This window comes from Saccostrea cucullata, unplaced genomic scaffold (assembly GCF_032062105.1).
Source record: "Saccostrea cucullata isolate Sc308-1 unplaced genomic scaffold, CSIRO_AGI_Scuc_v1 ctg1248, whole genome shotgun sequence".
In the NCBI taxonomy this organism is placed as follows: Eukaryota; Metazoa; Mollusca; class Bivalvia; order Ostreida; family Ostreidae; genus Saccostrea; species Saccostrea cuccullata.
The window spans coordinates 1-72,089 of NW_026941598.1; the positions used below are offsets into that span (position 1 = coordinate 1).

A 72,089-nucleotide genomic window follows, 5' to 3' on the forward strand; every position below is an offset into this window, starting at 1 on the left:
TGCCTCTTCATTTAAATTATTGCCTGTTAAGTATAAAAACAATTTTTAAACTTATGTTATAAATAAAAAAAAAATATTTTTTCTTAAGAAAATGTATAAAAAAAATAACCGCAATCCAGAATATTGGAAACCAATTATTTCAGCTTAAATATTTTAGAAAATGATAAGAGTATTGTATACATTACGAATCTATAATGCAAAAAGTGGAGTAAAAAAGTATTTGTAATGTTTATTATGTATCTACTGTGAATATTTTAAATAAAAGGTATCCATAATGCAAGAATGAGAATAAAATTTATAATAATGATACAGAATGTTTCAGCAATCCTGTCCCGACTTTGACGTAACAATATAAAGTTGGACAGATTTAATGTAAGATTTTTTGTTAAAATGAAAATAACGTAACAAAAATTTTTTATCAATATGACAATTGAAGTTATACAAGTAATTCTGAAAAAAAAAAATATTTAAGACAGGCATTTTAAATGTTTAAACATCAGCAGTAGTTTTCAATTTAATGTTATTTTTCGTGTCGAAAGAGCCGCTGTGTTTTTTGTCAGCATCCTAATTTTATATTTGGATATCTGTGTAATTTCTAGGGAGTTGTAAAAATTAGATGAAAAATAAAAGGTTTAAATGTGTATAATTCCCATTCATAACAACAGTCTTCAATATGAATTGGTGAAAACAAAAGTCACATTAAGATACTTTGAGGTTGGTGAGAATTAGTTTTTAAAGAGCTCATGCTAAAAATCAGAAAATCATATTTTCAATACTTGATTGATTAAATCTCAGTTTGATAAATGATTACACTTTATCCATGGACAGTAAATGATACAATCCTGGGTCCTTTCTTTGTCACCCTGTAAACCACAGTCTATGACCGTACTGGTTAAATTAGTTGGAAATCATATTTATCTCTGTTCTTCTTAAATCCTCCATCTTCTTAAGTTTGGTTTTCTTGTTTCAGTGTTCCAAGAGAGGATATTCTGTTAGTCTTTGCATAATCTGATAGTCTTTCACCATTCTGAGAGTAGACATAGATCATTTCCATAAGCCCTCACTAGAGAATCCTGAAAAATAAAAAAAAATGTCTTAGTTGAAAAAAAAAGTTATATAATATAAGATTGATGGAATTCTAAATATAGACAAAAAAGGTATAAATACAAGGTGTAACATCAGATTTTGACTTTTCATATTAACCATGGGTAACGCCTCCAGTAAAGAAAAGAGTAAAGGAATGAGTAAAATTCATCAGTTTGGAAAGAGAGTTCTTTCAGAGAAAGATATAGACAGAGGTATACCAGTTAAAATAAAAAAGATGGCACTATTGAGATCATTTCTCAACAAGAATATAATCAATTATGTCCAGAAAAGGGTGATCCTAATGTTGTCAGAGATTACATAGAAAGACCCTTGATTGCAAAAGAAGTCAATGAGGAATATAACCATTTATTACCAAAAGAGGATAAGAATTACTGGATTTCCCTGAAAGACGTTTAACAAGAGAAGAAGTCAAGTTTAAAGATGATAAGAGAAAACAGTTGTCAGAAAAAAGATTGTTACAGACACGATTTTTAGCCCACAAAACCATTGGAGAAGATACAAGGATTAAAGGAGGAAGTCCAAACTGAACTCTTAAAGGACATTAAGGCTTATTATGAGAGTAACTTTTCAGTATTTGTTTATTATAAAATTATGTATTCTGATTTTTAAAAAAAAAGTTTTCACTTTCATTTGTTGTGCCTTAGTCCATTTAAATTGACCTTATGGTCAAGATTGTAATACACACTCTGATAATCATCTATGATGTCTCTATGATGTTTACCTCAAAAGTTTGAATCAGGGTATTTGTGTTCAAAGAGATGAAGAAACTATACAGACAGATCTATTTAAAGGAGATATAACACTTGAATTCATTACTACATTATTTAAAAGAAAGAATACAAACTCATAGAAATGATATTGAAAGTACTTTTTATGAATAAAGTGTAATCTATTCTATAGATATGCTATCTTCAGCTGTTCACTATTATTTGGCAAAAAAAAAAAATATATATATATATATATTCATTATAGTTTCAAAATTCAATCATGCATTTTTGTATATATTTATATGGAGCTCTTCTTCTTCTAAAGGAGATCAATATAGTCAAAACATGACCATGACCACCAAGCCCTCTTTATTTTAAAAAAATTATATATCATTTACTTATCAATTCGAAAATATAAACATGCATATGTAAAATAAATAAATAAAAATTACAATTGTATCTCATTGAATCTTCACCTTCAAGTTTATGTGTTTCTATGATGGTTGACTAACTGTGTATTTCCAAAGGAACAGCAGACAGTCTGAACTTCATAGAGAATTGATTATAGATGGTTAGGAACAAACCATATCTTCCATGTTGATGACTGTAGAAATAAAACCATTTTGTTAATATGACAGAGTACTGCATGAAACAATGCATATTTAAATACAACATCTACAATGTCAAAAAAAAGATCATGAAAATATTTGTTTTTAATCTCAAAAATTGTTTTTAACAATAACTCCAGATGAGAAAAGTTCGTCATGTTATCTTAAGATAATAAAAAAAAGCACAATTACTGTATTAATATCACAAATAAAATGATTATCAAATTAATTATTTAGACACTAAAAGACTTTTTATTAACGGCAGATTCAATTTAGTTTAATAACTGTCAGTACTGCATACAGAAAAGTACATTTTTTTAGCATCATCACAGTACAACATGTAGTCCTTCATTTTTTGGAAAGCTTATTACTAAGAAACAAAAGTGAAAATGATATGTATACCATATATCACACATATTTAGAATCAAAACAAAAGTAAATGACTAACAATTAATCTTTTGTAAATTCCTTCTTTTCTCTTATTAGATTCCTAATTAATATCTCTTTGATCACCATTTAGTAAGTCTGAATTCCATGGGTAACATACATAATGAATTATGAAACTATATCATGATTTATACAAGAGGACTTAATAATATTCTGAAGATCCCTTAATCATGTGTTAATATATTTTAGGTTAAATAAGGGTGTGCTTATATGAGGCGTACTTGGAGAGGCGTCAATTTGTCTCTCTACATATATGGTGATACACAGGTTCCGGGCGTTACTTAGGCGGAAACCAAGCGTAAATGGGCAGGAATTTGAGGCGAAAAATGCAAATGAATTACGCCCGGAAAAAAAAAATGACGCCCGTAAAAAAATTACGCCTGGAAACTAAAATGACGCCTGGAATAGAATTACGCCTGGAATGTCCTTATTATTATATAATACTATGTGACCTAAAAACCTATATATTTACCATGCTAACAAAGAAAAACATTCAGATTATGATTTACAATGTTAAAGCTAAAAATGTAGCTTTTTGAACTGTAAGAAAACATAATGACAGGTCATTAACATATATATCATTAACAAGTATAGAAAAATAACATGAATTTTGTGTATTAGGGACACTAAAACACGACCACCATGATTGAGTGTGTATTTAGAATTAAACTTTTTTACAATATACCTGTACATTTTATCACTTTAATAATTATATTGAAACATTTTAGTTACTGACTCAGCATACAATTCTTCATTTACTCAGCAGTTTACAGTTAGATTCTCACTGCAGCCTCTATCAGACTGATATTTCTCAGAATGTGTGCAAGGACAAACTCAAATATCTAAAGTAATTTTAGGGTCAACCATGCAGTTATAACTTATGATCATTGTACATAATCATAATCAAATTTACTCAAATAGGTACTAGATATTCATGATCACACCTAACAGCAGACACTGTGTCATCCTCAAGAAGTGCAAAAGCCTCAACAATGAGATATCTGCATTTCTAGTGTTTCACTCACACTAAACTCCCTCCTTCATGATCAAATTCAAACTTAACCTCCTATCTGAAATGACCTTTAATTGATAATTAAATTGACCAATCAGAGGCTTTTACTTCTCATGAAAGTTCCAAGCATAATTTTTGTTTCTATTTTCCTGCCATTTTACGCCCGGAAAATTTGAACTTGCCAATTGACGCCCGGAAATTACAAATGACGCCTGTAAGACATCTCTTCTACTGAGGCGTAACTCTTTGAAAATTCCGTCTCCGCCTCAAGTACGCCCGGAATTAGCCAATTAGTGCTCAATTCCACCCTAATTACAGGCGGAATCCGCCTTTAAAATTCATACAGAAACTGTTAATCACATGAAATGGGGATAAATACAGCATTTACACTCAAAATAGATCTTTACATATAAATCATGGTTAAATGCAAAGACGACCTTCATAGGAAATGTTAACAAAAATAAGACAAACTTACCTGTGAAATATGTCTGTCAGAAAGGAGATTTCAAAAATGAAAGTGGTCTAAACATGCACATGACAAAAATGCATCAGAATGTTTACTTCCGTGATCATAGAGAAATTGAGCTTTATACAAGAAAAGTTTCACAGCAGGAAAATCATCATAGAAAAAGAGAGGAAAAACAAAAAAAAAAGTCCTACATTTTCTGAGAATGAAAGTTCACTTCTTAGAAACAAAAGTCAAAATGAGGAGAGTCCACCCACAAGAGGAAAATTCTGTATATATTTTAATTCTGAATAAAATCTGTCTTCTTGTTCTAATTTGTCTTTTGTTAGTGTTCTTGTTTTTCAGAAAATCCAGGTTTGTTATTGTCTTTCAGTAAAAAACCAGTTTGAACCGGTTTAGGCTGTCTAGACTGTGAATGAATGCGTGACGTCATAATTACATTCTTTTTTGAGTCGCTGCCAAAAAATCTTAGTACCAACGTAGTGTATAATGTAAACACAGTGTAAACACCCCGTATAAGACATAGGGGGTGTGTAATGAATTGACCCACCTATCCCCCAAAGATTGTACTGAGTTGACCCCCTTATCCTCCCAGCCAATCAGAATACGCCATTTTTTTTTTTTACCTCATTTGCATAATGTCCTAGATATTGACCAGGCTATCCAGCCTGCCTCCGGCTAGGGACGTTTATGGATAAACCACTTCCGCTTCCGCTAGGGGCCCACTTCCGCTTCCGCTAGACCAATAAGGGCTCAGGAATACCACTTCCGCTTCCGGCTAGACCTCGTCCAGTTACCCCACTTCCGGTTAACCCACTTCCGGCCACTTCTGGTTATGACGTCACTTCCGCACTATCTAGACCGTTAATACTACTTTCCACGTCGTCAATTCATTGAATAAATGATTGACTAACAACTGGTATGAAAAACGTCAGTCAGCATTTGACTCAATGATAAATTGTATTTGCTGACAAAGTCATTGCATCGACCACAGAACTTGATGATGACTTAAAATGAGACTGCTGATATTCTTGTTTCATCAACTTGTCAATAATTTACCTCGTTTAAGAAATTGCTCATACGTAGATAGAGCATGCTATTGCGTATCGAATCAACTGAGATATATATACTCCGTATACAGGTGATGAAGGTATATTGCTGCATAACTAAGGGAAGTTGACGATAGAAATGATAAAATCATCACATTTATCATATAGCTTGGTTGTTAAATTACCATTAGTGTCTTTTTCAAGTAAAATATCGAAATATGAAGCAAAGTCTCGAACTCTGTGGTATCTTTTATCTTAAACTCACCAGGATATACCGTATCGACGTAGGTTTGGACTTTTCGCTAAACGTAATCTTTAAGAGTTGAAGGGTTGGCCCCTAAATATTTCTTATGAAAACAACTCGAAAACGAAAAGGAATCTAAAAAGTTGTTGATATCTTGTTAAAGATCTTGTCATATTGCATAAATATTGCTCAATTTGTTTTATCAAAATAAATATACTTTAAAAGTTATGATGCAAAATGTCTTCAAAAATCAGTCATGATTCGTGTCCTATATTTCGACTCCTATCGAGCTTCCATACTAGGTACTAGAAAAATTCGAGAACCATTGTGCGCATTGGCCACATGTCCTCTATCTTTGGTAAAAATTGCAGTGTTCTAGCTTAAGCCGTTCTGGTGCAGGCAAGGAGGTCCTCTAAATTTCGATTAAAGGGCAATAACTTCCGACCGAAAGTGAATTTCGAAGAAAATTGGAAAAAATGGATCAGGTTCAGTTGACACCACACCTTTCCTGAAAATTTCAAGTTAATCGATCGAGCCATCTCTTAGGAATTGTAAGAAAAAAAGGGAAGAATAACAAAAGTGAAAAAGAAAAAAAAATAGAATAATAGAAGGGTTTCTGTTGGAGGCGGAAGACCCTAATAAGAATGTACTATTCATGCATGTATATTTTTAGTCTACTCAAAAGACTTTAAATAGTTTCAATTGAATGTATCGTTCTGGTTTATCTAAATCACAATCAAACGATGTTTTTGTCTAGAATAGAGCAACACACTTCCTGCTCCGCAGGTAATTAAACTTTGGAATATATTCAAGTAATGTTTGAATAAAGAGAACACGAAAATTGAATCATGGCAAAAGAGTGGGGAGTTTTCTTCATGTCCGGCTTCATATGTGCTAGTTCCCAGTATATTTTTTTGAATGAACGAAATGACTGCAGCAGTAAAGAAGAGAATACTGAAACAATTTCTACACTCCTGGACGAGCTAAGAAAGAATCAGCGAGAAGTACATCAACTACGACTAGAAAGCTTTGAAGTCCGAGATATGCAGACCAATCTAACTTTATTTAGTAGGCTTCAGCATGAAGTAGATGATCTAAAGAGGGAAAATGTGAAACTCACAGATTTGGTCACCAACCTTACCTCAGCAAGTAATATTCAACAAGACGTAAATGAACTAAGGAAGGAAAATATGGAGCTAAAATATTTGGTGACCAACCTTACTACGACAAGTAAACTTCAACAACAAGAGGTACATGAACAAAAAATGGAAAATGTGGAACTCAGAGATTTGGTTACCAACCTTACGACGACAAGTAAACTTCAAAAACAAGACGTACATGAACTAAGGAAGGAAAATGTGGAACTCAGAGATTTAGTGACCAACCTTACGACGACAAGTAAACTTCAACAACAAGATGTACAGGAAGTAATGAAGGAAAATGTTGAAATCAGAGAATCGGTGACCAACCTTACGACGACAAGTAAACTTCAACAACAAGACGTACAGGAAGTAATGAAGGAAAATGTGGAGCTCAGATATTCGGTGACCAACCTTACGGTGACAAGTAAACTTCAACTACAAGACGTACATGAACTAAGGAAGGAAAATGTCGAACTCAGAGATTGGGTGACCAACCTTACGGCGACAAGTAAACTTCAACTACAAGACGTACATGAACTAAGGAAAGAAAATGTGGAACTCATCGGTTTGATGACCAACCTTACGAGGTTAAGTAAACTTCAACTACAAGACGTACATGAACTGAGGAAAGAAAATGTGGAACTCAGAGATTTGGTGACCAACCTTACGGCGACAAGTAAACTTCAACAACAAGACGTAAATGAACTAGGGAAGGAAAATGTGGAGCTCAGAGATTTGGTGACCAACCTTACGACGACAAGTAAACTTCAACAACAATACGTAGATGAACTGCGGCGGGGTTATGGGGAAATTAAGGAATTGCTGACCAACCTGACCTCAAACAGTATGTATACTTAAGATTACAAACATTTTATTTGAACAAACTTATGTGTTGGCATATATTGTCTTTCATGACATTATGTGCATAATATCACTGATCCATTGTCATTCATGGATTCACTTTGTTACTCAAGTAAATCATATACCTAGACACCATACAGCCGACGATTAAAAATTTATTAATCATTCAAGTTGCATATGGTTAGGTCTTGATCTTCCGAACGATCAAAAATGATAAAATAAATGCCTTGTTCCCAATAATTATGGAATAATGAGTACATTCAGTAATTGATCAATTGTCCCTAATGATATTTAAATCAAAACAAATACAAACCTGTTTTGAAAACTTTGTAGTTATTGTTAGAATAGGTTTATTGGACGGTATTCATGTCTTTGTTAACAAGCCAGACTTTACTTGATCTTGGCACATCTTTATTCAAACGCAACTTTGATTTAGATGAGATATATGAGGGTATCGAATAGTGTTCAAGCTTTAAAGAACATTAAACAATACCATTAAACAATACAAAACATAATTTGCCGACCTGTCACAATTAAGGTGGGGATTTAAAAGATGACGAGACGAATAACCCGCTCATAATATGACTCTGTTTCGCGTTAACATCTCGTCACAGTTGACTGAAAACCATTTCAGGCCCTCTCTGACAACGGGTAACAAGTTTTATGGGGAAAACTTCACAAGAAACTGCGTAGTAACTTGTTTTTACCCTTTTCATTAATAAGACAATTTAAACTAGACCCAATGAAACTTCCGTAAACTGAACCAAGATTGAAAGAAATGCATATCGTCTCCAAATATTGAAAAACGATGTGTATACCTCAGATGCATCAGATGGAACAAGAATTCTTTTTGTCAAATTCGCCTTCATCAAATTGCGCATGTTTTGGGCTTTTTAACGTTTACCTACGTGACGTCATACATTTTACGGTTGAGTAATTTTGAGCACTGGTTTTGGTGCATAGCAACTAAATTTCTCATCTGAGAAGGATATGGATATAACGAACAGCATTCAGTCTCAAAGTCCATAAAACAAAACAAAATAAGACCATAGCAAACACGGACCCTATATAAATATTGTGTTCTGAGTATAAAAAAAGGAAATTACTAATATAGAACATGAAATGTCTCTGCCCATCAGAGCTTTGAATCTGACATTAAAATAAAGCTGGAGTTTCTTACTGAAAACATTAAGACCATTTTTTAAGACCTGGTCATAGCGAGCGCAGAAAGCGTCGCTCCTCAGTCCCAGCCCTTAAAGCAACGATTGTGTGAACAGAAAATTCGGACTACTGCATATTCATTCGATAGAATTTTTACGCAATAATTTTGACCCACAATGCATCAGTTGTTAATGTATGATCTCGCCAGAATAGCAGCAAAACTTCTACTAAAAGTAAACATGTCATGATGGATAAATATTGAAGATAAATAGTAAATAAAATCTTGTTGATTTCCTTCCAGCAATGTTCAGGCTTCTTCTTTTTTTTTTTTTGGTAATGCAACTTACATACAACTTCATACGACGTTAGACTCAGAGTTTAGACGCATCAAATGGCACGTGCGGTTTTTACGAGCCCGATCTAAAGTGTAACAAAAGAAATATCTGCGCTTGCCATAACAGTCGCATCTTCAACATATTACACAAACTGTTGGAATTTTGATGGGAACATGTCGTGTTCTTTAATAAGCTGATTTTTTATGTCACTCTATGAGGCAGAATTTCCTTAAATTGTCTTCAGGGAAAGAAGAAATCAAACTTGCTATGGCCTAATCTCAACATTTAGATATATTGAAGACGTATTTTCAATTGTCAAATGTTACTTACATTCAAAATTGATTTACCCTAGCGATCGTGAAGTTAAAGACAAAACAAAGTCTGTCAAATTAGATGTTTAACCTACTTTAGACAACAAGTGCAAACTAACAACTAAACTGTATGACGAAATAGATGACTATAGGTTTTTTTTGCATTATTTCCTTATTTGTATAAAAACATTTCACTATCAACTTCGTGTAATGTGTTTAGATCTACCAACTTATTCAGTACTTAATAACATGATCAGAGTAGTTAAATTATAAAGCGAGGCAGGTTATTGAAAAATAAGCTGATGTTTACAGGAATTTCAACAATCTCATTTGATGTCAGCATTTTGCACATTCTATCGTAGTTATTATGACTATATTAGAAAATATAACTTATCGTTGCAATTGATAGGGAATATTTTAACAAGGGTCAGAAACTCATGCAAATCTACAATGTACCCATCAATAGTTATAATTTATTGACATTGATCATTATTTTCTATCCAGAAAAAAAGCATCTACGGAGAGACAGATATATATTTTTTTAAAAGAAGGAATGACGTTAAATGTTTTAATAATTCAAGACAGAGTAATATCTTTGTTTATATATATTATAATGCACTGCTGTTTTTAATAGAAAAGAAAAATATAGCTCACAAATACGCATGGGCTTATGTTAGTATAAATGATTCAAAAATTTAATTGAAGAGTCAGTAGGATGTAAATAAAGGAATATTTACGCTGAGACTTAAAGGCATTCGAATATTTTTTTTTCTCTTTTCTTTTCGTTTGAAGTAAGAAAAAAAAAGATGATTGTTCTAACAAAATAGCTTCAATTTGTACAAAATTTAAATATAACGTCAGACAGATTGACACGTTTTTGATGCAAGTCATTGTGCCGTAGGCAACCCATTTTATACGATATAAAGTGTTTTTTTTTCCCAATGAAATAAAGCGTTACAACCAAAATTAAATCATTAGAAAATTTAAAAGAAATGGCAGATCTACATATGTAAAAACATATATATACAATATCAGAATACAATTTGACACTGAGGCAAAATAATTTTATATTTCCCCACATCACAAATAAAAAAAATAAGTTTATTGAGCCCAAAACTTCATTTTCATAGTTTAAAAAACCTTTCTTTCAAAAATATAAAAAAAATTACTTAAGTTTATAACTTGGACAATACAAACATTTAATAGACTAAGAAAATTACCTTTCAAGTGTTGACAACGAGCAGCTGGTAATAAGTAAGTTAAATTTCCAGCACTGACAGGAATGGGCCATAAAAAAGAGAGGATATATGCAAATATAAATATTTTACCTGACAAAAATAGCAGAATGTATATTAAGAATATTCTTTAGGTGTCAATGCATTGCAACAATTACAATCGTGATGATCAATTAAGTCTAATATATATAATGAGAAGGATTTGAAAGGATATCTTCAATCTCTCATAAGACCAGTTCCTTTTCTCTTCTATATAATATCATGATTTTTTCAACTCCACATAGGTTCAAAACTAAATAAAGACTGTAAGGACCTTTATGTAAATGGACAAACACAATCTGGTATTTATGAAATAAATCCCTTTGGAAACAATACCCAGGTCAGCGTGTTCTGCGACATGGTAACAGAAGGCGGAGGGTGGACAGTAAGATCTCTCTCTCTCTCTCTCTCTCTCTCTCTCTCTCTCTCTCTTTCTCTTTCTCTCTATCTCTCTCTTTCTCTCTCTCTCTCTCTCTCTCTCTCTCTCTCTCTCTCTCTCTCTCTCTCTCTCTCTCTCTCTCTCTCTCTCTCTCTCTCTCTCTCTCTCTCTCTCTCTCTCTCTCTCTCTCTCTCTCTCTCTCTCTCTCTCGTGTAGATTTTTCCAATGAAACAAATAGAAAAAAATATTTTCGACAAACAATTATGTCGTTACATTTAATCTATCAGACTCAAATGTTATTTCTATTTCTGTCAATATCTAGGCAATCCAGAAACGAATGAGTGGGGCTGTGACTTTTAACAAAATATGGGCGGAGTATAAAAAAGGTTTCGGGAATCCTTATGGCACGTATTGGATTGGTAAATGCTTATTAATTTATCTTAATGAGTTATGCAATTTCCTTTGGAATTTTTATTTTAGCACTTACTGATATCACAAGGAATACTCACTTATCAAGATTTTTCGTTTTTAACACATTATTCATTATATATTATCGTATCTACTCAATACAATTGTGAAACATTGCACAGTTTTTTTTACTCACTAAGAAACAAAACATATTTTTGGTTCTATTTGGTCATATCACAATTAAATGAGATTTGAATAAACCAATATTCATGTATAAATAATTTACATAACCCCACAAATTTATAACGGTATTGAAGGCAATGACGTGATTCATCAGCTTACAAAGGGAAGGAACCCTTTCCTCTACGTCTCTATCACACTGACTAATGGGACAAAGCTCTATGAATTATACAACCAATTCTCTGTTGCTGATGAAACCAACAAATACAGACTTTTCCTTGGAGGACCAGCTACCGGGACCCTGGGTAGGTAAAAAGTGAACTATTAATGTGTAGGAGAGAGAGAAAGAGAGAGAGAGAGAGAGAGAGAGAGAGAGAGAGAGAGAGAGAATAGACATGTTCTTTAACTATCGTTCACAATTTAGTGTATAAAAAATATACAGTTTTGTTTCAATTGAATAGTTGTTCTCTTTTTCCTTAAATTTATAGGGTTTACTACAATATTCTTTTTACTACATATCCTTACCAAAAATGAATAAACCTGAGTAGTCACACTTTAGGTTTCCTGTTCAGTCATTGTATACAAGTAGCAATTTAAGCACAAAATTCAACACATCAAGGCATACAGGTTTGTTTCTGTCGAAGTGCTTGGAAATCAAGACACTTATCACCTCCCTTCAAACACAGTATACAACAAAATTCAGCATGTCCCTAGATAGATATTACATTGTTTTTATGTGACTTATTTGCAAAATTTGTGGTCCTATAAAGTCATTCACAGTTTAAAGCTTAAGCTTGGCTTTAGCCTTCTTAGGACACTTCAAGTTGGTTTATTGGACATGTTTAAGAAAAATTAAACAAATTCTCTTAGCTTCCATCCAGTTATCTTTAAATCTGAAATGAGCGCCTAAAAGCTTAATTGTAGATTTAGGATGACCAATACGTGCCAAAAGTGGGCTTTTAGAAATCTATAATTCACCATCGAGTCATCATTTGAGCTTTGTTATAGTTACTTAATATCCAAATGCCATTAGTCTACCTTTCCTCTACCTTCGGTCCTATTAACCACAATTAAGTCAAAATTATCCGGTATACATTCGTTAAAACTGCTTTCTGGATGAAATACTTTTTATTCAGTGCAGGAAACTGATTTTGTTACACCATCAATGCTGATTTCTATGCTTGCTTCGCTTGCTGATTTAATGCTAGTTATGCTTATTCCGATGCTGTTTTATAATGAGGTCAATGCTACCGGAAATGGCATCATGCTACTGGAAGAATTGAATTTCAGCATTGCCGTTTTAAGTAATAAAAGAGCCATATATAATATTTTGATCATAAAATTCCATTATGTATTGATAATTTTAATAATTTAACTTTCCTGTTGTTATTTTTTTTAACATCTTTGTTGTTATTCTGACGTTCGTTGGCCAATGTGAATTTCAGTTGTTAATGATAAGTTTATACTTTGCTTCCTGACCTTCAGAGTGTTATTTAAACATGTATTCCGAGGAATTAAGAATTAAACAGCATTTCCCAGCATTGAAGACATAAAAACATATCTTCTCCTAATCGTTTCAATGTTATCATTGTGGTGATTCCAAACACCTTTAAGTTAAATGACTGTATGAGTTTAATTGCACTTTTGTTTACAGATATATACCAGACTAACGGTCAAAATAATTGTTTTAACAATAATGTAAACATTGCTTTTATAACATGAAGCTCAAAGGTAAGTCATTTGTCATTTAAGAAAAATAGATAGTGAAATACTCTGAGTGGGTACTCGATATAGTGCGTAATTCAATGATCCCCGGATTGCAGCAGACTGGGCCAATCCTTGGCGTCCTACACAGGCAACTTTACCGAATATGATCCATGAATGTGTATCATATTTGAATCAAATGATTGAATCTATAGGAGAATCATAAAAAAAAAACCGCATCATATGTGAATCTTATGAAGAAATTAGTACAAATAACGTATAAAAAAAACTTCATATGATTTACATATGAAAATATTTAGTGTGTTTCAAGTCATTCACATATGAGAATCATTGAAATTGGAAATCATATGTTAATCATATGAAACAGGTATGTGTGTTCTTTTTGCCATATCAAAAGGAAGTACAGTCTTATACATACTATATACACATTGAAATCGCGTATTTCTGCTTTATTATCAGTTAAATAATTATAAATATCTAAAAAACATTGCACATTTTTTTTCCCAAAGTGCCTTTATCAAGGAAATAACTAATTTACACATAACACATTTTATACAAGAAAATATAAAAAGTCAGTAGCTACGGAAGCCCGTTGAGGCCAGTTCAGAGAAAGAAATATTTGTATTGCGTTTAATCGCAATAATCATTGTTTTAAATGCACAGTATTTGTTTTAATCTAAATAAATATTGCATTTAAACGCAAAACATTGCAATAAATCGCGGAAATTTTTTGCGCGTAATCGCAAAAAAAAATAAAAAAAAACGCTAAATTGCAAACAATTCTGTTTAAATGCAATAATTTTGCGAATAAACGCAATACTTTTCGCGTTTGAACGCAATAATATTTTTGCGTTTAATCGCAATGATTATTTGCCTTTATTCGCACCATGTTTTGCGTTTAAACGCAATACTCTTTGCATTTTAGCGCAAAAATCCTTGCTTCTAAGGATTCATTTCGCATTTAAACACAATGACATAGTGCTGTAGTTTGAAATCAGACATCGATTAGCTGAATATTATATTAAATATTATGGTCCGATTCTATAATGAACAACGGTTGGTTTTGTGTTTCTTTGCAAAATATTGCAGTTTTTAAGAAATGTAGTTAAACATTGCAACCAGGCATAACAACCAGAGTTTCTTAAACCTATTTGAAACAAACACTTTTAACAAAGCTTTTAATCAATTGCTTAGGTACACGCATCACAACTAACTATGAATGTTTAAGTGGTATTAATAGACATATCAATTTAAAATTAGTAGTACACATCGATCAATATGTTTTCATTTGATTTTAATTTTGATTTGATATAATTCCATCCTGTTTTCGTGTTTACTTTATGAGATTAAAGAAAAGACTGTGAACAGACATATACATAAAACGTACATATACATAAGTCTTAACAGTTCATCATTTGTTTCCCTAACTGCTTTATACAAATTTCAACTTTGTGACCGCAGCGTGGGGTTAACGTTTTTAAATCATTATTTCTTCTTCTTTTTTTATTTCGAAATTCCTTAAAATTGTTTGCAGTTTTAAAGTTTCAAGCAAAAAAAAATAATATATGAGTTGCGTCAAGCGAAAAGGGACCTTTGTAACATAAACGTAATTACGTCACAATAGCGCTTCAAAGACGTGACGTCTCGTCTGTACGTTTGCCGATGAAAAAAATTATACGATAAAGCAAAACAAAAATATTATTGCGTTATTTACATATTTAGAAAAAATAGACACGCCTAATACTGTCTTGAAAAAATGTTCAATGTCGTCAATTTTTATGTTTACTGGTAATATTTTTCAAAAAAATATATAAACTGATTAATTTTTTTTTTATTTTTCAAGAAATGGTTTGATTTATTCGTGAGCTGTCAAAAATATTCATCAACAAATCAATGTACGTGTCTACCTCGTTTAGCTCTGAAAACAATCGCTTCCATGGCCTTTCCGACAGAGCTCCAGTCTCTACATATAAGCAACTGGTCCAAGCATTTATTTCAATGTTTTTTTTCTGTTGATTTTTTTTTTTTGGGGGGGGGGTTGTTACATGTAACACATTCCATATTGTTTCTCCATTAGACAGAGAAACCCGAAGTGCCCAGAGTTTGTCATCCTATTAAATATTCGAATCAAGTTCACTGATTCTAGGATAGATGTAGTTGCAATAGCATTTTGTCAATTCATATTAATTAAGAAAAAAAATTGAATGCACCAGATAAGAAACTTTGTACGTAGCCATGTCATAAAAGATGTAGCGGCAAAAGCCATGCGGACTTCCGTATATTTTACTAACTAAAATTAACGCGTCACCTTTGGCGCAACACTCAGGTTTAAAAATTTAACTGTATTACGCAATAAAATGTAAAGATAATAAACAGTGGTCATTTTCTTAACTAATTTGTGGTCTTGTTTTCATTGCCTAAATTAATTGCAATAAATTAAAACTAAAAATGGTAACTTAAGGTGTTTAGAGTCGAAAATTAAGAGCGAAATAGGTCAGATATATTGAATCAGACGCATGTAGGTCATTCGTTTTATTTTCTGATTACTATAATCTTATTTCAGCAAAAAGCAGTTGTTCCGGACTATAGATATGAGCACATCTTAAGTTTATAATCTTACATAATATTGTATTTAAAAGTTTTAATTACCCCCCCCTCACCATTTTTTTTTGGATGTGCTCGTTTTTATTACTACAGAAAGGGAAACCTCTCAAGGGTGAATTCCGATTTTTTTCTTTATTCTCTCTTAATGTTTTTAAATTAATTTATTTTTCGTTTCGATTTTGCTTGTTCATTTTCGTTTTTACGCATTTAATTTACTATTAATTTCTTTTTTAGTTCGATCATAACCACTTTGAAATCATTGATACGTACACCATATCCCCACCCCACCCATCCTTCTTTAAAAAATCATCGCTCATATATTTGATTGAAGAATGAAGTACTGGATCATTTTCTTGAAAGTCGCATCATCAGTAAAGTTTTGTAGATTTTATTTCAAACCTCGTCGCAAGCCACGGGTTTTGTGTCCATCTTATTTCCCCGTGTAAATAAAATGCACACAAAAGCCGTGGCTTGCGACGATGATATTTATTACGAGCTCTTATTTTTGTGAACTCTTTATAATTTTGTCTGATGGCCCCCTTTTTGACCTCTGTAAAAAACCTTTTATAAAGCCCTTTCCCACAAATGAAGTTGCTTTCTATATCTGTCTGTTTACTGCATATGATTTTATTTTTTTTTTTTTTCAATCAAGAATAAAAAAAATTTTGATGACAATTTTATTTTTAGATTTACCAACCCTAACATCCTGACTATAGGAAAGAAAACTTAGGATTTATTTTACTTTTAACTACGTTTTGTGAATAATATCCCATAAGCATCATTAATTTCTTACTTTAGTTTATTGAAATTTTGGGGGGAGGGGGGAGGTCTATGGCGTACATATATCAATCGGAACTCCTCGGATGGCTCGTATACCATTTTTGAATGAGTGTAGCGGAGTAAGCCGAGGATTACCGACTGAGCACACTATGCATAATGAGATCTATCAACATGTATAAAAATACAGAAAGCAAATAATTGAAACTTTTTCTTACAATCTGATGCTTAGAATAAATTTAAGGAAATTTCTACCGATGACAGCGTCTATAGTGTATATTTGTTTGGATTTTCAGGGGTGAGGCCCATTTCACTCCATCTAAATTTATATTGTCTTTTCTCATTGACACAGAATATGAACTTAAATGATTATTTAATATACCTTATGTAAGTGTGCATTAACTTGTTTAAGTAATGTTTAAATTGTACATCTGTAAAGTTAGAATGTCATCCGGGACCCTTGACTTGGTCAAAAAAATATTGCATGAAACAACGTACATGTACATGTACCAACTCGTGAATAGGTGGCACATAAAAAATTATGTATTAACCATTTAAGTATACTCTGAAAGTCAAATTTAACGTCTTACTTTGAATTGATTGTATTGCATCCAGCCTAGATATATACGTAACCTAGGCATTTTTATCTGTACTTTTTTAGTACAGAACAAATTTAATTCCTTAATTTTTTTAGATATGAGATTAAAAAACAGGCTTTCCTTTTACAACACACAATATTAACCTTTATCAAATTGTTCAACTGCAAGCACCGAAGTAACGTGCCTTTGTTCCAAGCACAATATGCCGGGCTCATTTTCGAAGAAGACCCCCCCCCCCCTCCTCTCTTCCCCTGTTTCCACAAAGTACAAAAACTTTATTTCGTTCATTTTACGATCATATACATGTAGTTAAGTGACAATTTTTCATAGGACTGGCGGTAAATTTAGATTTTCCTTTGATGTTGCTATGGTGTATTTGCCATAAGAATCACTATCATACAGGCAAGAAGCATCGTGGGGGGGGGGGGGGGGTACGTTTAATATTCTATTTGAATTGAGAGATTTTCTGCATTTCGATATAATTTTCAATTGAAATAAAATTAAGGTAAATCGATTTTGAAAGAAGTGTGAAATAACTGAAAGGCAAAAAATTACAATGCCTGAAGGTTGCACTCCAACCACCCTTAAACCCTTATATATAGTTCAGGGAAGTACCATAAAAATACATGTAGGTAGTGTGCTGCCTAAGGGTTTGTTTTTGTGGAGGTGGGTTTGGTGATTATACCGAAAAAGAAAATTAGTAACAATTATTTGACTGGGATCAATCCTTAAGACCTTACTTCATGAACATGGTGTCGGATATTTTTTTAATCCCCTTGCGAGCAATCGTAGTTACTCGGTCAATTTCGTGAACAATAAATAATTTCTCTTATAAAAAAGGCCATGTTGTTACGAATGTCTTGCAAGATGATTTCAGAGTAGGAACTTTTTTTGTTTTTATGGTCATCGGTCTGTCCCTGGTCAATGATCCTCTGAAATACAAATTTCCAGTGATTAAAGCATGATTATATATGTTGATGATGTAGAAAAAAACGTGAGATGATATGTCTTTGAATATACTCCTTGAAAATTTACTACTTACTTTATTATTTCAATATACATGTTCATTAATTTAGATGATGTTTTTTTTAACGACCTTTAAATTATCACTTTTTTTTTACAATATACATTTATACCATCATAAAAATGCTAATATTTGGAGAAATATATATTTAAAAAACTTTAAAATACATCTATAGTAATAAAATAATTTCTTACTAATACAAAAGGGTGATTTAGTAATCACGCTGCACGTTCCAATTATCAATGACGTTATGTAACGTTATCCAACGTTTTACAGCGTTATCCTGTTTGCATTGCATTGTTTTCATTTGGAGTTTTAATTAGAATTTGGAGGGTATATGATAAAATATTTGGTATCAAAATATTCAGAAAAACTATCTCTTTCAGAAACGGTGAAAAACCGATTTTCGAAAATTTGGTCACGAAGGTCCCTTTTCGCTTGACGCAACTCATATAAGAAATGTAAAATTGTGTTTGTAAGCAACTGACCATAACACTATCAGAAACATAGATATCTATATATGCTAAATCTTTTTTTTTTTTTTAGGGTGTCTTTGTTTTTAAAGATCCACGCTACTATCTCCTTTTTTCCACACCAATGATTTAACCATTCAGAAAATGCTTGTTCAGAAGAAACTTATTCTATAAACCTAACAATATGCAATTCTCTTAATAAGATACTGTACAAAAAAGACAGAAAGATATCAGTATGTGTGTACTCCTCAAGGATCAATTGACATGATTGCTTTTAAATGCATAAATTATTGCGATTAAACGCAATGTTTTTTTTTCACTGAACTAGCCTCAAAGGGCTTCCGTAATTAGCATTTCTCGATAAAATGTAATAAATATTCTACATTGAGCACTATATCATGTACCTCTGCACGGGTTGAACTTTCTCTTACTCCATCTCAGTGTATGATCTAAAGATTTACGATTTACAATATGATAATTTTTCTCTAATCTATCTGGGTTTTTCTATTATTTCTTTATCAAACAATTGTATAAAAGCTTGGCTGAATCATTATGACTTGGAAACTTTATAACAAACACCGTGTACCTCGCCCCAGGTTCTTATTGATGGCGGAAACTAGGAGTTTCGTTTTTATTCAGATTCACAGCCCCCTGTATATGGTTTCAATTCCCCGAGCTTATTTCAAGAAAGGTCAAGTTATTCCATTTTGACCTTACTTCTTGGTATTATTTCCATTTATAGTTACCAATGATTTACCAATGATCATTGCATCACCCACTCTTCTGATTTCGTGCGTCCTGCATGTTTTTTTTCTCTGTTTTTTAAAGACGTTTATGCGAATAAATTAATATAGATTATATATACATATTCATTTTTTTTATCAAGGGTTAATGTAACACTTGGTTAAAATAAAAAGGAAGAAATGCTAATGCATAGTTTAATTTGGACGTACAATGTATATACTTGAGGAAGTCTAATCAGACCAAATGTCATTTCAAATGGTTTTTCCATTCTCCTGATACTTCTTGATCACTCTCTTATGATTTTTTAATGCCTTCTTCTATTCACAACTTTAACTTGAGTGCTGGCCGGTGTAGCTTTTTCCATTGTCTCAACCTCTTTCTTGCAACAAGCGCAATGTTGATCTTCCACGGGTGCCTCCTGGTCTGATCTACTACTAGTGGCTTCGTCTCCACCTCCGCATCCTCTTTTGTATTATTCTTTCCTTCACTACTTGGTTCACTTTGCCTGATTATTTTCCTTTTTGCACTTGGCAAATATCGGGCAGTTAATTTCTCTGAGTTCTACCTAACGTGATGTTGTTTTCTTCATAAATAAGTTCCCCAAGGGCTTTTTGCCAAACTTTTTCTATAGGCTACTCCACTGAGAAATTCTGAATCTGCCTCTTTTAGTGAAATTCCGAAATATCTTGTTCTTTATGCATGCGTTTCAGGTTTCTGGATAAGATAATTTTCTTTCTAAAAGCTTGATCCCATAACTGCCATTCTTACTTTCTTCGATTATTATCAGCCATTCCATATGCTAGCAAGTGATCCCTCCTTCCCTCTTCAGAAGGAAGACGATCTAACCAAATTGAGCATAAAATCCCAGGCTTTCTGGTATTCACTTTGGTATTTTTTTCTTTAAGGGGGTCAACTGTGATTTTATTGTGTGAAAACCACAATAGCGAAACTGTTTATTTTTATATTATATATAACTTACATTGATATAAGTGCACATGCCAAGTTTGAAAAAAATCTACCGCAAAGGTATTTTTTAAGGAACCGTCTCAAAATCAGGTACATTTTTTAAAGGATTATAAAGGAAATTGCCAAATTTTTGCAAACAAAAGCAAATTATACAAATACTATAATAGATTTTTTGATCAAGCTATAATATATGATGAAAATAACATATTGTACATCATATGTAAGAAACACAAAATTCTACCGTTATGTTTCCAAAACGGACATCTCAAAATGCCAAAAATTAAAGAATTGTCCTCTTTTTACTGAGTACTGTAAAATATGAAGGAAACAAATGCTTTATACAAAACATTGTAAAAATGTTAAACAGATTCTCAAATGTCCGTGTTTTAAATTTAGGGAGAATATGTTCATGCCCTTTTCTATTAGTACATTTTAATTAACCCTTCTTTAAGAACTCACGTTATCATAACGTCAAAAACGGGCCATTACAACGTCAATCTACCTATCAGTTGAACAATCCTTTTAAAAATCAGTTATATAAATTTTTCATTAAAATTTATAGCTTGATTTTATTTTGGTTAAATTCCTTTTAATTAAGCGTAAAAAAATACGCTTCCTTTTACAACGATGTGCGAAAACTGCGCAATGGTAACCAAGGTCGGTCCCCTTAATCTGAAAATACTATGCCTTTTAGGTACTGTGCGTTGTCTACGATTGGCATATGATACTTCTAATTCGTTCAGTTTTGAATTACCGAGCATATCTAATTCAGCTTCATCATTCTGAGGATTATCCGGCTGATTTTCATCTTGCATTTTTTGTTGATCACGCAGCTAGGGTAAGGACGCCCATAGGAAATATGGCTTAGAATATTCCGAAAAAATCAATATAATCTTGATATCTTTTGACAAGCATGAATTCTTATGTAATGGGAATTGTACTAATGCATATGTATTTATGGGTTCTCAACCGAGTTCGGCAAAGTAACCTTACGTACATCAGCTGAGTCACGTGATATGGTTAAAACCAGAAAAAAAATATACGGATACAAAGACCATGAAAGTTCACATCTCTCTATCTGGAGAACGGCCTCAGCAACGGTCTGACAGTCTTTGTTTTACATCTACATTTCATTTCAAATGGAATGACCTTGTACAGCTGATTCAGGGCCAGTGCCTCTAGGGCAAGTGCATCAAGATTACGGTACGCTCTTTGTACCATCTGGAGAATATCATCACCAAGGACAGCTGCAATAGACTCACCTGATAACCTCTTCCTTAACTCCAGCTTGGACAGCCATCTGTTTTGTTTTTACTATTTTTGGATCTCTGATTTAGTTTATCTCTTAGGGACTGGAAGGATTCGTTGTCTTCAGCAGATAGAGACATGTAGTAGGTTCTAGCCTGGTAACGTATACTGGCAGCAAGTAAGAGAAGTTTTGTTCTATCAGACCACCTACCTAATTTGGCGCAATCTTGGAAATGGGAAATATATTTGTCCCAATGCTCCTTACCATTATAAGATTCAGGTCTCATGACAGGGGGAATTCCCTGCTGGGTAAAGTCACCTATAGGGTTTCCAAGCTGACGTCTTGGGAGAGGAGTTCTATCTAAGTCTGGTATCAATGGTATTTGGAACATCTCAGAGGCTATATTTGGAACTGGTGAATGATTGGGTCCTTCTAGTCGACCCTGCTTGGGAGAAGGGGGTAGATCGTCCTGCCTCACTGTGAATATTAAACTGTATTTCTGGGTCAGGAGAGGTATAAGAGGACTCTGCCATGGTCTACTTGTGTAATAATGACTGGTAAATTAAATTTCAAAAATGATTATTTTCCAGTAAATTTGTATATTTATATATACACACATATGTACTGGAGTACACTATATACGATAAAAACCAACACACTGGATAGCTGAGCGGTTATTGGACAGGAAATTGGTTTGTATCGAGGATGCCTTTAGGAATATAGGCATCCAACTTCTGACACCAAAAATTGTACGCTCCCTGGAAATGGGGAAGCTGCAGTCAGGGACGCTACAAAATAGATACTTGTAGTACTCATGTACTAAAACCCTTGTTCCTATAGTTATAGGGAAAACATAAGATTTGTCTTGTTCTCAACAATATTTATTAATCCTTAATCAATTCTCATTTCAACAGGTACAATAATAAATTTTGGTGGCGTCTACCGTACGGGCTACTATTATGAAATGGGGAGGGGGATGAAACTAGGATGATCCCCGCAGTTAAATACAATCAAATAGGTGCCCAGTGTGTTGGGAGATAATTGTCGATCATTTTCTCAACTGAAATCACAATGAAAATGCTATGTTAGGCTACGGTGAAAATATGGGTGGATCTTGGACTTATCTCTTTGAAATATACGCACCTGACAACTCGGCAAAATTATCTGTTTACATAATGCGAAAGGCCCCTTTATATAACCTTCGGAAAGGGGTCACGTGACTAAATTCAACCAATGAATGCTGTACGGCGACGTTCCACCAATCACAGCACTGTATGGTACCGTAGAAACAGAGATCTGCCAGGCAGTGCCAAACAAGTCTGCAGTACAATGAGGATAATAACTACAAAACGAAATTAAAATGTAAAAAGACAAAATAAACAATAAATATGGTTTACAAAAGATGTGTATATAAAAAATAAGTAAACAATTAATCTCTGAAACTTGTAAATTTCACATAAATAAACTTGCTGAGTATGCAGACGACATCGCAGATGGATAAAAATATAGTGCAAGTTGTAGACAAATGTAATCAGGAATAATTATTACTAAAATGAATAGTAGAACCCACAATAATCATAAAATAATAAATAACAAGTAATTATGCCTATTACATAGCACGAATAATATGTTTGGTAAAATACAAAACTATACACATAACATGTGCCGATATAAAGATGGCAGACAGAATGTAAACAAGTGGCATGGCAGCAGATAATTCAAAGTATTACACCTTATCCACACATGTAGAAGTGTTAAGATAATGACAGTTTATTGAGAAAATACATGCAGATATAAGATGAAAGGGAACTGATTCATGACATGTAAAAATAAATACAGATTCTAACATTTTCGGCCAATGATGTCACAAGGTTTTGACACACAAAAAATATAATTACAAGTAAGTCCACCGACCCAATAAATATTACATAGTACCCCATCGTTAAATCATAGTCATTTGACAGACTGACAGACGTCAGACTGAAATAATTATGAATGAGTGAAAAATTAAGGGTATCTTTTAAAAATCTTCTTCTCACGAACCACTGGACAAGGACAGATGGAACTGATTAAGTGGATGCAGCGTCCGGTTGTGTAGATTCACGTTTGTTCAAATCAAGACCCTTTGTGGTAGGGTAGGGGCAAAATCTGGTATCAAAATTTAACATAAGAATACATAAGAACATTATTCTAAAATCTTCTTTACAACAACAGCAATGCCATGATTGGTCATAGTTATATCGAAGCATCCTCTGGTACTGTAGATTAAAGAAGAAGGTATGGTTTCCGTACAAATTTTGCCCTGTGATTTTCTAGAATTAAACCGGTGTGAATGTTGAAAACTCATGCTTTTTAAATAATTGAAATTTAATGCAAATAAATCACACAAGTCATTTTTCTCACATGTGTTTTTAAATGCTAATTATGACATTATAAACATGTGCATTTTCCCGTATTTTCATAAAAAAGTTGCAGAAGACACCAATTTTCAATGGAATTTTCTTTCAGACAATATCGTCCACAGGCATCGCCCACAAAGATCTTGAGATATGTGATTTATTATTAAATTTTGCACAAAATATCAAAAAATTAACGTGGGCGACGGCTGTGGACACTGTTTTCTAAAGGAAAATCACTCTTGAAATGTGCCATTTTGAAGTTTTTTTTCTGTTGAAAATAGAAAATTGCTTCACATTAATGACGTCATATTTGCAGAGTGGTGATTGGCAAAGCTTTTCTAGATTTTAGTAAGGCGTTTGATTTAGTCAGTCATGATATCTTAATAGAAAAATTACGACATTATAATTTTGATTCACTGGCAATCAAGTGGTTCCAATCATATTTAAACGAAAGGAAGCAAAGTGTAAAAATTGGCGCATGTTCTTCCGATATTTTACCTATCACAGCAGGGGTGCCACAGGGATCCACTTTAGGCCCACTCCTATTTTTATTGTATATAAATGATCTTCCTTTATGTGTAAATTACTCTAATATTGATATGTTTGCGGACGATGCAACTCAGCATTTACCTTACAGCAATGTACATAATATTGAAACAAATTAATATTCTGATTTACGTGAAATTGAAAACTGGTGTTTACATAATCAAATGATACTGAACAGAGACAAATCAAAATGCATGCTTATGTGTACACAACAAAAAAGATCAAGATTAAATAACCCAGTACTTGATGCAAAAATTTCTGGCAAAAACTTGGAATATGTTGAAGTTGAAAAACTCCTAGGTATTCTGATAGATCAATCTCTTCAGTATAATTGTCATGCTGATGCAGTTTGTAAATCCCTGAGATACAAATTATTTACGCTCCGTAAAATTAAGAAATTTCTTCCATTAAGTACAAGAAAACTTTTCTATAATGCATACATTTTGCCTACAATAAACTATTGTCTCACAGTCTGGGGTAATACGTCCAAATGTAACATTGAGAGAATTCATAAGCTTCAGAAACGGGCTGCAGGAATTATTCTTGATGCAGCACCTTACCAACCATCTAAGCCTTTGTTTGAAAAACTAGGATGGTTAAATGTTTTTGAATTAGTTACTTTTCATAAATGTATTGTATTGTATAAAACTTTTTATGGTATGAGCCCAGAATATATCCAGAATCTTTTTATTTTTCACAGTTCTTAATCATACTCATTGCGTTCAGAATTTAATTATAATCTTCGATTACCAAAGCATCGAACAATCTTATTTAGTCGCAGTATGTAATTACAATACCAAGTTTCACAAGCTGTACTAGATTTAAAAACAAGGAAACATATCATGAGCTTTAGACTGATTGATAAGCAAGTACTAATTTATTATTTTCAAAAGTTTGAAATTCTTGTGACAAAGACTTTTCCGACATAGGTTCTACCTTAAAAGCTCTACAACGATCATGATATCTATTTAAAAGCTTATTTATGAAATGTTGTGCAAAGAGAATAGCCATATTTTCATTTTTCCTTATCATACCTTTGCATATTTGAACAAAGAACGATTACTCTTTACACTTTGGTGTTTTAACATTCATATAAAGCAGAACTCCTTTATCAACGAATGATTTCAGCTCAAAAAAAAAAATAGAACTTAAATAATAATAGAAAAGCATTCTGGAGTCAAAATCATTCATCGTTAAAGCTTTGTTTTTTTTTTATCATAGTATAAAATTATTGATTTTTGTCTTCAATAATGTTGATCGATCACGTCAAAACTGCATACGAAAATAGAGAACGTGATGACAGCGCAGCTTGTATCCAGATAATGGTTTTTGAAAGTATACATTTTAAATTTTTGTGATTTATTAGAGAAAAGGTGCATTAATTAGGTCTGCTGTGTTTTTCTTTATTGAAAACAACAAGCCGTGTCCTTACGTGAGGCCAGGATTTCCTCTAACATTCTTGACAAAATCAAATGCAAATGCAAATGCAAACAAGAGGCCCATGGCCCACATTGCTCACCTGAGAAGCTTCGACCATTCTGTTCTTTCCCAGATTTCCCCCCTTTTAATACATATTGCGACCTCACCCTACCTCCAATGATCATAATTTAGACATTTTGAAATCTACACTACCCCAGGATGCTTCCATGTGCACATAAGTTTCAGCTTTTCTAGCCCAGTAGTTCTTAAGAAGATTTTCAAAGATTAATCCATATATATTTCTATGTAAAACTTTGATTCCCCATTGTGGCCCCGCCCTACCCCCGGGGGTCATGATTTGAACAATTTAGAATCTACACTACCCCAGGATGCTTTCAGATAGGTTTCAGCTTTTCTGGCCCAGTAGTTCTTCAGAAGATTTTCAAAGATTTTTCCATATATTTCTATGTACAACTTTGATTCCCCACTGTGGCCCCGCCCTACCCCCCGGGAGTCATGATTTGAACAATTTAGAATTTACACTATCCCAGAATTCATCTACATAAGTTTCAGCTTTTCTGGACCAGTGGTTCTTGAAAAGAATATTTTTTAATGACCCCACCCTATTTTTGTCCTTTCTTGATTATCTCCCCTTGTGAAGGGAATTGACTCTTTATTTTTATAATTTAAATTTCTCGTGACCCAAGGTTGCTTTGTTCCAAGTTTGGTCAAAATTGGCCCAGTGGTTCTTGAGAAGAAGTGGAAAATGTGAAAAGTTTACAGACACATAGACAGACGGACGGACGACGGAAAAAATGTGATCAGAAAAGTTCACTTGAGCCTTAGGATCAGGTGAGCTAATATAAAAATAAAACAACGATTACTCTGTGAACATGGCATTATGAATAGCAACAGTTCTGATGTCATATTTTCTATGATGCACTAGCGCACAATGGGCCACAATGTGGTATCGATCGAAGTTTAACATTGCAATCCTTAAAAAGAAATTTAAAAATCATCTTCCCAAGAATAACAAAGCCACATTTATATGAGAGCATCCTCGGGTAGTGTGATCCAAGTTGTTCAAATCTAACCTCGGGGCAAGGATGGAGACATACTGGGATATCAAAGTTTCAAGAAGAGTAACATAGAAAAATCTTTAAAATTCTTTTTCTAGAGAACAATAAAGCCATGATTTTTAAATTTATAAGGAAACATCCTCAGGGACTGTAGATATAAGTTTGTTCAAATCATAACATCTCTTCTTTTTTTCGGTTGAGTGGGGCCATATAGCTTGATCACGGTTTTATGTGGGAATCTATAGGAACAATCATAAAAATTCACAAGAACGACAAAATGGTGATTGATCATCAAAATAAAAGCATGAAAAGAGGAGATTTGTATGATCTTCCACACCCACAAGCCTGTGCCTCTTGTTTTTAACAGATTAAAAAATTATCGTAATTTAAATATGCTACGGTAAATTAAGGGTACAGTCTATTTTAGGATAGACCATCCGTTTTACATTTAGAGAATTTGTCTATCACTCTTGAGGAATACCCAATAAATTAATAAAGGGAAAATAAAAAAGTTTGCAAAAGACAATCAACCTTTCATTGAACATTTTTCATTGTAAAAGTTTCTTTTTTAGAAATATCTGAAGATCTAATATGTGAGCTCAATTTTCAGAAAGGTTAAAATTGTAAATGTATTTTAATTAAAAAAGACCACCTAAATCCCATCTTCGGGTCTTAAAGCTAGGTTATGGACGATGAATTTTAATTATTGCCAGATGGGATATTGTTTATTACAATCTCTATTATAATCATAACTGTACTTTTTAAACATAAATGGCTAGTAAGAAAAAAAATATGTTCTAATTTCAGATCAGACAATATACTCGAGCAATTCAAACAGTGTTTATTTAAGAAATAAACAAGAGGTGTCTGTAGAACACAGATGCCCCCGTATTGCAACATAGCGAAAGTTAAACTTTCTCAAATGCAGATCAAATATGTTAAACTTGGAACTAAAGTTAGGCCTTTTCAGAAAATACAAATGTTAAATAGAAAAACTTACAACACCTGTTCATAGGTTATGACTAAGGTTACCGATTTTTTTTAGGTAGGACAAACTCTGGTTTCAAGGTCAAAGGTTCAAGGTTGTTGTTTTCTAAAGAAAGGCCTCGTCTGAAAGATTAAATATTGGAAAAGTTAAAGTGCTGGTCCTTACCGTTCAAAAGTTATGACTAAGGTTAAAGTTTGTAAAAAGTAGGTCAAGCAAGGTCAAAGGATAAAAGTTGTTAATATCAAATGATAGGTCGTCTCACAAGGATTGCATATTTGAAGTAAGAAATCCCTAGCTCTTACCGTTCACAAGTTATAGTCAAGGTTAAAGTTTTTTCGTAAGTACAAACATTTGCAAGGTCAAGGTCAAAAGGTCAAATGAGAGGTTCTGCCAAAAAAAAGGATATTTGAAATAAGAAGCTCCTAGTATCTATCATAATGTTATAAAAATAAGTTCCAAGGAAAAAGTTTGGAATTTTTGTCGAAAAGTGGATCAAACTCCAAGGTCAAGGTCAAAGGGTCAAAGCATTTGATATCAAATGAAAGGTCTTGTCACAAGAATTAAATCTTTGAAGTATAAAAAACCTATTTTAACTCTCCAAAAATTATGTTCAAGGTTGTATTTAAAGAAGGTAGGTCAAACTCCAAGGTAAATGTCAAAGGGTCAAATTTCTCGTATTAAATTAAGTGTCTTTTCACAATAATTGCATATGTGAAGTATGAAAGCTCTAGCACTTACCGTTTGAAAGTTATAGGTAAGGTTAATTTTTTTTTATAAGTAACAAAATCCCCTATCTCAAGGTCAAAAGGTTAAGGTTGTCAAAATACAATGAAAGGTCTTTCAACAAGCAATACGTATTTTAAGTATAAATATCTTGGTATATACTGTTCAAAAGATATCATTTCAAAAATTTTGTGTAAAACGCGGGTATGTTAAGGCAGCACATGGACGAGAATGCGGCGAATTAACACTTTTTTATAATTGTTTAATACTAACAAATCGGAAAAATCAAGCATAAAACTTTTGTTATAATTATGCATTCTGTAGACTTCAATGGGACTTATACTACATGAAGCACTTCACCACGACGTCAAGACGTGACTTCTATAATTAGAAAATATGCCTTAATGAAAAAGTGAAAAGTTCAACACTACCCCGGGGATAATTAATTTCAACTTGTAAACATAGTTAAGTAAAAACATCTCTGTACCATGAAAATTGCTGCTAGAATCCTACTGTCCTATCAAAGAAATAATTATTCAACACTTTCTGACGACACCTTCCGAAAATTTTTACATTTTGTTCATAACATCGAAAAAAGCATTAATTCCTGTAAACCATACGATTCTAGCAGCACTTTCCAAAAACAATAGAATAAGGACTTTAGATAGAAACAAAAATTAAGTTTCAAAGTGTGCGGCGTAGTGTTGAACTTTTGTATCTTATTTGTTACGAACGACAGAGGAAAGCCTGATCGGCAAGTAAACACCCTCCCTGCTTTAATTTTACGAAGAAATTGTAGAAGTATATTACCATACCTTATTCATAAACTTTATTCCCACATAAATCACACATGATATTCATTCTAAATGCTTTTAAACTCCGATTTCTTGTGTTTGTTTACATGAATTCTCGTTACGTTTCACTTTCACTCTGCTACTGCATGATCGACAGTTATGACGTCACGGGTTTGGTATTTAACCCCTGCGATAACTACAGAGACCCAGAAACGACTGATGTCTGTTTGTTTTATGCCTCTTCATATTTTGATTAATTTTAACGACCTCAAATCAATCATAGATATAGATAATAAAAAATTGTTATCTCTTAACTTCACGTCATATAGCTTACTATGTCGTCATATCATATAGGCAAGTAGAATATTTGGTTGAAACCTTAACCTACTTGCGAAGTGGGTAAAACTCTAAAGTTAAGGTCCAAAGGTCAAAATTAGTGGTACCCAAAGAAAGGGTTTGTCTAAAGGAATACACATGTGGAATATGAATGCCATAGCTCCACTAAATCAAAACTTATGGGCAAGGTTTAAGTTTTTGCGGAAAAACAGACAAACAGTCAGAGAGACATCTAGACACATAGAAAGACGATCTGACACGACAAAAACTTTATACCCCCGAAATTTGGCTTACGTGGGCATAAAAACAATGTTAAAAAGTTCTCTGGGAAATGAACTTTTAGTTGGTCACGTGATCAAACCCTGTGAATCCCCAGGGTTCATCTAAGAAAGATATTTACAGATGTAAGTATAAAACATTAAGCTAGAAAATAAGTCAATATAACATGGATAATCAATGACTGTGAGAGGATACTTGACGTTATTCGATTGTAAAGTACCTAGATATTTACAAATGTAAATATATAGCATAAACTATATATATGTACCTAGACCTTGTTTGAACCCCTGTGTTTTTATCTTAAATTGATTTATACATTTTTATAAAGAAATAAACAACAATATTACAACTATGTTTAAATGTTCTCTGAGAAATGAACTTATATTTGGTCATGTCACATGTGGTTAATCCTGCTAGCCAGAAGGGCTTCTCGGTAGATTTGATCACGTATGAACAAAAACTTCACTTCCCATTGAACTTTTTAATATCGTTGTTTATTACTTATATTTACATTTGAGACGAATGAATTAAAATTCAAATAAAACTGCATTTATTGCACGAATGGGCCGCTGTATTGTTATGTTGTGTCGCGCAATGGCCTAGAAGTGGTTTGGTCTTCAAGTTCGTGTTGCTCTAACATTTGAATGTTTACTTTTTTTAATGTTTACATTCATGTTCGCAGTCCAGTCCAATTCAGGAAATATCTAATGATCGCTACTGAGAATAATCTAACTTTTTCATAACATCTTTTAAAATACCAATTCTACGTAAATATCAAAATGACGTGGCCACGCGATGTCTTGGATTCAGCTAATTTTTTTCTTACTGAAACTTCAATGAATGAAAAGATTGACTATATGAAAGAAAGCATGGTAGTTAATCCGGTTGCCATGGAAATGGGAGTAGAAGGTGTAAATTATAGTGGATATTGTTATTTATCAAAAATATCAAAAACAAATTTACCGGACAAAGCTGTTTATGTTCATATTTTTTTATATCCTTCATGACAATCAAAACTATGTAAAAAATAGCCAAGGTCACAAAGATTTTACAATTTCTAATTTTCTGATGCCAAAAAAGTGAATAATTAGTCCTCGTTACCTCCCTTGTTAGACTTAATGTTTGAAGACTTTGACAAGTGATGTGAAAATTCTAGTAGCTAGTAGGGAGATTTAGATTCAAGAAATGTTATTTTGCAAATATCATTTAAAACTGTTATGGGTAAATGAAAAATAAACATTTTATTACACTATAAAGTTGGTCTAAATGTGCTTTTTCTCTATCCGAGTTATTTCCCTTGTTGGAGCTCTTTGGCATTGAAGAATACAAAATGTGTAAATTGTAAACAAGATGGCAGACAATGAAATCTGCAGTTTTTCTTCTTGTTTTGAAACATCTTGTTCAGGAAAATTCTACCTCAAGAGATTCAGAATTTGTTGAAAACAGTTGACAAAGTTGGAATAATCTTTAAGAAAAGCCAAAGGGTTGATCTGGACATGATGATTATTACACGTATAGCTACTCGTAGAAAAGAAAATATGAGGAAATCAGGGTGGTATGGGGGCGAAGGCCGAGACTGGCGAGAGGATTTTAGCTGTTCCCTTCAAGATGTCTTTGAAATAAAGATCGAGAGATAAATGTAGTGGTGTGGTAGTCCCCGACCGATCCCGATTGCAATGTGTAAGTATTTTTTTTATTCATAATTCTATTCAGGTGTCACATGTACCTGCATGGTAACTGATAATCCAAGATTCCTCTGACTCTAATCCCCGCTTTTATATTCCCCCGCACAAGTCACAATATAAAAGCGGGGGGTTAGAGTCAGAGGAATCTCGGATTAGGTAACTGACTGTATAATGAAATATAAGACAATAAATACAAACAAAACCATGAAAACTTGGATGCACAGTTGCACATATTACCTGTACATGACATTGACTCAAATACTACTGTGCAATATATGTGCCCGTTTTGGGTACAGGTATTTTATTTTCTATAAAATTCAGTATATTTTAAGAAAATTGTTTGTATGAATTTATTTTTCCAAATGATAATATGCTTGTGTCCAATCTATTTTTACAAACAGGATTTGTAGAAATCATACCTCGGAAATATTAAACCTTTGACTTCTGACAATGATAACTGAATAGTGTGTTAGATTTTTTGAAATTTTAAGCAATATCAGGACTGTAGAATATTTTAAAGAATTGATTAAAAAAGTGTAAGTGTAAAATTATGAAAGTACAAGCAGACACACAGATTTACAGATGCTAATAGTGTTCTAGATCTAAGTACATATACTTTGTCATACTATTGTGAAATCATTTTTGGACCTAATGATGATAGTTATTTGCTCTGCAAGGTGATGTATTGTTTTAAGTAGGTAAAGAAATCTATCCAAGGGTGTTAGAATATGGCAACTCCATTTGTACTTTCCAAGATGCTGCTTTCTGTCTCATAATTTTAATTTTACTGATCACTGTTTTTCAGCTATATATTGCAGTTATATCAATCTTGCACACATTTTAAATATGAATAGTTTTAGTTTGACAATATTGATTTGTACAAATGAGATCATTCTGATGCTGTGTACTTCACATATCAAGGACATATTGTACAAATTAAAAATAGTCGCATTAAAGAACAAAATAAATTATACCACATTATGTTAGTATCCATAAAACATGTATGCTTTTATTACAGTTAATTTATGATATAAATACATTTCATTTTCCACTTTAGAAATTAATTGTTGTCAAATTCATTTCTACTCTTAGTCTCTATATCTCTGGCGATTTGTCCAAACTGCAGAAAAGCTTTATATGTAAATTGAAAAAAAAAATGCTTGATGACAACATTAAATCCACTCCTTTATCAATCATACCTCTTGATTCAGAAAATTTTCAGGATAACATGTAAATATTAGGTACATGTAATATATATATGATGTTCCGGATTTTAACCCAAACTTTCAAATTCAAAAATAATTTTAAATTGATCATTGCAGCCCTTGCAAGATTTTCCTAATGAAGATTCTCAGGATTACAGATCCTCTAGCAAGGGGACCACACAGGTACATGTATTGTGTATTAAGTTGCATGTTCATGGTGAGTTAAGACATGATTGCCACAACAATGCATAAAGGGAGATAATAATGTTTATAGGTTGAAAATGTGTATGTTTTATATATAGCAAAATTTTAAGATTCCAGTTTTAAGTTTTTGAAACAATTTTTAAATGAATTTTTATCCAAAGTGACCAAAAATTAATGTTATTTTTTTATTTTCATGTGAACAGATAGAAATGACCACAGCACAGGACATACAGCCCCCCCCCCCCAAAAAAAAAAAAATCACAGTGGACTGGAAGTAAATTTTACATGAAAAATACACAGTAGGAAAAATAACAGAAAGAAAAGAGGATCCAGTAAAAGTTGTCACTGGTACAAGATGGACATAGAGAGGGTTTTCTATTGATCATTACTAAAACCCACAGCAAATTAATATTGCAAGGCTGAGCTACTTTTCAAACTTACGCAAAAGGACATAAAGAAATGTGAATTCGAGGAAACCAAGCTGACATCAAATGAGAGAATATGATGGAACAAATTTTAGCAATTTTTTTTTTTTAGGCAGGGCATCTGTTTTCCTTAGAGAATATGTGTTTTCTAAATTGATTTCTTGTATTTTCAAAAAATGTCACTGTTTAAGTGAAGCATACATTCCAATTAATGTCTTGTTTATTTTTTTTTCTATAAAAGCAGTTTTATGCAAAGAAGCAGTTTCTTCCCTTTTTATATCCCCACTTTGCAGGAGAGGTGGTATACTGATTTATTATATACCCCCACATGGGCTCACAAATTTCGAGTTTTATATTGGCAGGCTTCACACAGTATGTCATGTATGATTAGAATATATATGAATACGTTAAATTTTAACAAAACTGAGAACAAGATTAATTGTGAAACACTGATTCCCCCATACATTGCAGCTTATGTCAAGACTCCCATGAGGTATCCCAAGAAAGGTCTTGCCACAAGTAAAACACCTGTGAAATATGAAAATCTAGTCCAACTTCAAAAGTTGTGGTTAAGGTTAAAGTTTTTTTAAGTCGGTCAATGTCTAAGGTCAAGGTCAAATGGTTAAAAATATTTATACCCATTAAAAGAACATAGTATACATGTAACTGATCATCTGAATATGCTGATAAGCAATGTGGTAATAAAAATTCCACAATATTTAGCATATAAGAGCAGGCCATTTAAACAAATTTGGCTGCCTTCCCCCAACAGATTAACTAAAATTCATAACTTTATTTTACATTGCAAGACAGGATGTTTTTTTATCCATATTATCTCGTCAACAAATATTATGAAATTTTCTGGGAAAAAGATTTTACAACCTACCTACCGAGGCGACTTAATAATTTTACCCTGAGTCCGGAGAGGGCAAACAAACATTATAATCAAGATGGTCTTGCCAACTTGTTTTGACATTATATTGTCTGACCTACTTTCATATTTTCATAAAATACTTTCATATCATTTATTAAATATGAGTTTGCCTTTTTACTTTAATTATATATTTTAAAAAATTAACCATAAAACAATTGTTTTGAATTTGAACATATTTTAGTTAATAAATCAAAAGGATTGGACACAATTACGGGCCATTAAAAGATTTGTAAGAATTTTTGGAAACTCACTTGTTTTATTTCATATTTAGATTAAAATAACTAGAAGCCTGATTTGTTTCCATGGCAACATTTTAATTTACCTGTCACTGAGTTAATTTCAGAAGTTCTATTTAATTATTGAAAAGAAATTTAAATACTTGACATATATTCACACTACATAACAATTTGTTCAGTTTGGTAAAACATGTTCTTAGATGATCTTCATTGCTATTTGTGATTAATGGATGGGGGGGGGGGGTCATTCATGCAATAACTTCATGAAAGCTGTACATTTTCCCATTAATTTATTAATTTTTTTTATTCTCACAAAACATTAGAATATAAAGTTTATTTAATGATACATGGTTACAAATATATCAGTTGTCAAAATGGTGAAAAATTTCATTGAATATGACTAAAAAAGTCAATTTTGGCAAATTGCCAATTTTCAAGCAATAATTTCTAGAAAGTTTTTGATTTACCCATTAATTTTTTTTTATTCTCATTAAACCTTAGAATATATAGTTTTTTTAATGATACATGGTGACAAATATATCAGTTGTCAAAATGGTGAAAAATTTCACTGAATATGACTAAAAAGACAAATTTGGCAAGTTGCCAATTTGCTAACAGCCTTAATGCTGCAATGAAAATTCGCTTAATCTTCATTCAAATATATTTGAATGAAATTAATTTCTCAGATTTAAGTAATATGAGCTCACATAATATAATTTTCATGTGAATTTTTACTAATTAATTGAATGTGCACAAATTTAATTTAAAACAGAGCAAAATTTGCTTAATCAGAGGGGTCTAAATATAACATCCCTGTTACCATGGCAACCAAATTGAAAAGTTAGACTTTAACATCATATTTATTAAAGACATACCAATTGTAGTAAATGGTGTGAATTTCAGCTAAATCGGAGATATGTCATGTCCACGACCCTATTCAAAATTTTGATTTTTATAGAGAATTGATATTAAATTATCTAAGTGAAAAACAGTGGTACCAGTTTACATAATTGTAAGGATATAAATTTCAAGTTGAAAATATAAGTGTTGTTTTAGTCTTTAAAGCCCTATTCACGTCGAAAAAAGGTTTATTGTACATCCATGATTAAAAAAATATCCATATTGTTTATCATTTTATATTTTTCGTCGTTATTAAGTCAGAAATATTCAAAAACAAGTGGCACCGTGACAGAAATATGTAGACAAAATATCACCTGGCTCTGTAATTTGGTAGTGCTACATGTATGACCTCTGACCCCAATATAAAATTCACACAAAATGAAACATTTTCTATTTGATAGGTTCATCTAAGAAAGAAATTTGCCAATGTAAATATATTGTCTTGTGAATTAAATACTTATGCAATTAAAATTATCTTTACTTCTTCAGGTGACATGATGCTGAACACTGGTGATTCTCGTTCCAATCTGTCAGGGATGTACTTTAGTACCCCGGACAGAGATAATGACGTGTCTAGTGGATATAACTGTGCAGCTCAATATGGAGGAGGCTGGTGGTTTAACCACTGTTATGATGCTCATCTCAATGGTCCCTGGAACTATTCAACGTGGTACAATCCTTGGCACCCTGTAGTTAGTTTCGGGACAGAACTAAAGGAAACAATGATGATGATAAAGCCTCATTAGGTGATTTCTTATTTTTCTAATTAATACCAAAATGTAACTTACGCAGCACAGTTAAGGTTACAGTAAAGAGGCAGGGCCTAATTTGTACGGGAAATGTCTATTATGACGTCACTCATAATATAAAGTCTTCAAAATACCACAAAATGAAATTATTTGCTATTTCAAACAGCTGGATAGCTGTATACTACATACAAACTTACTATTACATGCAATTTTGTCGTTTGTTAAATCCCACACAACAGTTATAAACGATGCATCGATCGCAATGCACTTCTCAATGTGACGTCATCTTGCAAAAATGACGCAGTTTGTACACAGTGAGAGGCTGATCAAGTCACATTTGTGATGAAAAATGTCTTTTGTTCTTAAATTAAATATTTGCAGTTAAATAAAGTCTCGTTAACTTGGATGAGAGTTTTTTTTTATTTATAAACTGTACAAACATTCTCCAGACAAGCGATAATGTCGTGTGTTTGTATGCCGATTCATTGAAAAAGTAATGGAAGGTCCCTAATAAATCGATTTATTGCAAGGGCATACCCTCAATGTATCTTGTCAAGATTTTACACATAAACTCTAGAAGCTTTAAGATATTTGAAAAGTGCTGCGAACCTCTTGAAATCTTGCAAATAAATTAATAATAGATATATTTAATGTAGTTGACCAGCAAAATATTCAACCTGCCGTCCAACAAATTAAATTTTAGCAATTAAAAAAGGGAATCTATATAGGTTCGCAGCACTTTTCACAAACTACCTATAGTGTTGAAAAGGATTATAAATTGAACTAAATTTTTTAACCTGGTTATGCCCTTGCAATATTGAAATTTATAGATGACCTCTAAACTGCAAGTATAATTTGCTAAAGTCATGTGACGTCGACATCATATAGCAAGTCTAAATAAAAAATCAATATGTCCACAACATGTAGATTTAAACCACACCACATTTTTCTGATATCAGTGAAATCCTAAAAATAATTGCCCATCCTAATAAAGTATGTAATTTTTATCTTAAAAAATCGCCGTTATTTTCATTTGTTACCTTAACTGTGCTGCGTAAAAATGTAAATAAGAATTACAAAATGTAAATAATTTAACTTTTTGTCCTGAGATTTTAGACAACGCACATGTAAAGTGACAAAGACATAATTATATTAATATAGATAAAGATCAATTTCTGTTTTCATTGACATCACATGGTTTTGTTGATATCATAGAATTAAATAATGAAATTGTTTATCATGTCTGCATATGTATTGTTGTTTTTATTTTTGAAATATTATAAAGTAAGCATTTGATTTGATAATAAATTGCTCTTGCTGACAAGGTTATTGTATCTAGTATTAAACGCACGAAATGAAGTCTGAATTGGACCCTGAGAGAGTCTTACCTGTATCAGACTTTGAGAAATTTTTCAATGATTGTTAAACAATGCCTGTGTAAGACTCTGAAATAATCATTCGCTGCCAGCATTGACCCATGAGAGGTCAGACAAGGTCTGCATTTACAATTACAAGGAAAAGTTCCATTTGACCCTTTGAATAGTCTTGCTATATTTGATTTTTTTAACAAATTCCATTATAACATATTTCGCTCACCTAAACCGAAGGCTCAAGTGAGCTTTTCTGATCACATTTTGTCCGTCGTCCGTCCGTCCGTCCGTCTGTCGGTAAACTTTTCAAATTTTCGACTTCTTCTCAAGAACCACTGGGTCAATTATGACCAAACTTGGTACAAAGCCTCTTTGGGTGTAGGGAAATTTGAATTGTTGAAATGAAGGTCAAAGTCCCCTCACAAGGTGGTAGGGCGGGGCCACAATGGGGAATCAAAGTTTTACATAGAAATGTATAGGAAAAATCTTTAAAAATCTTCTCAAGAACCGCTGGGCCAGAAAAGCTGAATCTTACGTGGAAGCATCCTTGGGTAGTGTAGATTCTAAATTATACAAACCATGACCCCCAGGGGTAGGGCGGGGCCACAATTGGGAATACAAAGTTTTACATAGAAATATATAGGAACAATATTTGAAAATCTTCTTCTCAAGAATCACTGGACCAGAAAAGCTGAAACTTATGTGTACATGAAGCATCCTGTGGTAGTGTAGATTTCAAAATATGTAAATTATGATCAGTTGGGTAGGGTGAGGTTGCAATCTAATGTATTAAAAGGGGGAAATCTGGTAAAGAACAGAATGGTCAAAGTTTCTCAGGTGAGCGATGTGGCCCATGGGCCTCTTGTGTTTGCATATGCAACTAAATAAAAATGCTCATATTATTTAGAAAAACAAAAAGATGCAAGAGATTGCGTGATTACTTTCACAATTTCTCTGAACCATCAAGAAAAAGAATTCTGTCACCTGCATATTTTATTGGAAAGTGAAACAAACAGTATTCAAGATGAGAAGTCCATGAAACAATACAAAACAGGATCAGAGCAATAATGGGCCTCCAAATCATCAGTGGTTGGATCAGGTTTCATGGAGGAATTAGCCTCCTCTGATGATGGTTTAACCTGCAATGTGCTCCTTGTCATGATTGGGAAATAACATGAATATCCGTCGTCAATTCTGTGTATAAATAATAAGCTAACAGTTAGTATGAAAAACGCCAGTCACCTTTTAACTCAATGATAAATTGTATTTGGTGACAGGTACATCGTATCGTCTATAGAACTTACGAAATGGTTACTTTAAAGGACACTGCTGATATTCATAATTCATCAGCTTGTTTGTCAATAATTTACCTCGTTTTAGAAATCGTTCATAAGTATAGCATAGCAGGAGTTTAAGTCATCATGTTTATCAGAGAACTTAGTTGTTGATAACAATGTCTTTTAAGGTAGGACCCTACTTTCAAAATTTTCTGTCAAACTAATATTTTTTTTTATTTGAATACCTTAGATAAGTCATAAACTAAGTAAAACACCTAAAAAATATGTATCTTTACAGGTGAATTTTCATACAACATGTCTCAGAGTACATACCTCTACTTCAACAGCCAAAATTGATCTTAAAGAAGTGAGATATCATATTTCATTTAGCTATGCACCAAATCACATTCAATTTATGTTAAAAATTATGAAAATCAAAAAAATCATTTGCCAAGAGAATATTTGAAATATTTACTGGAAAACATAAACAAATTGATGTTGAATCTGCCCACGTCTTTAAATAAAAATCTCAAAATTTCATTATTTTTGATAATTCTCAAAATCTAAACTGTTTAGATGCCATTTTTTTCTATTAAAGTATTACGAATTATATCTAAGGTCAACAAAAACACAAAGTTTATTATGTTCAACCAGATAAATTTAACAAAACAACCTTTCGAACACGTATATCCCCATATTTTAGATATCAATTTTTCAATCATTTTTGGCAAAAAATTTTTAAAGGTTAAATTTAAAAAGATGATATAGGCTTTAAAATCAATCAAATTAGATATAAAGTTAGTTTGTAAAAAAAAAAAAAAAAACAAAACATTAAGTCCATAAAGGTAATCAATTTGTGTCTGTGTATTACAAAATTACATATACTTCCTACGCACAGGGTGCAGAATGTTAAAATTGCCATAATTAACGATGTTAAATGCTCAATTACATTAAAATAAACAAATACACTCTTTCTAAATTATTTTCAATCATCCAATAGATTTTTTCAACAGATAAGTGATAATCAGAATTTTATATTGGTGTGTAAAATTAAAACCGCATCCGTAAAAGTATGGACCTTCCTTTAAGTAAAGGATGCGCCAGTCTCTGTGGTATTTTTAATAGCAAGCTCATTTGGATATATCTTATCGATATAGAATGAATATTAGCATTTTCATAGAGAATACGTCGTCGAAATGTCTAAATGCCGACTTAAAGGCCACAACAAGTGGTTTCCTCTTTTCACGTATAAGGTTTTGCACCATATGAATACAGAAATACGTCTGCCAATAACGGGGCGCAATTGGTTACTTTAGGAAATCAAATACATGTAGATTGTTGGAAGATCTGCATAGATATTGTCAATCAGAAACCGAAGCACATTTTTTATGTCAACTTCAAAGTTTTCGAGAGTACAATCAATATTTGTTTTATCAAAATACTTTTACAAATGACCAATGAGAAGGTACTGAAGTTTCTGAGTTCCATTTTAAGTCACGAAACCATAAAATATTTTATTTTGAAGCATTTTCTGCTTAAAATAGAAAAAAATGAATCAAATTAATGACTACATATTTCCAAAATAGTACTCCTTCATGCTATATTCTTTCCTGATCCCTAACAGCCAGACACTCCACAGATGTTTAATTAAGTTTCTTTACGTCTTGAAATTGTTATTTTTAGGGCACAATCAAGCTTAAATCATACTTTATTTTTTTGTGAAATTGAACCTAAAATGTTTATTCTCTTAAGTATTTTAATATTTAAATATGATATTATTTTTCTTTTGTTTTAATAACAAACTGCCGACGTAGTGTTCATAAATGGAGGAGATATACTGGTTAGAAAGAATCTATAATACAATGTTAGACTGTTGAGCATGAGTGTGTAAAAAACATTTCATAGTGACTTAACAAAGGATTTTCTATTTATTATTGTTATCTTAAATAATGTAAAATTATTACCTTTGGCAGGACATCATTTAATTCGGATTAAATACCTTTCTGCTACAAAAGATTGTATAGATAGGAAATCAAATTGTTTTTAAAGGATTTTTATTCAGATATTTATACCAAGTATCAAACTGAACCCATAATAAAACATTTAACTGATCATCATTATCATTTTTATGAGATATATATATCCAATTGCATAACTAGAAACGCATTATGCTTAAGATAAGTTATATCTGTTCTCCTGAATGATTTTAATTATTCCTGCGCCAACTCTTATTCATGTAGAAATAAACTCCTAACAGAGTTTATGTCTCTTACTTGGTTTACGTACGAACAATTTTAAAAACGAGGTGAAAAATTGACATTGAAAATTTGGAAATCATATTTCATTACTAATGGTCAGCATCTTTTCAGCTAAGAAGGAGGTATGGTTTTAGCTTTATTGTGCCCTAAAATGTAATGACATCAAAAAGTTTTGAAGCTGGTTTAAATATTAGTTAAGTGTATGACTTTGATAAATCAGGAAAGAATACTGAATGAAAGGTTACAATTCTGCAAATATGACGTCATTAATATAAAGCGTTTCTTTATTTTCAACAGAAAAAGCTTAAAAATGGCTCATTTCAAGGGTGATTTTCCTTTAGAACATAGTGTCCACAGCCGTCGCCCACGTTTATTTTTTGATATTTTGTGGAAAAGTCAATACCAGATCACATATCTCAAGATCTTTGTGGGCGAAGCCTGTCGACCATATTATCTGAAGGGAAATTCTTTTGAGAATTGGTGTCTTCTGCAACTTTTTGAGAATTTACATAAAATACATATGTTTATGACGTCATATTAAGCATTTTAAAACATCTGTGAGAAAAAATGATTTGTATGATTTTTCTGCATTGAATTTCAATTATTGAAGGACAGACGAGACGTTCCTTAATAATAGATATTTTTTCTAGGAGTTTGTCATTGAAGTATTGCTACTTAAACATATTTACTCACAAAAAATAGAGGTACCTTACCAGGCATTTCTGCAAGATACCAGGGGTAGTTTTTCTTATATAATCCTTTGGGGAAGAAAAATAATTTTCCAATTTCAAATGTTTAAGTGTTTGGAATTTTTAAAAACGCTTAGAAGCTGGTTTAAAATCAGAATGTTATTAAAATTTTGAATATTTTTCATACATTACGATGATATACAAAACAGATTTTGAGGAACGTCTCGTCTGACCTTAAAAAGCTTGAATTTTCAACTCTTACCCCAGTTTCAATTTTTAGAAAATCACAGGGCAAAATTTGTATTGAAACCATACCTTGTTTTTTATCAATTTATCTTTAAGTCAAATGTTGACTGATTTTTCTTACACATATTGGAAATAATTTCAGCACTTAAATATCTACGATTTTTCCGTGACAAATTATGACAAAGAAAACACGATGCGTGTGACTGATTTCAGGTGATACTATATCGCAGATGTACTTTCGTCTCCATGATATCTGAATCTCCTCAGTTTTAATTAAAATCTGCTCCTATATAGTATTCATTTGATGGATATTGATTGCTGCTTGCTTCCTTCATATTTCATTCTATAAGATATCGTACTAGTTTAAAAATTACACTGTCTTCATTTTCTATACATACACATGTATTGTCATATTTTAGTTCAAGAAGTCTTTTGTTGAATGCCCTTTTTACAGAATTGTTTTGCACAGACTTCATTTCTTTTGGGTACATCAATTTACACTCTGTTCACTGTTTCATTTATCGTACTTTCAAAATACAAATTGACAGAATGTATAATAATTCCTTTATCAATGAAGATTACTCATGGGCCTCAATACCGTTCCTTTCATTTTCGGTTGAATTATAGAGTGAAAATAAAACACCGTTTAAGGAAGAACATACAGTTTCATATGCACTTAATTGACAATTCTTTATATTTATATTTTCCCCCTTGTTGCTATAGACTTTTATATACAGCTCGATTTATATGCATAATTTTTGCATATTGAAAATATTTCTATAGGAAAATGATATTTACATTTATTTAATATTTCCCCATTTTTGAATTTCAAAAAATGACTCCTAATTTTGTGCATAAGGAAATGTACATGACATTGATTTTAAATTCACATGAAACTGCAAACACCGAAAGAACGTAACCTTGAAAAATACACTGGAAGGAACTTTAAAGTTTTAGAGAGAATGTGTACTTTTAAGATAAATGATATCTTGGAAACTTTCTTAATTTTCTACTTTTCAGAGTTTATAGCTTTGGTACTCTTATTTCTTCAATCGCAAATTTAACTGTATATAATTAAGTCACATTTATTTGATTCATAGACTAAACAATTCTAAAAAAAAAAAAAAAAAATTAGGGTGTTTTTAGCTAAAGGTGTTAACCTAAAGTGCTTTAACAAATAATTATTCGATAGAAATCGGAAACATGTATACTAATCACAAAACTGAACATAGTAAAACTGTTTATATTTGAAACAATCCAATCATTACTATAAACAAGTAGAAAATGATTTCTAAATTGATTTTAAAATAATAGAAATCACATTACACATCATACAAACAAGATGCAACATATATTTGTGTTGTTTAGGAAAATTCTTATTTCATCGACTTGTATCAATAATTTCTCAGAGTTATAGTAAAAACACTGTCAAGCAGTCCTATTTATGCACGTAACATCAAATGCGCCAAATCTAAAGACAATGCCCTGATTTATAAAGCGTAAGCCCTGTTTTTGAGACACACTTCAACTATAGAAAATGACAAAAGCAACTTAGGGTCTTTTTGGCTCTGCGAATTTCTCAAAAAAAAGAGAAACAGCTTAAATTGAAAATGAAGCATATATCGCCGTGTATCTATTGAACATGATGTACCTTTCTGCCTTGTCAATACATTCCGAGGTCTTAAAATGTATATTTTTCCCCTTATCCTGAAAACTCTTTAAGTCAAAACTTTTTTTTTCTAAATTCATATAGAGTAGAACTTCGAATCCAAAATATACAACTAAACAATTTAAAATGATACAAATGAAAGGTCTGTTTCTTAAGATTATAAATCATGATTTCATTTTTGACTTTGCTCATATTTTAATTGTTTGCCGAAGGTTGTCAAATATGAATATTTCTGCAAAATAAAAAAAAACATTGTATCTTCTGAAAGCCTTTCAAATATATACTTTGATTCTTAAAATGAAAATACATGATATAGAATTCAAATGAGAACATTATATCTCTAGTATATTTTGATACATGAAATGAGACAAGGGGTCATTATCAATTCATGTACATAAAGGCAGGGCTATTTTATAAAAGTGAACCTAGGAAGTGCGGTTGGCGCCACACTTTATGTATTGTATTTTGACATATAAGAAAATGTAGTATTTATGAGTGAAAATAATTAGTACATAAGACGTTGGGACCTAACACCAACCCACCATCACTTTCATGAATTATTATGCTTCCTGTCAGTTTGTCACTTAATATCCCATACCGTACTTCTAGCATAGTGTTCTAAGGATTTATAAAGCGTAAGAATACTATGCCTAGATAGTGTACGACTTCGGTTTCTGAAGAAAATCCGAAAACGCCCATACCGGGGAGCAAACTCACGACCCCGAGATTTTCAGTCCGACGCACTACCAATTAAGCCACAGACGTCACTATCTGATCTTAGTTTCAAATATCTTTCCCTTTAGATGAAAAATAAACAAAATAATTATTCTAAAATAGTTTTTTGCCATCCCCCCTTTACACAACTACTATTCTCTAAACCTACCTGTACATTATACATAAAGCATGGAACGTTCAAAATTAAAGAAAAAGATTATGATGTACATATTGCTCAAGGTGACGTCATAATAGGGAAGACAAGTGTAAGAGTGATGATGAAACATTGGGACTGGAGATAATATTGCCGTTTTTATACAGTAACAATAGTTAGCATAATAATAACAATAGTGTTGTACTTTGAGTGCACTAAGCCTGAGTTTGACACATAGTGCACTCAACTCCGGCTAGTGCACCATGTGTCAAACCCTGACTTCCATTTTGGGTTGGTGAACGCAAAGTACAAGACTATTATATAAGTAGGGTGTTCGAGTTTTTGAAATTTTCCTAATTTTAGTTTATCATTTTTTTTTTTAATTTCAGTTGATTTATGTAGTTCTATTAAATCAAAGAAGAACAGCGCAGTTTTGATGGATTTACTATAAACAAATGAAAGTGTTTGCTAAAAATGATGATCATAAGTAATAAAAAAAAGTGCTAATAAATATATACCCACTATATAAACTAACTGAGTCAAATGGTGATTAATGGAATTCCCAATTGTTACGATTTCCTTGATGAATTGTTTCTTGATTTGTTTTGTTTATCCGATCAAGACAGGACAGATTTTGAAGCTTACTCTTCCTTCAGATGTTTTTGGAAGTTCTTGTCCTGCTTTCAATCTTAAGCTTGATTATTGATTGACATTATATCAGCATATAATTCATTTGTTAGTTTGTTGTTTAGTAATGCTCTAGAGAACTTTTCTATATTATGGAGACGCTACCACTAGCCAGTGAAGAGCTGCAATTTCTGTCTTTTTGACACTTACATGTACGGCCATTGTGCAGTGAGGGATCTTTTTAGTGACACCATCTAGCTACGACACGGGACCTCGGATTATAGAATATCAGTATATACTTCAAAATTGTTTTTTATTGTAAATAATATTATTCTCAAATACCGTGTTAGCAAAATTTTAGCAAGGTTTAAATTTCGGCTTTATTAGTGCAGGTGTTGAGATCGCTATAATTCAATGTCCCTAAACATGAATCATACGGAAATAACTAAACTCAAGCTCAAAAGTGAATAAAACAAAACAAAATATGAACAGATCAAACACGGACCTCAAAAGCATGAGAGGTGGGATCAGATGCCATGGAGGAGTGAGCATCCCCTGCCGACCGGTCACACCTGTCATGTGCTTCTTGTCATGCTAGGAAAATAACGAAAAATTCGTCGTCAATTTAGTGTTTAAAAAATGGTCTAACAATTAGTATGAAAAACATTAGTCAGCATTTGACTCAATGATAAATTGCATCTGCTGACAAAGTCATAGCATCGACCATAGATCTTACAAAATGATGACATTAATAGATAATTAAATGATATTCTTCTTTTATCACCTTGTTCGTCAATAATTTACCTCGTTTTTGAAATTGTCCATACGTAGAGCTTGCTCTTGCGTATCGAATCAATTGTGATATATAAAATATGCATGAAGATAATGCAGGGTATAATGCTGCACAAGAAAGGGAAGCTGACGATTTAAAGTTAAGGTTATCACGTTTATCATAAAGCTTGGTTGGTGGATAACCATCAAGAGGTTTTTTTTCAAATAAAATATTCAAATATGAAACAGATGTGTCAAATTCTGTAGTATCCTTTATCTTAAGCTCACTGGGATATATCATCGACAAAAGAATGGAATTACCCCTGTTATTTGTCAATAATTCGTTGATATATAGTGCGTGTTTTTTCTTCTGTTCACGCTTAAGATTTTGAACCTATTCAGCATCGTATGAATACATAATTAGGTCTTCTAAATATGGGAAGCACTTAGTAGCCATTGAAATTCCAATAGATTGTTGGAAGACCTGTTCTCCATAAAAATATATTGATAATAAAATTAAACTTTGAGGAACATTTTTAAATCGCCAAAATTGCATCTAGCTAAAAGAAAATACAAATTTTTAAGGAAAACTCGTTAATCGCTAAAATATCAACTTATAAGGTATATGTTATGAATATTTATATATAATGTTGTATTACACGGTTGAAAATGAAGTAAAATTAGCTATCCATGAATGCATCGAACGTGCAACAAGTCAGACGTTAAAATTGTAGGATCAAAATTATCAAAACAGACGAGGAAGAAACAATATTTATGTATGCATCGCTGAACATGAAATATAAGTAGACCAAATGAGTTATGGGATAAAAACAAATATACTTAAATATTTCCCACTCAATACACATATTCAGAAACACTTAAGCAAATAAGACAAAAAATCATGGCTAGAGTGTGTATAGCTTTCTTCATGTCAGGTTTGTTATATGCAAGTCCTCAGTATATTTATCTGACTGAGAAAGATGTCTGCAAACGTAATGAAGAGACAACAGAACAATTCCGAACAATTCTAACCGAGCTGCAAAGATACAAGCGTGATGTAGATCAACAACTACAAGACAGCATGAAAATTAAAGATTTTCTGAACAATCTTTCAATTACGGGTAAACTTCAGAGTGAATTAGATCAGACTGAACACATGGAAATGAAAGATTTATTGTCCAACCTCACGTCAACTAATAAGCTGCAGGGTGAATCAAATTACCAAATTTTATCAGATAACATGGAAATCAAAGATAGGCTGACAAACCTAACGTTAGCGAATAAGCATCAGCGTGAATCAGATGTTCAAATACGGCTAGATTACATGGAAATAAAAGATTTACTGACCAATGTTTCGTTGACAACTAAGCTTCAGCGTGAATCGATTGCTCAATTACGGCAGGAAAATAAGGAAGTCAGGGATTTGGTGACCACGCTGACCTTGACAAGTAGGTACTAACGTGTTGTTATTAATTTTTCTTTGGAAATGTTTATAAGAATATAAAGTATCAGTATCTCCTCTGCAAATGAATTTTGTATTTGTGCAAAATAATGCTCATTTAAACGGTACTAGACGGAAGGGGTCCCAGGAATTGCTTTCTAGAATTTGATGAGCAATTCCATATAGGCTAAATCTCAGATTTACGCACAACTATCCCAGCAGTTCCAGCTGTCTCGAAATAGTTGAACGGTCCAGAAAGCAGATCAATAAGTCCCTTAAGGGGATGTAGGTTGAAGCTTAGTCGTAATTAAGAAAGTGAATCTAATTAACAAACATTGGTCTAAAAAATTTTTAAGAAATACAAATCTGAAAAGAGTGAAAAACACACACCCCTTGAAATTCTTCGGGGCTTTGATCAGGTGTCTATGAAGAGTAAACATCCCCTCATGACCTCTAAAGACCAAGTAGACACAAATTTTGTAAACAAATACAGTATAAATGACAAATGCCTTAAAATCGGCATGAAACATAAGCCAAATAAGCTTGATAATAAGTTATGTCTGCCAACAAAATCATAATAAGGGCCATAGAATTTACGAAATTCGGTCTTTAAACAAGTTTGTTGAAATTCCTGTCGAATGAATATATCTGTTAGTAGCCAATTTTATTTTAATTGTTGTCCTTAATTGAAGGATGCTCTTTAGTTTAAAAAAGAATGGGAGATATCATTCTGGTGAAAGTATATGAGAAAGATGACAATGGACATTTTTTTTTTGTCAATACCTTATTTCGTTTTAAAAAAATTTAATAAGTAGAGCTGATGCATGTCGAATTTAGTGAGACATATAAACCCCATATGCGAGTGATATGGATATTTTGCTGCATAAAGTATCAGTCACATTATCCAGCGATGGGGTATACGATGAGAAACCGATGCGTTTTTTTATGAAAATGGCGTGGTTGCCGGCCGGGCACCACTAGTGATCGGAAGGTGACTGAGGCCATTTTGCGAATCGGTGGGGTCATCGGTAGGAAATAATTCGTAGTTCAAATTCAGCGATGTCTCCAACGATGCCTCACATCGCTCCTCATCGGCAACCCATCATTAACCGCATCTTTCACGGATCGGTCGATGTATGGCCGAGCATCGTCCAATATCCGTTAAATCTGAGGTCATCAGGGGGTTGAGTGGTGTTCAACAGATAACGGCCGATCATTGGTCGATGTTCGACCAAGCATTGGCCCGTAGTCGACTGATGTTCGAACGATGTTCACCAATGTATGAGCGAAGTAATATACATCGGCCGATTATCCTGGGACATCGGTTTATGATTAGCAATGCATCGCTGGGCCTTTGAAAGTCCGGCCGGCAACCACACCATTATTATCATAAAACGTATTGGTTGCCCATCGTATACCCATCGCTGGATAATGTGACTGATTCTTTAAGGACTACTAGGCCGATGTGGACCGATGTTGGGGCATCGTTAACACCACGGATTATGCCTAGGTCACATTTCCCGGCCGGTAGCCGTAGACCGGTGGTAATCGCTGGTAATCCGTGGTGTTAACGATGCCCTAACATCGGTCCACATCGGCCTAGTAGTCCTAACAGAATCAGTCACATTACCCAGCGATGGGTATTCGATGGGCAACCAATGCCTTTTATGATAAAAATGGCGTGGTTGCCGGCCGGACTTTTTAAGGCCCAGCGAAGCATTGCTAATCATAAAACGATGTTCCAGGATAATCGGCCGATGTATATTACATCGCTCATACATTGATGAATATCGTTCGAACATCGGTTGACTACGGGCCAATGTTTGGTCGAACATCGACCGATGATCGGCCGTTATCTGTTTAACACCACTCAACCCCCCGATGACCTCAGATTCAACGGATATTGGACGATGCTCGGCCATACATCGGCTGATCCGTGAAAGATGTGTTAATGATGGGTTACTTATGAGGAGCGATGTGAGGCATCGTTGGAGACATTGCTGAATTTTAACTACGAATTATTTCCTACCGATGACCCCACCGATTTGCAAAATGGCCTGAGTCACCTTCCGATCACTTGTGGTGCCTGGCCGGCAACCACGCCATTTTCATCAAAAAACGCATCGGTTTCTCATCGTATACCCCATCGCTGGATAATGTGACTGATACTTTACCACCGATTACCACCGGTCTACGGCTACCGGCTGGGAAATGTGACCTAGGCATAACTGAGGATCAAACGTTGTCGATAAAAAAGTTTTATCAATGTTAACATTATTTGTATTGGCTGTTTTGGAAGGAAACCGTTGAATTTGACATCCCAAGGAAAAGAAAGGACCCGTCAGGTGGACAATAGCTTTCCGAAGGGTTTCAATTTTAGATTGCGCTTTCAAAACACGTGCAGAAACCATTCATTTTATTATAATGAATGTCTTCTTGAATAAAAATTGTCTTATATCGTTACGTTCAGGCCGATCAGCCACTCAACCACCACTTAGTCCCCCGATGACTTCAAATTCAACGAGCACTTGACGATCCTTTAAAGATGTGTTAATGATGGGTTTCCAATGAGGAGAGATGTGGAGGTATCGGAGGAGATATCACATTTAACTACAACTTATTTTCTACCGATGACCCTCACAGTTTTCTAAAATGGCACCAGTTACTGTCCGATTGCTATAGGTCGGCAACCATGCCATTTTTTTTATCAAAAAAACGCAAGGGGTTCTCAGCATATGCCACATTGCTTGATAATTTGACTGATACTTATGCGAAGGTCACATTTCCCGGCCGGTAGCCGTAGACCGGTGGTAATCGATGTTAATCCGTGGTGTTAATGATGCCCGAACATCGGTCCACATCGGCCTTGTAGTCCTTAAAGTATCAGTCACATTATCCAGCGATGGGTATACGATGGGCAACCAATGCGTTTTATGATATAAATGGCATGGTTGCCGGCCGGACATACAATGGCCCAGCGATGCATTGCTAATAAAAAAAACGATGTTTCAGGATGATCTGCCGATGTATATTACATCGCTCATATATTGGTGAACATCTTTCATACATCAGTCGACTACGGGCCAATGTTTGGTCGAACATCGACCGATGATTGGCCGTTGTCTGTTGAACACCACTCAACCCCCCGATGACCTCAGATTCAACGTATATTGGACGATGTTCGGCCATACATCGACCGATCCTTGAAAGATGTTTAAATTATGGATTGCCGATGAGGAGCGATGTGAGGCATCGTTGGAGACATCGCTGAATTTGAACTACGAATTATTTCCTACCGATGACCCCACCGATTCGCAAAATGGCCTCAGTCTCCGTCCGATCACTAGTGGTGCCCGGCCGGCAACCACGGCATTTTCAACAAAAAACGCATCGGTTTCTCATCGTATACCCCATCGTTGTATTATGTGACTTATACTTAAAGATCGGTCAGAAAAAGATTTTGAAAAGGTTTCTTTTTCGGTTTTGAATAGTTTGCGCTTGGTTATCGTATGCAGGAAATACACTCGATAGTTAGTTCCTGATTCAATCTATATAGCTAGTTACTTTATTCAAAATGATTATGCAGGGTTTTTTTTTCATTTCATTCAGATTTAAAACTTCATAAAGATTGCATGGACCTATTTCTACCTGGACTCACACACTCTGGTGTGTATAAGATAAATCCGTTTGGTAACGAAAGTCAAGTAACCGTGTATTGTGATATGAAATCTGAAGGAGGAAGATGGACAGTAAGATCTCATTCTCTCAAACGATTTATTAAAATTAACATTAGAATTTACTCATAAAGAAACAAAGAAAAAAAAGATTGTATGAGACATATTCTTTCATCTATCAGACCTAAACTGCATTTTTTTTTTTTTTTTGATAATTTGTAGGCAATCCAGAAACGGACAAGCGGATTTGTGGCTTTTAACAGAACGTGGATCGAGTATAAAAAAGGTTTTGGAAACCCATTTTACTCATACTGGATTGGTAAATATTTATGTATATGTGCTATTTATTTATATATATTTTGGATTAGGCTATGTAATGTTAATTGTTAGCGAGTGTACTATTATTTCAAAATATTTCATATATATTACAGTGGACCTTCAGATATCCGGACGCCAGATATCCGGATGCTTCAGTATCCGGACGATTTTTCATCGGAACGAAATTTTTAAATGTTAAATTGTCTTATTAAACTGGTGATTCAGATGTCCGGATGCTTCACATATCCGGACAAATTGACTGGGAACCAAAGCGTCCGGATAAATGAGGGTCCACTGTATATAATTATTGATGAATTTAGTATGTTGCTCACCAGAAACATATTAATATTCACGGAGGTAAATCAGAAAAATATCAATATTGACCCAGACTGAATTCTGGTGAATAACAAACCATATATAATTCCAAAGAGTCCATAATTGTTTTAGAAATTACATTGATTGCTGCATGGCGAAACCATTTTTTATTTACAAACTTCGTCCTTTAGAAATAAATAAAAAAATGTTTAGATTACAAATTGTTACTTTCGAATATGTGTCGGATTAAAACTATAATAAGATGTGCACAATGGCAATATATAAAAAAGATTTTGTGTAAGTTTCATTAAATTTCATTAAGGACAAATGATATCAACTTTTGTCTAAGAATTTGAAAATAACAACTTGGGTCATGTTTAAATTAGTTAAATGAATAACTTTCACCGCGTAGTTTTTAATTTTTTATTCAAATTTGCACAAAAATGGAATTTGAAGGAAAAATATTCGTATAGAATAATAAGGATGGTTTCAGACGGGCAGACATTTGAACATCAGAGAAGGTTTACAATTTTCTTAGATTCTAGAAATTTATTATTCAAATCATTTGCAATGAAATAAGACCAAAAAATATATACCAATCCAGGCATCCAATTTTTGTTTGTATCATCTCTCCTTAAGTGGTATGAGATGGTTTGTGGATAAGAGCTGGGTACCCCAGAGCGTAACAGACGAGCGCACAGACGGACGGACGGAAATACCGATTACTTTACACTGTATAACCTCCTGCTTTTCAAGCAACGGTATAATAAAAAGAAACAAGACTTGCATATTTAAAAAAAATATTAAAGAATTTGCTCATTTTGAAATGTGACAGAATCTTATGAATATTAATAATGAAAATTAAATCACGTTGGGACAATTTCATGTATTGTGCTCGTCTGTCTCTGTGTCTGACGCTGGGGAGGCTGAATATGCATGTTAATCTCGTGCAGCTGTTTTTGTGCTTGACGTTGAAATTTGCTTATTGAAATTGACGTGGGGAAAATTCAAATCTACTAGTCTACATTTTGAAAATCTAAATCTACAATGTTATTTCACAATTAAATGGAAATATAAGGGATCACTGTCTAGTTGGGGAAGCCCGTTATGCAAATTATTCCATGTGTCCCACTATCGTTCATGCCCTGGCATACTATACTATGTAGACGGTGATTTCCTAAACAGTTTGGGGGAAAAGGGCAGTATCAGGTACATGTACATGTAAAATACATTAATGAACGTATCATTAGTTATGCTTTGTATCTACCAGTATCCCTTAAATTTTTTTAAGCCCAATGCTTTTTACCAATTAGCATACACACCTCACTATATTTAGGTTTAATTGGTTTCACAACAAATACACAAGTCTTGAAATAAATATATTCAGCTCTAATAATGAAATACTTATGGAGATAAAGATCAGTATTCGAGTAGCTCAGAAGTCCATGATACAATATGAAATAGGAGAAGAGCAAACACGGACCTCCAAAACTTCAGAAGTTTGATCAGCTGCCATGGAGGAATTATCATCCACTGCTGACTGGTCACATCCGCCGTCTACTCCTTGTCATGATCGGGATATAACGAAAAATCTGTTATCAGTTCAATGTGTAATTAATGGATAAACGAAAAGTATGAAAACGTCAGTCAGCATTGACTCGGTGATAAATTGCATTTGCTGACAAATGTTTCTACCACAGAAATTATAAATTTAAGAGTCATTGCTAACATTCTGATTTCATCACCGTGCTTTGTCAAATTCTACCTCATTTTAGAAATTGTACGTATATAGTGCATACTCTTCCTTATCGAATCAATTGAGAGACAGAAACTATGTATGTAGGTGATGAAGGTATATATATATATATATATATATATATATATATATATATATATATATATATATATATATATATATATATATATATATATATATATATATATATATATATATATATATATATATATATATATATATATATATATATATATATATATATATATATATATATATATATATATGTATATATATATATATATTCATTGCTGTATATATAAGTAAAGGTAATTAAGGACTGAAACGCTAAAGTCATCACGTTTATGATAGAGCTAGGTTGTTAAATTACCATTAGCGTTTTTTTTTTTAAAGTAAAATATCCAAAAATTATGCATCAAAATTATAAATTGAAGGGAATGATTTGATTCCTCAACTTACCAATGGAAGGAACTCATCCCTCTACGTCTCCATCACATTAGAAAATGGTACAACTTTGTATGAACTTTATCAACAATTCTCTGTGTCTGGTGAGGAACTACAAACTTTTTCTAGGAGGACCAGCTACCGGGACTTTAGGCAAGTAATTAATAAGATTGTTTGATTTGTACCTATATAGGAGAGAAAGAAATAGATAGGGAAATAGAGAGAGAGAGAGACTAACAGGGGCCGATCCAGGAAATTCGTAACGGAAGGGCACACTAGAAAACAGAGGGATCTGGCGGCAAGGTCATAATGTACCAACTAACAGAGTTTGAGAAGGACTTTACTTTACCGATCCCCATAAAAACGCGCTAAATTGTAGTGTCGCCGAAGGCGACAACAATATTATCAGTATGTAACACTGTGTGAGCGATCAAAAAATATGAAAATACGAGTTTTTTTGGCCTTTTTGACACCCAAATCGAATTCACTAATTTATTTTTTCACCTCTTTCTCTTAAAAAAAATGATAAATATGTTTATTCATTTGAAATATCGACAAAAAAAAAAACAATTGTAAACGAAGCGCATGTTGCCCATGCTTAGTGTCATTATCTTTCTTCCATGTAACCAAACCAACGAAATACCAATGAAGCTGAATTTTGATCAGCAAAAATTACAGACGCAACTAAATTTCTAAATTTATCTAACAGAAAGAGTCACTGGCCTTAATCTCTCAGATTGTTTGCAAGGAGTAAGACGTTAAATTCAGACAAAATCTCCTGTGCAGATGCAAGACAATCCCATTTAGTCAAATATTGTGCAAGACTTCAACCCTTAACACTTGAGTGACGTAAATGTTCCGTCAAATTCCAATAAGCGCGAGGATCTTGTGGATCTTGGGACCTATGAAGAAAGGAAGTGTAAACCTACAATTACAAGGAATATTTAAATAAGATCTGAAATATCAAAAGTACGTTATGTTGATTTACCTTTCAATCGACTTATTTTGAGGACTCAAAATGCATAAAGTGACAAAATTTGATGATTCTAAACCAATCAATTTTTATAGTATTTAATTATAACCATAAAAATTGAAAAGAATGTCATAATCAAATACTTTTCAGTAGACTCATAGTACCAAAGATGCATAAAGTTACAAAGTTTGATAATTTAAAGCCAAACAGTACCCCAATAATAATTAAAAATAACCATTAAATCGCAGGGGAAAAAACACAGTCCTCTACTTTTCAGTACTTTTGTAAAGTGCCTATGCATCCCATTACGTTTTTTAAACGATCATAGGCCATATAAAAGTTGAAATTAAATGTCCGTGAATGAATTTCACATTCATTCAATAAAAAATTCACAATATATCACTGTTAAAAATAAGATTGACAATATTAGAACATGGTTGTATTTTATTCACCATAAAACATTTACAATCTACAGGTGACAGCATGTTAGACTCTGGGAGTACTCGATTCAATCTGTCTGGGATGTCATTCACTACTCTAGATAAGGATAACGACAGGGCCAGTGGGGGGAACTGTGCTATTAGGAGAGGAGGCTGGTGGTTTAATTTTTGTCATCATGCTTTCCTTAATGGTCCCTGGTCCCCGGGATCCTGGATCGATCCGTGGTATCCTACAGTGACGGATGGCAGTGAAGTAAAGGAGACTGTAATGATGATAAAACAACACTGATAGTTATATGATGTTGATTGAAAAAAAGATACATGTAATATTATATCTATTCTGAGAGAACTACTTAAGGAAAATCAAATGTAATATATATTGAATATTTTTCTAATCTTCATGAAATATTGGACAAAATGCATACAAGTACTAGCCAATGATGTAATTTATCTAATATTAATATACTGATCTTTTTATAATCTATAATGTATTGTTGTTATTTGTCATATAATAACAGGGATAACAAAGAGATTACTTATAGTTCATGAACTCTACATAAAGTTCCCGGTAGTCAACAATCAGAGCTAATTTTTGAACTAGCAGTATTACCTCTCTATCTATATACTGATGGTCATACTCAGATTTACTTTTATTCAATTTTATCACACAAAAACCTGAAATGCGTACATGCATATAATATATATGGATGATATTAAAAATATGGAAGCTTAGAACGGTATTAGAAATCTAAAGTGCCTTCAATACTTCACAGGTTCAGAGCAGCAGAGCTAACACGGATCGACCTCTTCTTCATCAGAAATTTGATCAAGAGCAATGAGGGAATGCGCATTTTCTATCGACCGGTCTCATCTGTTGTACATGTGTGCTCTTTGTCTTTGGATCTTTGAAAGATCCGTTCTACGCATAAATACATGTAACAATAGCCATATAAGGTATCCCAAGGTAGCCGGTGTACATTATATTAGCAATTTTATGTTTCCTGCAAATTTAATTTTAAAAAAACTGGTTCTACCCTTTAACTTTTGGATAAGTCAACTTACACCGTGACCTTAAAATTTAAATAACAATAAAATTAGTAGGGGTGTTGTAGTTATTGCTTTAAGAGATATAACTGGGTCACTCCAGTGTTGCAAGATACAGGTGCACTCTGTGCATACGTAAGACCTATTGACGATATACAAAATAGATTTTTGGTGTTTCTCTAGCCATACTTTTGAATTGGAATCTGCGGTTTTGCTTTCTTTATCTACTACCTGACTTTTCCGAAGAGCGCTTACTTTTACATTTGACGGCTTACTTTTACACTAGGACAATGTACGGAAGCTCTTCTACGATGTGAATATAACTCAACATTTAATTCAACGAAAATAATAGATTATTTCAATGCACATATAAGTTGTCCTTGAAGAAAACGACAACCATTCTACCCTAAACTCTCAGTATTCACATGTAAGTACCCATAACACAATTACTACATGTATGACCATTTGAAAGTTTTTTGAATTTATATATTATCAATTCTATACCTCCTTAAGCTTGTCTATATAAATATTAAGAACACTAGCAGATATCGGAAGATTTTCGTGTTGTCATTTTACTAGTTCTGAATATCCATTATAAATACTATAAAAGATATTCATTCTTCGTAGTTTTCTCATTTTTAACTGACTTATTATACCCCCGCTTGAAAAGCAGTCCCAGAGTGGGAAGGGTATATAGTGATGGGGTGTTTGTCCATCTATCCGTCTGTACGTACCTCCGTCCACCTGTAGGTCTGTCCGTCTGATACACTTTGAAATGCCAATTTCCTATCCAGGACAACTTTTCTACCATGCACTTAATGAAATCAAAAGACGTTCGATTCTGATATTTAAGGTCTTAAACTTTTTTTGCCAAGCATATTTTTAGTTTCTACATACATAGCTAAATTAAAATTCAAATCAAAAAATGGGGGTCAATATGCTTCGTTTGGCGCTACAGCACATTTAATATGACCTTTTTGCACTGAAATTTGTGTCTTAATTAACAGTTACATCTTCAACATTTTCCTTCCAATATTTTTATCCAATTAAAGCATGAAACAAAATAAACTCTAAGTCTGTTTTTAAAAAAGACACTTTTTAATTGTGACTAAGAAAATGTTTCAACTTTGTTTGCATAATCAATTATTTGACCTTTCTGCACTAATAAATTGTTTTTTCTGGTATTGAAAATTTAATAAGTAAGAAATTTATTATAAAGTCTTAAACTTTTTCTGAATTTAAGCAAATAGGTCAAAGTTATCTGGAATTTTTAGAAAATAACATCAAAAGTGGGGGTATATGATGTATATATGTATATGATGTAAATTTTCAGATATTACAAAAAAGTGTCAATTTATCGCTAAAATTCCCAAGAAGTCTTGATTTTTGCAGACAGTCAATTTAAAATCTCCTTCATAGAAAACACTATATAAATCATCGTATACAAGGTTCTGTTTCATGTCACGTACCTCCCTAACAAAAAATACTATTATTAACTATATATAGTGTTAACTTTATCTTACTGTAGTTAAGTATAATTATAACTTTGATACTTTGAAAGCTTTGATTTACTATACTGATAACTTTGACACTTTGAAAAACTTTATCGAAAACATTGACACTTTGAAAAAGAATATTCAAAACGTTGACATTTTGAAAAGGTTCATCAAAATTTTGATATTTTGAAAAAAACTTCTGCGAAAACTTTGACACTTTGAAAAACTGTATCAAAAACTTTGATCCTTTGAAAAAGTTTTTAAAAAACTTGGTACTTTGAAAAACTTTGGCAAAACGTTGACACCTTGATACTTTGAAAAACTTTATTGAAAACTTTGATACTTTGAAAAACTTTATCCGAAACTTGATACTTAGAAAAACTTTGGCAAAAACTGAGACACTTTGAAAAACTTTATCTAAAACTTAGACACTTTGAGAAACTTTATCTAAAACTTTGACACTTTGAAAAACTTTGGCAAAAACTTTGATTTACTGTAAATCTATTATAGCCGTAAAGTACGGAAAAAACTTGAAAGTGATTATGACATCATAATGGATCTAGCACCAAAGAGCTAGTCTACTGACATTTACTAGATCCCGACCTTAAGTCCAAGCCCATTTCATAATCCTGGGACCAGGTGAAATATCTCGCAAACCCAACTTCAGTCTCTGCCCTTCGTGTCACTGCTTTATCTTGCCTAGTGTAAATTAACCAATTTCCTGTTATTATCATGTTTTAAAGGTATTTCTTTGTTTTATCGATCATTTTCTTTCAATAACACTTCACATGCTTTTATTCATATCTTAACAAAATCATTTATAAGTATTGTAAAGCGTATACAAACTACTAGTTTATGTAATTTTGCACTTTATAAATTAATAAAATAATAATAATTAAAAAAATGGCATTTGCAAAAAAAAAAAAAAAAAAAAAAAATTACAATAATAGTAAAAAAAAAAAGTATGTTATTATGAAGGTGTTTTTCAAGCGTGTATAGCTCTTTAGTCTACCCACTAAAACATTTTAAATAGTTTCAAATGAATGGACGATTCTGGTTTATTTAAATCACTGTCAAACGATCCTTTTGTCAAGAGTAGAGCTATATACTTCCTGCTCAGCAGGTATTTAAACTTTGGAGTATTTCCAAGTAACGCTTGAATTAAGAAAACAAGAAAATTGAATCATGAAAAAAGTGTGGGCAGTTTTCTTCATGTCCGGCTTCATATGTGCCAGTTCCCAGTATATTTATTTGAATGAAAGAAACGACTGCAACCGTAATGAAGAGAATATTGGAACACTTTCTGCTCTTCTGGACGAGATGAAAAAGATTCAGCACGAAGTGGATGAACTACGGAAGGAAAATGTGGAACTCAAAGATTTGGTAACAAACCTTTCGACGACTAAACTTCAACAAGAAGTGTTTGAACTGCGGCGGGGTTATAGGGAAATTAAGGATTTGCTGACAAACCTTACACCAAAAGGTTTGTATATTACAAACATTTAATTTGAACACACGTATGTGTGGGGTTTTTTTTTACCGGGTATTGTCATTGATGACATTGTGTGCATAATTTTACTGGTCCATTGTCATTCACTTTGTTACTCAGGGAAAACACATACCTGGACAACATGCAGCCGTGCGGGTATGTTAAGGAAGCATACAAGTCATTTTTCAGGAAATTTAGACTTTTTAAGGAAAATTAAGTTTGATAATTTACCAAAATCGCTGATGAACATAAACTATTATTGTTTATTGCATAAAGATTAAAGAGTGTCTAACGCAACGACGTGCAACATCACCACGGCATCACGTGACTTTTATTAATAGCGAAATTTTCTTTAATAAAAAGCTAACAGAACAACAATACCCCGGAGTTTAAAACTTTCTTTGAGTAAATAATGTAGTTGAAAAACATCTATTTTGCCTAAAAAGTGCTGCTAGAATCCCACTGTCCCGTCAGTAAAATAATTAATCCACACATTTGCACGAAACCTTACCCGATATTTTGAATTTTTTACATATGAACCAAGAATTTTCGTACATGTAAAAACATGCTTAATTCGGGATTCTAGCAGCACTTTTCAAGTATTTTAGGAGGCAAACTTTCCATCGGTACAAATCTTATGTTTTGAAATATACAGCTTATTGTTGTTCTGTTGCATTATTTTTGTCAGAAATGACAGAGGAAAGGCCGACCGGGATATGTATATAGCTGACTGTCTTCTAAAGAGAATATAATCGATGAAAATAAATAAGCATACATGCTTTATTTACTTAACTCCATATGAATTTCAAAAAATATTCACAATATTTGCTTTTAAACTCCATTTTTCTTTTCTTTGTACATGCCATCTCAGCCAAATTCTCTTTACACGACATGATCAATTCCAAAGTTACTCGATGTACAAATATGACGTCATCGCTGGTAGATTTTAATCAAAATGATAGAATACAGCATAACAAAATAAGAACATTTCATTTTTGTTAATGTTTACATGTTTCAATATATTTTCTTTAGTTAAATTACGTCTCTAAATACCGATATTACGAAAACTTGTGTTCTAGAATTGACGTCATCTCGCCTACTATGACGTCATAATGTAGCACTGAATTAGTCAAGGTAGAATATTTTGTATGCTTCCTTATTCCCCCTGCGCGACGATAATAATTTTATAACTCACTCAAGTTGCATATGGTTAGGTTTTGATTTTCAGAACGAACAAAAATAATAAAATAAATACCTTTTTCCTTATTATTATTTAAGTAATGAAATGAAGTATGATTGCACATCTGTAGGGATATAAATACGGGTTGGTCACAAGATTAAATTCCATTAAGCTTGAAGGGCTTTATGATGAATTTATTCTCGTACCAACCCATATTTATAGCCCAATAGATGTTTTAAAATGATACCTTATTACTTATGTTTACATTTAGACATTCATACTTTTTATTTACCTGATTATGGTTTTTAACGTGTGAAATGCATTATTTTTCAAACCCGACGGCATGTATATAATCCACTGAACACGCGTCGACCCTTTAAGACGTCACTGAAAAATTACGTCAAGAGTTTATCCATACCCACTTCTATGATTTCTTAACCCCGTACCAATATTTATACACTTATAGATACGTATTGCTTTCAGAAGTGTTAAATAAAGGAAAGTGTAAACAAATGTTAATATGGAATAATGAGAACATTCAGTATTTGAACTTTTGACGGATATTAAAAACAACCCCCCTCCCAAATCAATATAATAAACACGATTGCAGTGTGACGTTTTTTTTTTTACCCTTTTTAATATGTTTTGCGTTAAAGTAACTGTGGGTCTTTCAAGTCTGTATATCAGATAGAAATTATAATACCAAATAACTTTTATATAAATCTTTATTAAAATAAATTAATTTGTCAAGGATGGGTTGTAGAACTGTAATAAATTATATAAACAAATTCTTTCTAAGAAATCAATAAGAATGGGATTAAATATCCCATATAAAATTTTCCCAAATAGGGGACCATCTGCTTTGGGTTTGCATTATATTTCTCCGTCCTTGTCATATTTAGGCAAGTGAGCAAATCTGCAGATGACAGCTGTCATCTGTTTATATTACATTACGTTGCTAGTGAAATGACGTACGGTCCGCACCCCTTTCCCGCAATTAGACCTCAACCGGAAGTTTATTGTGCTATGCGATCTCGATGTATTTAAAAACAAAGCGAGATTCGCGGGAATTGGAGTTATGTCAGTTGGAGGATTATGCTAGTGTTAACAATGCCGGAATAAAGTAGGTTATTTACAAAAGTTACGATTTAGGGAACTGCCTGTTTGTGTATTAATCTTTCGTATAAGATTATTTGTTATCTTACGTTCCACTCTAATGGAGGAAACTTGACAACATGTCGATAAAAACAAATGGCATTAAATTATTAAATATCAAAATCATAAATGGTAACAGATGTTTCAACTATACATTTGGCTTTTTGACATCATTGACAACTGATTGTTTTCAATAAAAATGAAGATCTTAAGTGTATCTATATTGTCTTTATGCACTTATTAGGTTTATTTTTTTTATATAAAAAGTTTTGATTGTACACCCAAGTAGCCTAAACTTTATATTTAAAAGATACTTTGAGTTTTTGGTTGAAAAATCTATCTGACATTTAGAGACAATGTATTCGACCAATATGTTTGAATTCCCATGGGTATCAATTGCACTTCGTTAGTAGTTGATTCATTTCTTTATTCATATGAAGCAGAATTTGTTCAAAATTTGATATGAGAAAAGAAAGACTACCGTTGTGGCATTCAACTCGAATTTTTTAGATTGTTTTCCAGTTTCCGTATTTTTTTCATGAAATATCCCAGTGAGCACGAATTAAAAGATATCACAGAGTCTGTTTCATGTACATATAACATATAGACATGGAAAGTAATGTAACCACAAAAATTCATGAAAGAGTTGTTGAATTTATTTTTCCAATAGTCAACGTTCCTTACTACTTCGCCAATGCCCCCTTTTCTCTTGCATATTGGGTTTATATCTCTCCATTAATATTATTCGCGAGAGCATTTATATGACTGAACAAAACTTTAAGTGATCGACAAACACACTGAAGAAAAAAAAATCAACAGTCTCGTTTAAATTCACCATTTTGCCAGTTCTGTGCTCCATTCAATAATCTTGTCAGAAAAAACATTTTATCATTAAGTCAAATGCTGACTAATGTTTTTCATTTTTGTTTTGCATCATTGTTTACACACTAATTTTTGACTGATTTTGCCGTTAATCTCGAGCATGACAAAGGCTTGACTGGCAGACAATTCAAGAGATGCTCACTCCTTAAATGAACCTGATCCCACGTCTAATGTTTTTTTTTTTATTTTTGAGGGGACTTTTGAGATTGAATACTGCTCCTTTTCTCCATGTCTTTCATTAATCAATAGGATAATTTATGACGCCAAATTTGAATTACTTGGACCAATTATAACACCAAAATAAATTTCTTTTTGTCTTTTAAACCTTATCTATGAAATAAAAAAAAATGCAATGTTCAATTTATTTTATATAAGGATAATATTTGCAAATGTAAATACGTACATATATCATCTCTAAACAGACAAACCGGTATGTTCGTTTCTTATATAGCTAATGAATAGTCTGTAATAAAATACTACCAAAAATCTAGAGAATTTTAACGTTCAATATCTTGACGTTTTATTGAACGCTAACTTTGTATTATGAATATGAGTATGCCCGAAACATTCCGAATACGAGCGTTCAATATCGAACGCCCCGTTGTAAACAAAAATAGTCGTCTGTTCAAATTCTCAGAGCTAAATTAAAGAAAGGAAGTGGCATCTAGGTAAGATGAGTTTATTTTTCACACAAAAAAGAAATTATTTATTAAAATATAATACGTATTAGACCAATTAAACCTAAATAAACAAATCATTTCGCTCGTTAGGGTCATTGGAATGATGCGATATTGAACGCTAACAGGACAGACGTTAATTTAAATACCGATACTAAATCAAAGTACTGAAAGTACTGAAAAGCGGTTAGCATGCTTTCATCTAATATGTACCGAAAAAGTGCATAAAATGATGATATTTAAGTATGCATATCTTTGTCTAATGTCATCAAAGAAGAAAAACCCAGACATTCTGTTTTTGTAATACTTTACTCAATAGTAAAACCAATAACATTCCAAACTGATGTCACAGATGGATGCAATCTAATTAAAATTAGATGTTCCGAATCAGCTAATGCTTCTCAAACATCTAACAACATCCTATTTGGGGTCATGTAGGAGTGAATCTTCGATTAGGCAAAGAAAATGGTTCCTCCGAAATCCTGGCTAATAGTTCAGATGGGTTTCTTGTTTTCACCACCCAACCAAAACACCCGAGGAGTTTTGTAGCAAAAAGATATGCATTGCAAAAGTTGTGTTATGTATGACGTGTGGAGTATCTTGTATAGTTTGTGCTCTTTCGTTTGCATTATTCACGTTTAGATGCCAGACTGCAGAAGATACATGAAAAATTATTCCAAAATTACTTTAATTCAACGTTAGACAGTATCAATAATGATGATATGTAGCCGTGGAATTAATTTGAGAACTGTTTACCGAGGCTTGAATCTACATGGCCAAAGTGTTTGTGTTTACTTGTACATGTATTCATGATTGAAAGGTCGCTCTGATGTGACCCCGAATGGGATGTTAGATGTTTCAGAAGCGGTAGCGGATTTGGAACATTTGAATAAATTTTAATAAGATTGAAATGCATGTTTCAAAATTTAAACATGAGATTTCTTCAGTTTGAAAGACAGGAAGTGCATTTTTAAAAATTCTCTCTTGATGGCATCCAATTGTTCTCTGGATAAAAAAAATTATGTTGATGTTGAAAATTTCATTGTCTTTTATTCTCCATTGAATCTGAAATTAGGTAATTGTAAAGCCTACTATAACAAACAGCTAAAAAAATGACAAGTTAAATTCTTTAGATTAATGGATTTGGAGTAGTGTAGATCTACAGCTGGCTAGTCAGAGAAAAAAGGATGGCTGAGGAGAGACTTTGTAAATGAATTGATATCAGAGAGATTCAGTTGTGTAGGCTCATCGCGGCAATATAATTAACCTGTCAACGAGGGATGCTTACTTTTTTTAGGCAACGGATCCCACCTCTTGAACTTTCAGGAGTCAGCTTTTCTTCTAAAATCGATCATTAATCATTCTGTATTTTGATACAGATACTGAATACTTCCTTTATAGTAATATTATAAACTACTACTTCTACGGGAAAACTGGCGAGTAAACAAGATTATCAAGCTTTATGAAATATATTTTATTGACTTTTCAAACAAGTAAATGTTCGAATAAAGTAAATGGTATATGAGAATCATTTGAAAGAAGTCTTGCACAATATAAGGCACAATATCTAGATAAGGACATATAAGGTGTTTTATCATATACTCTTCATGCAATATTGTTCTCAAATAAAACATGAAAAGGAAAGTTGTGTATTCAATCAATACTAGTATTTAAAAATTCAAATGTACATTAAAAATCAGTGTAACTTAAGAAGTTATCAGTGTCACTTTCTTCAATATGTCGGTTAAACAATATACACTGATTTCTTTTCTATCAATGTGCCTCTAAACACCTGTATTTTAATTTTATTCTTCTCAAACGTTTAAAACAATAAACGACAAATTGGACAAATTCAAATTTTAAAAGTATTTTCACAGCTAATAATACGTTCCCTAGGAATTGATCAAATTTTCAAAACTTATAAATAAGCATTTATATTTTAAATTTTTGCTAATTGCCAAAATTTTTCATACCTCATTCTTCTGTGAAAATAATATCGGTTGATTTTTAGAAGAGGATCACAATGCTGATTAAAATTAATATATATTTCTCCATTTTTTTTCAAAATTGATTTTACTACTTTAAGTGCTCCATTATTTTTTACAAAACTAATAGTAAGTAATCCCTTATGATCGATTGTTATAAATTATCAAAGACGGAGTAGAGAATTTATCCCTGGAAGCAGAGCTTTTATAATCTGTTTATTAGACAGAGAAGAAAAGAGAAGAAAAACAAACGTTTCATAGTGGAGGTAACCCTATTGTTTCCATAAAACGTTACAAAAAGTGTAAAACTTACAGATGCGTTCGGTGTTTTTATAAAAGCGCTTTTCAGGTATTAACTTAATAAATGGTGTTTCTTAATACTTTGGCAAGTAAAATCAAACTCGATCGAGAGATTTGCTGATGTTTTTGCAGTATGTAATAACATCCAACCTGCTGTATAATAAACTTTCAAAAATAAACTAACAGTTGTCAGAAATCGCTATCGCGCGATACACATGTAATAAGGACCAAATTCTCAGTTCTTAAAAGTAAGTGTTGTAAGTATTGTCAATGCTTTGGTTAATATACTAATAAGAATTCGATATAATCGTTATAATAGCCACTCTTCATACACAGCATATACTTCGTTAGTACCAATTATATAGTAGGGGCTGGCTTTAGTCAGACTTCACAGCATATTGTCAATCTCTAACCAGGGGGCGTATTACGCCGACAGTATACAAATCATTTGCTGAAGTTACCGCTGTCGATAGGTGGGTCCTTGTGGAAGTTTCCGGTTTTGGTTGCAGAAGGATAAGGTTACGAGCGATAAAGCGATGCCGATAGGTAGCGCCTTATGGAGGTTTCCGGTTGCCGACACATGCCATATAGCGGCTAGCGAAGCTAACCGCTTAAAAATCATCATTTTGATGTTTTTTTAGTAGGAATAATTATTATGAATTATGTGGAAATGTTTTAACTATATAATAAAGGAGTTATTGAACTTATATTGGTGAAAATGGCACTCCTTGGCTGTTCAAATGCACTCGCAAGCTCGTGTATTTGAACAGCCAACTCGTGCCAATATTCACCAATATAAGTTCAATAACCCTATAATATTGATAATTATTGAGGTTTCTTCTTATTGTACTGTTTAAAAAAGTGAAAAAAATCTAACAAATCAGTGGGTTTTTTATTTGATGATAGGAATTTGACTATTTGATATTAAACTCAGTGTCAATCAACTTAGTTTTATCATTCTGTCTATACTCGTAGGATCCAAACTGAGTTCAAATTGTAAGGATCTATATGTAAACGGACAAGCAATCTGGTGTTTATGAAATATATCCCTTTGAAAACAATAGCCAAAAGAGCGTGTACTGCGATATGGAGACAGAAAGTGGAGGGTGGACAGTAAGATTCTCTCTCTCTCTCTCTCTCTCTCTCTCTCTCTCTATCTCTCTCTTGAATTACTTGTAGAATTTCCCTTATGGGACACATAGGAAAAATAATTGGCAGAGAAATTAGTTTGAATTTTAATGCTTTATTTTCATTTCTGTTGTTTACCCCTAGGCAATCCAGAAACGTACGAGTGGATCAGTCAGTTTTGACAGGACATGGACGGAGTATAGAGATGGTTTTGGTTATCCTAATGATTCTTATTGGATTGGTAAATTCTTTTTTACATCTTCTTTAACATACAGTTCTTAATTCTCGCGTTGATCTCTGAGCACGACATATACTTTAGCTACATCAAGAGGTTTCGGTTTTGTTTTCTCATGGGAAAGTCTTTAAAATTACGTTTGAATCCTCAAGTGTTCATCCGTGAAATAATTCTGCTTTTTTTTAAAGTTTTTTTAAAGAATAACAAATGTTTTTGAAAAAAATGATTGTTTGCAAAACATGCTGCTTTCATCTGTCGTTTCGTTTTACATTTATACCGAAGCTCTTTCCTTGCAATTCGAAGGCATCTTTTGATTTTCATAGCCTCTGGTATTTAAACTGCTTTATCCAGAGTGGGCCCCTGTACGGATTGTTATTTTTTCTGGATTTGTTCACATCTGAGTCCGCAAACAATTTGTCTCTAAGAGTATCGTTTAAGACCTGAAAATTACAGTATTCAGAAAATTTACAAAATTATGCGACATAATCATTGACATTTTCGCCTTCTTTTTGTTTTCTTTTACAAAAACATAATCCTTTCGCCAGGGTTTTCGGTTATCAATGATTTTACAGATTATCATTTTATACTAGACAAAGAATACATTAGTATAACGTCTGGCAATGCAATATGACATTTCTGCGATAAAGTGGTAGAAGCTGAACACATAGAAAAGTAAATATAAATATCTTATTGGTTGTTTTCACAGTAATATACTGTTGTTAATTCATGTACACTGAATGCAAGAACACAGAAATTATAGTGCATATACCCTTAAATTATTAAAAGTCAATACATTTCGTACTCTCTGACACACATCACGTATCTCTCTGAATGTTTAGTTATATTATGCTGCATCACATTTCAGCGATTCTGAAATAAATAATATTTTCTATATATCAATGGCATATATTGCCCCACAATTATATGTTTAAGGGAATGACGTGATTCATCAACTTACTAAGGGAAGTAACTCATCCCTGTACGTCTCCATCACATTACAAAATGGTACAACCCTGTATGAACGTTATCATCAGTTTTCTGTGTCGGGTGAAGATGACATCTACAAACTATTTCTTGGAGGTCCAGCATCTGGAACTTTAGGCAAATATATAATAAGTATAATGTTTGATTTGAGCCTACCATAGCAGAGAGAGAGAGAGATAAATAGCATGATAATGATATACACAACTGAATGAGATAGACTGAGATCTGAGATTAGACAAGATACATAATGATTATGAATTAAAGCTTTCGGAATTTTAGACTGATCTTTCAGCAGAAATATATAAGAAGCCACAGTTCTTTATTCTAAAAATTAAAAAAAGTTAATTTAATATGTCCCCTTAGTTCAACAAGCTCAGAAATGCCTCTAATATCATTGTATTTTTCAAGTCATAAAGAACAAATGTCTTTAATATTTTACAAGGTGAAAAATTGATATGCATGTTAATTATAAATGAAATTGGGTATCCACGATTTTAGCAATATTGTTTTCATTATTTTCATTTGAATTTTTAAAATATCGTGAATAGTATTTTGATATCAGGTAGCCATTTCTTGGCTTTAGAAGAAAGGCAAACAATCGATATTTTCATGTTAAAACCGTAATTTACTATAATTTTTTTTTCAAAATCTTAAATTTTAATTATCATTCTTACCTTTAATCATTTTCGAAAGAGCAAAGCACCATCATTTCTTTAACATGAAAAATATTGTTTTCGTGTCATTGGGCTAAAAAAATAATATCAAAGCTGGATAGGTATCCCTACTAAGTCAGAAACGTACTGATATTCCCATTTTACTGAAAACATTAGATAATTACTGACAAAGACAAATTTGAAAATGCTAACAATCGTACTTAGACAGTTATTCAAATTTAGCAGCGGCTGCGAAGGAATACATTAATAAACAATCAATAAATGTATTTCTTAGAATGAATAGGAGGAGATGTAAATTGTAATTATTTCACACTTTATTTAAATTAAATTCACACATACATGTAGATCATCGAATACGTTTGAATTATTTCAGTAATATCAGTAATGAAATGGTCAATTAAATTTTCTGTGATCTGCAACTTTTAATTTCCAATATTAAAATAAGACCGTTTCTAAATTGAATGTATAAAGCAAACACACAATTTCCCACCTCTGCAGCCTCCCAGAGAGCGAGAACAATAGGGATAGTTATTATCAGTAAATGTCAGCACTTGTATAAGTATTTCCACAGGGACTGTAAACAGGTCAGTACTCATTGACTGTCAGTGTTTCAACATCGACTTAGATTGTCTTCACTTTTCTAATGTTATCAGCACCGCGAGTAAAAAAAAGTATTTGTCTAAGTTTTGCAGTTAGAATAGCAGATAATCAGTGATATTTTTTTTATCTTGCAACCACCCCTTGCATTGGCCTAATAAAGGTTAGGTAACCTAAAAAGCTAATGTTTTATTAGGTCAATGTCCTTATAAAGCCTCCTGTATGTATTCAGACGTTCTAAAAGCCTTGTGACGTGACGTATATTGCATTGTTTACGCTATGGCGTCTTAGTTTCTACTGCAGAAATGTGTCTAAATCGGGTTGAAAAAAGTTCAATTTGGAGGTAAGATGAAAATATATTTTGTAGGATAAACGATATACACGGTAACTGTCTTGAAATATAAGTGATAATTGGGCTCGGGTCGAAAACTTGATGGAGAGCTCGACAGGCCTCCCCCTCTATCACGCGTACGTTTTCGTACCCTCGCCCAAATATCGCCTATATTTTAAGGACGTTCGAGATTTTGAACGTATCTTGGTCAGGTCCTTTATTTATAAAATTCTGCATCATTTTTTAAGTTTTAACATTAAACCTGAATTCTGCAGTGCAAATTTAACTATATCCAATGAGAAAGCCGCGATTTAATTCAATTCAAGTAGAATTAAGGTAGTATCCTCTACAAAAATTTGAATTTTTCAATTAAAATATGTATATGACAATAAAGTTTTAAACAGATTCAAGACAAACTCCGACCGGCGTTTTAACTTTTAATATGGAACTGACAAACTTTGATACAGGTCAGTGTGCTCGGGACGGCTCTCCGATTCCGACTGATTATCCAAAACAAATTCAACAGTATATATAACAATTAGAATGTGACATGTGTGAAAATGACATTTGAAGATAAATAGATAAAAAACTTTTGACGATTGAGTAAAACCTTAAAACATTTGAGGGCCAGATTATCGCCCTTTTGATGATAACTTGCCTAAAGATAATTTAGCCAATATCAAACGATGACAGGTGTTAAAAACCAATTAGCTTGGATTAACTGAAATCTCCGGTGATATAATTCAAAAGATCAAGATATGTAAATTAAACAAAGAAAATTATTTGCAAAGCTCTAAAATTTAGAAAGAATTGTTTTAAAAACATGAAACTTAAGCTTAATTACAGAAACTAGAAAAATCTTTTAGAACAAGAAAATTTCATCGTAGTAGTAGGATTCTTCTCAAATTTCTATTATTCAAAAATTAATGAAATTTTCACATAATCAAGAAGACAATATCAGTAAGTGATAGTATCAGTGAAATTAAATTTAACCGTTTTATATTAGAGGCAAGGTCAGGTCAATGTCGTTATCTTTTTCCTTGACATTAAGAATAAAAAAATACTGTTGCCAAACATGTGATATCTACTTCTATTTCAAAAGTTTAAAGACTGTTCCTTTTACATAAAAACATATTACTATACCGGATCCACAGGCCTTTAGATCGCTTAGAAAAAAAATGAGGTGTTGAAAAAAAATAAAGGTATGGAACTCTTTTCATGGGGTACCTACTTCCGCCAACAAAATTCTTTTAAATCAAATGGTTTACAATTTTACTTTCTATCCATATCTATTCAAATATAAACAATCTTCATTACTACCAAAGTTCATTTCATAATTCCTTATTATTCTCAGATATTCTGAAATCAATTCCCAAATTGACATTATTTTTTTTACTCGACATCAGCTTGGACCTTCACTAATTGTAAAGCGGGAACGACGGGACAAATTTTTCCCGGAATTTATTCTAAACTCAACGAATAATTGCTCATTTGCATTCAAGCTCTACAAGGTTTTACTTTAATTTGATCATATGGTGTAACTAAGTCAAAAACAACATTTTAGTGGTCTAATTCTTTTGAAAATCGAATGGTATATAATGTGTTGCGGGAAAAATAATTTCTACCATGGCTTCATTTACATTTATAATCAACATGGCTGTAGTTGATGTAGACGTTTTCTCCAAGTCTTTGATTGTGTAAAAATTATAACTAAATTTATCGTTCTTTTATAATTTTGAGAGGCAGAAATTAAGATATTTTCATACGCCACCATTCCGCCAAAAATATAGCCCCTGCTAGTTTTCAAACGCAGTTTACCATTTCAATTTAAAGTTGTACTATTGTGATGAGGAAAGACAAATATGGTCTGTTAAATCCCTTACATCTAAATATATAAGACATATAAGCAAATATACTTGAAATGTTTCATCTAGTCAGAAACCAGGGAAGAATCCTACCTTAAGCTAGGGACTATATATTTTGTTGTGGAAGGCTTTTTAGACGAAAATGATCATTTTTTCAACTTAACACTGTAACAGTACT

At 32.6% G+C, this 72,089-nt stretch overlaps 2 protein-coding genes and 1 long non-coding RNA gene across 4 annotated transcripts in view; 2 read left to right on the forward strand and 1 right to left on the reverse strand.

The window, feature by feature from the left end:
- Positions 1-829: 829 nt before the first annotated feature.
- LOC134258135 (uncharacterized) lies at positions 830-4,494 on the reverse strand. 2 transcript variants are annotated; one of them, XR_009990093.1, is made up of 3 exons: positions 4,357-4,494; positions 2,291-2,418; positions 830-1,073 (listed from the first exon to the last, which is right to left on the reverse strand). It is a non-coding gene; the product is annotated as an uncharacterized LOC134258135 (long non-coding RNA). The 2 variants fall into 2 exon arrangements; XR_009990092.1 differs by lacking the exon at positions 4,357-4,494 and adding an exon at positions 2,615-2,740.
- A 1,994-nt stretch (positions 4,495-6,488) lies between these two features.
- LOC134258137 (fibroleukin-like) lies at positions 6,489-36,750 on the forward strand. Its single transcript, XM_062740685.1, has 5 exons — positions 6,489-7,626; positions 10,970-11,109; positions 11,426-11,522; positions 11,829-11,996; positions 36,494-36,750. Exons 1-5 carry the CDS (start codon positions 6,489-6,491, stop codon positions 36,748-36,750), a joined length of 1,800 nt encoding a protein of 599 aa, XP_062596669.1.
- Positions 36,751-59,576: 22,826 nt separating this feature from the next.
- LOC134258139 (ficolin-1-like) overlaps positions 59,577-72,089 on the forward strand; it is a 14,757-nt gene continuing 2,244 nt past the window's right edge. Inside the window, exons 1-4 of the mRNA XM_062740687.1 lie at positions 59,577-59,912; positions 67,073-67,210; positions 67,370-67,466; positions 68,394-68,561. Coding sequence (XP_062596671.1) covers positions 67,184-67,210; positions 67,370-67,466; positions 68,394-68,561 — 292 coding nt within the window. The 5' untranslated portion in view covers positions 59,577-59,912; positions 67,073-67,183. The remainder of the gene's footprint in view (positions 59,913-67,072; positions 67,211-67,369; positions 67,467-68,393; positions 68,562-72,089) is intronic.

What these genes read in the sequence shown, in the direction of transcription:
- LOC134258137 (XM_062740685.1), top strand. Translation starts at nt 6,489, where the DNA reads ATGGCAAAAGAGTGGGGAGTTTTCTTCATGTCCGGCTTCATATGTGCT. An exon ending in CAGAAGGCGGAGGGTGGACA is followed by an intron (nt 11,110 to 11,425) that starts GTAAGATCTCTC and finishes GTCAATATCTAG; the next exon opens with GCAATCCAGAAACGAATGAG. An exon ending in ACCAGCTACCGGGACCCTGG is followed by an intron (nt 11,997 to 36,493) that starts GTAGGTAAAAAG and finishes TTACTTCTTCAG; the next exon opens with GTGACATGATGCTGAACACT.